Raw genomic sequence first — 71,441 nt, forward strand, 5'->3', positions numbered from 1 at the left:
GGGGTGGCTGGAGCAGGGCTGGTGACAACCACGCTGGGAGGGAAGCTTGGGGGCTCTGTGGCCCTGGGTAGGGAGGACTGCAGAGGGTGACAGTTCCCTGCCAGCTCCTACAGGAGAGTCTGGGATCAGACAGAGCCTTTGATCCCCAGGCTGTCTCTGTCTCCTCCAGGTGGGGGTTATGCAGACCTGACACCTTCAGGGAGGGTGTTATCCTGATGGGGTCACCCTGCTTTTTGGTATGGAAGTTAGAAATTATCCTCGTCTCTCTGGGCTCTGGGCAGAGTGCTTGTCTCTTCAGTAGGGAAGGGGTGATTCTCTCGGGGGAAGCGGGAAGTCGGGGAAGTCCTGACAATGTAACGATTTTGGTAAAGACTGAAAATCATTCCCATCCACATCATTTGGGCCTCAAGACGGCCTGCGTCATCAGTGCGGCTTTCCAACACTTTCATGCCCCATACATTTTCTTTCTTTTGGCGACTTGCAGATCCTTGTTAGACTAAAGTTATGGGGAAGGGCGTTCCTACTAAGGCACTCCGTATTTCTATTTTTTTTTCCTTTAATTTTTTATAGAGACAGGGGTCTCACTATGTTGGCCAGGCTGGTCTTGAACTCCTACCCTCATGTGATCTTCCCACCTCAGCCTCCCAAAGTGCTGGGATTACAGGCGTGAGCCACCACTCCAGCCAGCGCCTGTTTTTTTTTCCTTTAATTAGGCGGCATGTTAACCTTTAAGGATAATAGACCCGGGCCGCTGGCGGCGTGGTTTCAGGTAAGTCTCTGACCCTCTTTAGCCATCTCCTTCCCATCCCTGAAGAAGAGGCCTGAGTTGAAGAATCCGGGCCCCGCGTTCCTTCCACGCCCAGAGCCTTCCCTTTGATCCCGAGGGAGGCTCGCGCGCTGGTGGTGTCTACTGCCCTCTCGTGGTAGAGCGTTTTGTGTTCTACAGTTTAGTGCCTGACTTTCCTCCCTCTCTCTTTTTTTTTGAGACAGTCTCCCTCTCTCTGGCGCCCAGGCTGGAGTGCAATGGCGCGATATCAGCTCGCTGCAACCTCCGCTTCCCGGGTTCCAGCGATTTGCCTGCCCCAACCTCTGGAGAAGCTGGGATTACAGGTTCCCACTATCAACCCTGGCTAATTTTTGTGTTTTTGGTAGGAACGGGGTTTCGCCATGTTGGCCATGCTGGTTCCGAACTCCTGGACTCAAGCAGTCCTCCCACGTGGGCCTCCCAAAGTGCTGGGATTACACGCATGAGTCACCACGCCCGGCCTATTGTCTGATTTTTAAATTTCTAAGGAAATCCAAAAGATTGGGGGCTGCTGAAGTAAATGCTTGCACAGGAGTGTCACATAGCTCCATTTAAGTGACAGGCTTAGCAATAGCAAGAGAAGGGAGGGAGGAAATGAAAAGCCACAGTCCCTTTAGAATCTGAGAGGTTTCATCTTTCCCATGAAAATAAACGGATACTTCGTTTTTACTTGACCTAGACCCCAAATGTGGATTTCATGTGTTTTAATACCTATCTCATGTACCTTTCACACAAGGCTTAGGTGGAAGAAGTTTGTTGTCCACAATTGCTAAAGTTAGAATTTTAGGGTTTTGTGATTTTAGAAATTTAGATCTGAGGGCAGGAGTTCGAGACCAGCCTGGCCAACATGGTGAAACACTGACTCTACTAAAAATACAAAAGTTAGCCCAGCGTGGTGGCAGGCGCCTGTAGTCCCAGGTACTTGGGAGGCTGAGGCAGGGGAATCGCTTGAACCCAAGAGGTAGAGGTTGCAGTGAGCCGACACTCAGTCTCAAAAGAAAAAAAAAGATGGTGGCCGCAATCCAACCTCAAACTGACTGAGTCCAAAGCCCGTGAAGTTAACCCTGATGCTGTATGGCCTCAAAATTGTTTAATTAAGTATTATCAGATGGAGGAGTTTTCTGTGGATTCTGGCTTGTTATATACCTTAAATAAATGACAGTAGTGTAAAGAAATCTTTAAAAACTATCATCCAGAGATTTCTTTGGGATGCCAGCATGTGCGGGTCATCTTATCTCACCTATATGGGTTTGACAGGCTGTCATCTATTTCTCACTGTGGCCAAACTGTTTTATTTCAGTGACGAAATGTGAACCTGCAAGAGGCAATTCTTCAAGATCGATCCCTAGTGGCTAACTGGGCCTAAATTTAAAATAGAGCCAAGTGGACATTTGCTAACTAGAGTCACACAGGTACTCTGAGATTCCCCAAAACCAGCACCTTTTTAACGAGACTTCTGGAGCTCACCTGCCTCCACAAACCAGGGCTCAGCTGTATCAACCAATGAGGACTCAGTTGCATAAACCAATCAAAACTAAGCAAGTTTCAGTCCTTCATTTGCATAAACAGACCTGATTGGGAACCCGGGCAGGAACTTTACAACACCCCAGTCCCCTTTCTTTGCTGTTTTTTTTTGAGACGAAATCTCTGTTGCCTAGGCTGGAGTGCAGCGTCATGATTTCGGCTCACTGTATCCTCCACCTCCTGGATTTGCAAATCTCACTGGAGTAAAGTCTCTTTCCTCCAAACTTATCTTCAGAAAACTTCTCTTCACATTCTATGAGACAGCAGAGACAGAAATTCCATCCCAGTCTCTGAGGTTCTAAACAGAAGCTGGGTAGAGACACAAAAGTAATAATGTGCTTCCCAAATGGAAGATAAAAATCTTGGCCAGGCGCAGTGGTTCACACCTCTAATCCCAGCACTTTGGGAGGCCGAGGCGGATGCATCACCTGAGGTTGGCAGTTCAAGACCAGCCTGGGCAACATAGCAAGACCCCATCTCTACTAAAAATACACACACACACACAAATAGCTAGGTGTGGTGGCACAAGCTTGTAACCCCTGCTACTTCAGAGGAGAGAAAATCACTTGAACCTGGGAGGTGGAAGCTGCAGTGAGCTGAGATTCTGCCACTGCACTCCAGCCTGGGTAATAGAGAGACTCTGTCTCTAAAAAAAAAAAAGTATAAATGGTTGATCTTATAAACTAGTAGATCACAAAAATGAAAGAGTGTGAATGGAAGCAGAGCTCTGACTGTCTGTGGGTGTCAATAAATCAGGTTGTGCCACGTACAATGGCTCACACCTGCAATCCCAGTGCTTTGGGAGGCTGAGGCAAGAGGATATCCAAAGACAAGGAGTTTGAGACAAGCCTGGGCATCATAGCAAGACCTTGTCTTTACAAAATTTTTTTTTTAATTTGAGGGGCATGATAGTCCATGCCTGTAGTCCTAACTACTCAGGAGGCTGAAGTAAGAGCCCAGGAGTTCAAGGCTGCAGTGAGCGATGGTCACACCACTGCACTCCAGCCTGAGCAACAGAGCCAGACCATGTCTCAAAAAAAAAAAGCAACCACAACAAAATGTAAAAAACTAACAGACAACGAATTCCTGAGCATGACGTCAGGGATTTTTTATTTTTTAGACTCCCTTAGGCCCCTACTTCAACAACTCTAAACTCAGAGTAGGGGGAAAAGAAATACATGATTATTATTCCTTCCAGAATACTTATTTTTGAAGCCTCAACTTCACAGGTAGTTGTTTACTTTTTAAGATTGTTGCTAGCAGGCCAGGCACGGTGGCTTGCACCCGTAATCCCAGCATTTTGGGAGGCTGAGGCGGGCAAACAGATCACCTGAGGTCAGGAGTTCAAGCCAGCCTGACCAACATGGTGAAACCCGATCTCTACTAAAAATGCAAAAATTAGCCGAGTGTGGTAATGCACACCTGTAATCGCAGCTACTTGGGAGGCTGAGGCAGGAGAATTGCCTAAATCTGGGAGATAAAGGTTGCAGGGAGCCGAGATCACACCATTGCACTCCAGCCTGGGCAACAAGAGCAAAACTCTGTCTCAAACAAAGAAACAAACAAACAAACATAAATTAGCCGTTAGCCGGGCATGGTGGAAGGCGCCTGTAGTCCCAGCTACTTGGGAGGCTGAGGCAGGAGACTCACTGGAACCTGGAAGGCGGAGGTTGCAGTGAGCTAAGATCCCACCACTGCACTCCAACCTGGGCACAGAGACTCCATCTCAAAAAAAAAAAAAAAAAATTAACTTCCTCCCCAAAAAATAACCCCAAAGTGAAAAATAATACTTAGTGTGAAGCAGCTACATTGTCTGGGGTAGATACCCAAGGTTTGTCATCTCATGCCAAGAAAATTTAGGACATGGACACACACGTGTTTAGGAACGGAGGCTTAATAGGCAAAAGAAAGAGAAAGGAAAACAGCTCTCTCTAGTGAGAGAGACAGGACTTCAAAAGAAAAAGGCTGGAGGGCAGCAGAGAGCGCTGGATTTGTAGACGGGCTTGAGAAGGCAGTCTCTGATTTACATAGGGCTCACAGATTGGTTCCAGCAGGTATGAAGTTTACATACTGCGTGGGGAAGGCTGGCTGCCCCACCCTAATCTTATTATGAAAATGAACTTCTCCTTGGCCAACGCCAAGTACCGTCTGCTCGGCCCTGGCCAGTACCGTCCGCTGGGCCCTGCACAGTACTGTCTGCTGAGTCCTGCACAGTACCGTCTGCTGAGTCCTGCACAGTACCGTCGGCTGGGCCCTGCACAGTACCGTCCGCTGGGCCCTGCACAGTACCGTCCGCTCGGCCCTGCACAGTACCGTCTACTCAGCACTGTACAGTACCGTCAGCTGGGCCCTGCGCAGTACCGTCTCCTCGGCCCTGTGCAGTACCGTCCGCTCGGCCCTGCACAGTACCGTCAGCTGGGCCCTGCGCAGTACCGTCTCCTCGGCCCTGTGCAGTACCGTCTGCTCAGTACTGTACATGTGGCTGGCAGAAAAGGGAAGATGGACCCCCCATTCTGAACATGTCTAGTCCCGGCTAGTTCCTTCCTTCCGGCATTCACCTGTGCAAGCTCCCAGCTGGCTTGTCTATGTCTGCAGCTTGACTTCACAGGCTGCTCTTTGTTAGAAAATGATTTGGGCTGCTTTTCATTAAAAAGGAAAACTTTACCAGGGACTTCCGTACCCTCACTATCTGCCTAAATAATTTCTTCTTAACTCCTGTAATCAATAGGATGCCCAGTCCGCTTACAGTCCCTATCCCTGGTGTGACCAGCAGTCTGTTACCAAAGCTGGAAGAAAATAAGCCACTATCCATCTTAAAGCTCTGAGTGATGGACTGAAAGCTCACCCAACCTTTGTCTTCCTTCACTGGGTAGTAGCAGAAGAGCACTTGGTGAACTCTTATTAAAGTAAGTGAAAATAGTTCATGTTGCAGAAATATTTTCTTGCACATAGACCGTAAGTGGATGGCTACCAGTGTGCCTTCTTGGTCCCGTTTGTCCATTCACTCAACCCATAGTTACTGGCACTTCACATGGATTGGGAATGCAGACAAAACTCATGCTTTGAAGCTGACATTCTAATCTGGGAGGCAGACGGTAAACAGGTAAATAAATATACAATGTCATTCAGGTGGTGATGAGGGGGTCTGATCACAGTGAATTCTCTCCAGGATATAACGTACACAACAGTCTATATAACCTGGTCATTGCCAGGGTCAAAGCTCTGTCTGTAGCTCTTGCTCTACAGAGATGGGGGCAGGGGTGGGAGGTGGGCATCGAGGGAGGAGAGAGGAGCAAGGGAAGAAGGAAGCACCTTTCAGCTGAAACCTTCTACTCCCTGATGCCTGCAGCAGAGGCTGTTAAGTTTTTGTTTCCTCCCGGAACACTCATCGCTAAAGGCAGCTGTTTGTAGTGTGTTTCTACTGGTGGCCGTGTTTCTGTGAACCTATCAGCCTTGTTGTGAGCCTTGGCTTCAGAAAGATTGAATTGTGTGTTAGAACAGCCTTTATAATAAGTACCTAATTAATGTACAACAATCTGTGTTTGAGGCCAGGTGCGGTGACTCACGCCTGTAATCCCAGCACTTTGGGAGGCTGAGGTGGACAGATCATTTGAGGTCAGGAGTTTGAGACCAGCCTGGCCAACATGGTGAAAGCCCATCTCTACTAAAAATACAAAAATTAGCCAGGTGTGGTGGCGCATGCCTGTAGTCCCAGTTACTTGGGAGGCCGAGGCAGGAGAATCGCTTCAACCTGGGAGGCAGAGGTTGCAGTGAGCAGAGATCGTGCCACTGCACTCCAGCCAGGGTAACAGTGCAAGACTCTGTCTCAGAAAAAATTTTTAAAAACTGTACTCAGAATCCTTCTGACACTCTGTCACAAATATCCAACTTCCTCATCCCATGGACCTTCTGACCTTCTGTCACGCCCTTCTGGAAAGGCCCCTGCACCAGGGTCATCCTGCTCCACCTCTTATAGCCCTTCTGGGAACACAGCGTTCTGGATCTGAAGCCCTCACGTGGAATGAGGAAGCCTCTCCAAGCCTCCACTTGGCTGGTTCTTTATTCCCCCATCCTCCTGCCCCCTCAAGCCCCCAACACCAGCAGAGGGCCCCAGAGAACCTTCTGGCAGGCCCCCCAATCTCCACCACTCATCAAGCCCAGTAGCCTACCAGCATCTGCTCTCAGCTGGCCCCATCCTCCTACTAAACTGGAAACTGTGGTCCTGGCCCCTTCTCTGAGCTCTGACCTCTTCCTCTCTGCCTCACAGCTACCTTCATCCTGGACTCTCTCTCACATCTGCACTCAGCCTCGCTCGAGTTTCTCCTGTTAAAAGAGAGCCAAGACTCTCCTTAACTAGGTTTGTTAAATTTCACAAATAAAAATATAGGATACCAGTTAAATTTGAATTTCAGATAAACAACAGTTAGTTCTTAGTAACAACATGTCCCAAACACTGCATGGGGGATATTTATACTGAGAAAGCACTCCTTGTCTATCTGAAGTTCAAATTCAACTGAGCAACCTGTACTTGAGCTTATAACTCTACTCCAAGAACCCATGTTGCACTGCAATGTAGCGTTCTCTCACTGGGAGGTATCACCGGTACTTCTTTGTCTCTGCCTCCTGGGTTCAAGCAATTCTGCCTCAGCCTCATGAGTGGCTGGGACTACAGGCCACATCACCATGCCTGGCTATTTTTTTATTTTATTTTTAGTAGACACGGGGTTTTGCCGTGTTAGCCAGGATTGTCTCAATCTCCTGACCTCATGATCCACCCACCTCGGCCTCCCAGAGTGCCGGGATTACAGGCATGAGCCACCACGGCCAGCCAAATCCGAGTTTCTTGGTTTAACATATAAAATCTGGCTCTCTGGTCCCTGCTCACCCTGTGGCTTCCTTCCCCTCTCCTCAGTCTCAGCCCCAGCCCTCCCTCCCATGTGCCGGGGCCCATGGCTCTTTCTGAGAAACACACTGCCCGGACAGGCATCGCCTCCTCTGCATCCTGCCCTTATTCTCACCCCTTCCAGCGGAGCTCCCTGACACACAGCTGCCCCGTTCCCCCCGTGAGCTCCGGGAGGTCAGCTGCTCTCACTCCCCTTTTACAGTCCCATTCCAGGCACTTAGTAGGTGCTTGGTGGCGTTGTGTTGAATGAAGAGTCCTCTTAGAGAAGGCATCTTGTACCCCGATGTGGATCCTATCAGATTGGACATGTCATTCCCCTCGAATGAAAGTTCCCAGGTGGGAAGTGAGTGCTTACCCTTGTGCTTGTCCTGACATGGTTCCTGGTGCGGAGTGGACACCTGATGGCTGCTAGTTCCGTGAGGAGTCATTTGTATCCCATAGTCAGTGTCTTCAATGAATGTGCCAGAATCTGCCCCTTCAATGAATTTGGAAAAGACTTGGTGTTTGAAAGGCTTCAACGGTTCAGTGAATTTTAAATACAACTATCTAAATCAATATTGTAAAACAGGTTTTGGGTTTTTTTTTTTTTTTGAGACAAGGTCTCACATTTTCATTCATGGTTTACTGCAGCCTCAACCTCCTGGGATCAAGCGATCCTCCCACCTCAGCCCCCATCAAGTAGCTGGAACTACAGGCATAAGCCATCATGCTCAGCTAATTTTTTTTTTTTTTTCGTAGAGATGGGGTTTTACCATGTTGCCCAAGCTGGGAAAACAGCGTTCTTTGGTTTTTTCTTGAGACAGAGTCTCCCAGGCTGAAGTGCAGTAGTATGATCTCAGCTCACTGCCACTTCCACCTCCCAAGCTCAAGTGATTCTCGTGCCTTAGCCTCCTGAGTAGCTGGTATTACAGACGTGTGCCACCATGCCTGGCTAGTTTTTGTATTTTTAGTAGAGACGAGGTTTCACCATGTTGACGAGGCTGGTCTTGAACTCTTGGCCTCATGTGAACCACCAGCCTTGGCGTTCCAAAGTGCTGGGATTACAGGTGTGAACCACCGCGCCCGGCCAACAGCATTCATTTTTATGTGACTAATAAATCAATTGTTGGAAACAAAAGGAATCTCAAACTGGAAATCTTCAGCATCCTTGGGCTCTAACGTCTAAGATTCTGTCGTTTCCATTGTTTACAAAGAATGGCACTTTATTTCATGATCAGCCTTTATGATTTGATGTTGTAATAGTTATAAAAAGTTTTTTAAAATGAGGTCTTTTATTCTTATTGTTTTTTTTTTCTGTGAACATCATCTATTTGTGTTTGATTAGAGAGTCCTTTAAATAAAAACGTGGATAATGATCGCTCTCCGAGCCCTACCACACAGAGAGTACACGTAACCTGCCCTGGCTGTGGTGGGCACCTCTCACCCACAGATGGAAACATTTCTGCAGAGAAAGACGCCCACTTTTGTAGTCATCCGCCCTCACATCAAAAGTTTCCATCAGGGTGATATCTTCCACTAAAGAAAAAAATTCAAAACTTTCTCCTGAAAAAAACCTGAGCTTGTTTTTAGCATTTAGAAAATGATTTATAATTTGTATTTCCCTAAATAGGCTAATTTGTTTCTGTCATAGAAATTTACATCTGTTTCTATTAAACCTAAATATGGAACTTTCTAAATTAAACCCAGAAGGGGATCATTTTATTCAGTCTCCATGTTCCTTCCTTGTTAATTACCATTTAGGAGGAATGATGACTCACATGCCAAGTTCCTGTGTTTTTCATTTATAGCTTTGCACGTTATACCAAAATAGGCTATGATAAAAATATCACTGTCTGTATCATAAACACAGCCTCCTTTATCCACAGAATAAACTCTGGATTTTCGGTTTGTAATCGAAGACACGTGAGAGGCTCGCTCGGTTATCTTGGACGCCCTAACCCTGGGGGCATGACCAGTCCCTTTCTGTTTGTAGATAGTGAACAGGAGGTAATTAAACACCATGTGTCCAAAGCCAAGAGGAGAAATCACTTTAGAACTTACAGCATCATGATTTGGAAAGACAAAAAAATTCACACCTAGTTTGTTCCTGAAATGGCACCAGTAAACTTCCTAAGCTTTGCTTTGCCTACTATTGGAAAAGAATTGTACAGACAGTGATTGTTTTTATTCTCACCAGAACACCATATGAATGACTCAATTGGTAAAATTGTCAACGCTCCCTAAATTGACCTGTAGATTTGATGAAATTCCAATCAAAATCGTTTCAAATTCAACTTCTAAAACCTAGATTGAAGAATAAAGAACTAAGAATAACCAAGACATTTCTTTTTCTTTCTTTCTTTTTTTTTTTGAGACAGAGTCTTGCCCTGTCGCCCAGGCTGGAGTGCAATGGCACAATCTCCACTCACTATAACCTCCACCTCCCGGGTTCAAGCGATTCTCCTGCCTCAGCCTCCCAAATAGCTGGGATTACAAGCATATGCCATCATGCCCGTCTAATTTTTGTCTTTATTTAGTAAGGACGGGGTTTCACCATGTTGGCCAGGCTGGTCTCGAACTCCTGACCTCAGATGATGCACCTACCTTGGCCTCCCAAAGTGCTAGGATTACAGGTGTGAGCCACTGTGCCCTGCCACAAAGGAGATATTTTTTTAACTAACAAAAGATTATTATCTAGTATACATAAAGACCTTTTAGGAATCAGGACAAAGAAACACATTTGGTTTTTTGTTTTGTTTTGCTTTGTCTTTGTTTATGTGTTTGTTTTTTGAGACAAGGTCTTACTCTGTTGCCCAGGCTGAAGTGCAGTGACGCGGTCTCGGCTCACTGTAACCTCTGCCTCCTGGGCTCAAGCGAGCCTCCTGAGTAGCTGGGATTACAGGTGCACACCACCACACCCAGCTAATTTTTGTATTTTTGGTAAAGACAGGGTTTCACCATGTTGCCAAGGCTCAAGTGATCCGCCTGCCTCGGCCTCTCAAAGTGCTGGGACCATAGGCGTGAGCCATCACACCCAGCCCCAAGTTTTTTTTCAAATGGGCGAAAAAGCATGAGCAAGCATTTTATTTAAAAAAATGAACACAGATGGTATATAAACATGTGATAAGCTACTCATCAGTAACCAAGCAAATGCAAAATAAGACCACAGTGAGATCTCATTTTATACCCACTGGATTGGCAAAATTAAGGGCATCTGATAATACTAGGGGTTAGCAAGGAGATGGATTAGTGGGTTACTCACATGACACTCAGGACACTTATGTGACTGACAGGGGTGCATGAGGACAGGCACTTTGAAGAACAGCTTGGCGCTGCAGTAGACTATTGTTCAGAAATGTTTTCTCCTCATCCCTATTTAAAGATTATGCTTTTCTAGCCGGGTGTGGTGGCACATGCCTGTAAGCTACTCAGGAGGCTGAGGCAGGAGACTCGCTTGAACCCTGGAGGTGGAGGTTGCAGTGAGCCGAGATCGCACCATTGCACTCCAGCCTGGGCAACAATAGCGAAACTCCGTCATAAGAAATAAATAAATAAATAAAAATAAATAAATAAAGATTATACTTTTCTGCCCTACTGATGCCTGGCTTGACTGCGTGATTTGCTCTAAAGGTTACAGTAGAAAGAACTAAATAGGAGCAGAAGTGACAGATATCCATTTGCCATGCGATGCCCAGTGTTCCAAAGAGTAGCTTCTCCCTCCCCTTAAACCCCGGAGTAAAATAACATGGGACAGAGGCACCACAAGCTTGTGATAGGCACGTCATACAAAAGTGTAAGAAATGACAGCGTGTGGTGGCTCACTCCTGTAATCCCAGCACTTTGGAAGGCCAAAGTGGGCAGATCACCTGAGGTCAGGAGTTCAAGACCAGCCTGTCTAACACGGTGAAACCCCATCTCTACTAAAAGTACAAAAATTAGCCAGGCATGTTGGCACATGCCTGTGGTCTCAGCTACTCCGGCGGCTGAGACAGGAGGATCACTTAAACTCAGGAGGCTGAAGTTGCAGTGAGCCAAGATTGCACCACTGCATTCCAGCCTGGGAGACAGAGCGAGACTCTATCTCAAAAAAAAAAAAAAGGAAATACACCTTTGTTGTTTTGTTGTAATCCATTAAGAGTTGGGGAATTATTTGTTATTTGTGCATAACTCAGCATGTCCTAACTGATATAGGCACCAGCTCATAAAGTTGAGCATCACATGTCCTAAGACCCAGCAATTCCACTTTCAGAAACTTTCCCTGGAGACGCTTCTGCACAGGAGATTCAAAAAATAGCATCCATGACAACGTTGCCCATGATTGCAAAACACCTTTAAATAACCCAAATGTCTCTTGGTAGAGAATGGATCTATATTTCATGACATATCTGCAGCAGTCAAGATGAATGCACTGAAGCTACACACAATAACGCAATGAGTCTTTTTTTTTCTTTTGAGACAGAGTTTCGCTCTGTTGCCCAGGCTGGAGTGCAGTGGAACAATCTCGGCTCACTGCAACCTTTGCCTCCCTGGTTCAAGCAATTCTCCTGCCTCAGCCTCCTAAGTAGATTACAGGCACCTACCACCATGCCTAGCTAATTTTTGTAATTTTTGTAGAGACGGGGTTTCACCATGTTGGCCAGTCTGGTCTCGAACTCCTGACCTCAGGTGATCCACCTGGCTCAGCCTCTCAAAGTGCTGGAATTACAGGTGTGAGCCACCGCGCCTGGCCGCAGTGAGTCCTATAAATATAATTTTGAGTGATTCAGGCAAGTCACAGAAGTCTCCATATAGCCCAATACAATTTTCATAAAGCTCAAAAACAAGCAAAATGAAATAACATAGTTTTAGGATACATAATTTATATGATAAATGATTTTTTTAGGCAAGGGAAAGATAGACTCAAAATTCCTAAGAGAGGTTGCCTGGGGATGGGCAGAAGGTGAGCAGGGAAAGCAACATATGGATGGTGGCTCTGACCTTTACTTTCACCCTGTAAGAATTCAGATACTAAGTATTCATGGTCTGTGGCGTCTGTGACACCTACTCAACACTGCTTTTGTAGTGCAAAGCCAGTCTTAGTACATAAATAAATGCATGTGGCTGTGTTCCAGTAGGACTTTACCTATTGACTCTGAAATTTCTGTTTTACATAATTTTATGTGCTATAAGCTATTATTCTTCTTTTGATTACTTTTAAACCACTTACAAATGTAAAAGCTGGCCGGGCCCAGTGGCTCATCCCTATAAGCCCAGCATGGTGGGAGGCTGAGTTGGGGGAATCACTTGAGGCCAGGAGTTTGAGACCAGTCTGGCCAACATGGCAAAGCCCCATCTCTACTAAAAACATAAAAATTAGTCAGGTGCAGTGGTATACACCTGTAATTCCAGCTAGTCTGGAAGCTGAGGCACGAGAATTGCTTGAATCAGGAGGCGGAGGTTGCAGTGAGCCAAGATCGCACCACTGTACTCCAGCCTGGGTGACAGAGCGAGACCCTGTCTCAAAAAAAAGCTATCCTTAGTTCATAAGCCAAACAATGGCAGCCATGCCAGGTGGTTCGCACCTGTAATCCCAGCTACTTGGGAGGCTGAGGCAGATGGATCACTTGAGCCCAGGAGTTTAAGGCTAAAGTGTGCTATGATCATGCCTGTGAATAGCCACTGCATTCCAGCCTGGGCAACATAGCAAGACTCTGTCTCAAGCAAACAAACAAACAAAGGCAAATAGTGCACCAGGTTTGGCCATGAGAGTTCGGCGGCCCTGCTCTAGTGCTGCGGTAGGGCTATGAGCTCACAGGTGTTCACTTTTTCACTGTACTTCATACCTGTCATATGTGGTTCATTTATTGGCTTCTGTATCAACTATTACGTTAAAAGTTAAGAACGTTTAGAAAGTAACCTGGCTTAAAAGGGAGCAGGACAAAGGCAGAAGGTGTGAGGATGGAGGGAACCACAGGATACGCAGACACTTGAACTCTTTCCAAACCTTCCTCAAGGCCTGAGGTTTTCTTGCCCTTGACCCCAACCGCAGGCACTCTGCTCATACTTCCCCTGACAGTGGAGCATGTCATGTTAAATGACAGAACCAATGGGAATTTTAGTTGGGGTGCTTACTGCACCTTGTGGCTTATTGTCATATGTCATATTAGCACCAAAAAACAAGCCTGCATTGATTTTGATTGTAATTGTAGTTGGACCACTGGCCTACATAATTGAATTTAAACTATCATTTTCTTTGGATTTTGAAAAAACTAGCTCAAGCCTGTTAAGTGGTATCTAGAAAATGCTTTTTTTTTTTAACCACGAGCTCTGTCCCCTCCTGTCTGTTCTGTTAAAAGTGGTACATTTTTTTGGCCAGGCATAGCAACTCATGTCCATAATCCCAGCACTTTGAGAGGCCAAAGTGAGCCCAGGAGTTTGAGACCAGCCTGGACAACAATGCCATCTCTACCAATAAAAACACAAAAAACGAAAAAATTAGTCAGATGTGGTGGCTCTTGCTTATAGTTCCAGCTACTCAGGAGACTGAGGCGGGAGGATCACTTGAGCTCCTGGAGGTCAAGGCCGCAGGGAGCCATGATGGTGCCACTGCACTCCAGCCTGGGTGACGGAGTGAGAAAGACTCTGTCAAAAAAAAAAAAAAAAAAAATGGTACATTTTTAAAGGCCAACTCATTAGCACTTAGAAAAAAACGTGTGTTGGGGGGTAATCCTGGGTATTATCTAGGATGGTCTTCTTCATTTTAGAAAGATGTGATAGTGGGATGACTTGTATTTCCTTGCTTCTTTTCGAGAAAGTTCCAATAGCCCTATTGATTTCCATTTCACAGTTCACGTCCTCCTTCTTCTTCTTCTGGAAATCGGCAGCTACAGGCATCTTCCTCTTGAGTAGTTTGTACTGGTCTCATAAATGCTAAAAAAGAAAATTTAAGATATATATATTTTATTATTTATTTGAATCATTTAACACTTATTTTCCATAAATTACATCTACAGAACATCTCTAAGCAGCAAACATTCTCTCCTTTAATTTTAACAAACTCAGCCAGGCACGGTGGTTCATGCCCGTAATCCCAGCACTTTGGAAGGCTGAGGTGGGCAGATCACCTGAGGTCAGGAGTTTGAGATCAGCCTGGCCAACATGGCAAAACCCATCTCTACTAAAAATACAAAAATTAGCTGGGTGTGGTGACGGGCACCTGTAATCCCAGCTACTTGGGAGGCTGAGGCAAGAGAATCACTTGAACCCAGGAGGCAGAGTTTGCAGTGAGTCAAGATTGTGCCATTGCAGTTCAGCCTGGGTGACAAGAGCGAAACTCTGTCTCAAAAAAATCATCATCAACATAATTTTAACAAACTCATCCACAAGAGAGGTAACAGCAAGGATGAACTTCCTCTAGAGATTATTTGAAATTTGTTTCCTTTTACCAAATATTTTTATTGGTCTGTAAGAACTATTTCTTTTATTTTCTACATTAGCTAAAAAAAAAAAAGTCTTAAGCATGAATCATGAAAGCATAAAATATTAGCCATATCCCAATCATCGCTCCAGTTTCAATTCAGCAGCACACATTTTCATCTTGAGGGTTACTTAGATTCGAGTTCCTGTGGCTTCTTCGGAACGCAATGCTATGGCTCCACAAGTGCAAAGGTATTCCCACTACTTCCATCCGTTAGGAACCAAGAACTGATTTGTGCCTGAGTGGCCAGGTTTTTGTTTACGTTTTAGGGTGAAGTATTTGTGTTACTCCTCAGCAATTTTCAATCCTAAGCAGTTATTAATTTACAGACTGGCAAGGCAAAAAGTCCTACCCCAATTTCATATGCTTGTCGCTATAAAAAATAATCCAACCCAGATAACCACACCATCTCCTAGAACTTATAAAAAACTGGCAAGATGTTCAAAAATTACTAATGGGATGCTTTTTGAAATTGTTCCAAAGATGAATTTCAGAACGGAGATCTCTTCTGGAAAGATTGAGATGTCATGCTTTCCATATTTGTCCTGCTGAGTACAGCTGATAACCTGGATGCTGAAGACTCCGAAAGGCAGAGAGGAAGGCCAATTGGCTCAGGATCTCAGGACCCAAGGAACAACATGGCAATAGGTTTCCTGGGTTTTCTTTCTGCCTCATTATCCCCCAGAGTAGGAAGCTAGAGAAGCCGGCAACCTAAAAACGCCAGTGGTCTAGACAAAACAAAAACCAAAAAGAGGCCGGGCGCGGTGGTTCACGCCTGTAATCCCAGCACTTGGGAAGCCAAGGTGGGCAGATCGTCTGAGGTGAGGAGTTCAAGACCAGCTTGGTCAACGTGGTAAAACCCTGTCTCTACTAAAAGCACAAAAATTAGCTGGACATGGTGGCACACACCTGTAATCCTAGCTAACTCAGGCGGCTGAGGCAGGAGACTTGCTTGAACCTGGGAGGAGGAGGTTGCAGTGAGCCAAGATTGCACCACTGCACTCCAGCCTGGGCAACAGAGCAAGACTCTGTCTCAAAAAATACACACACAAAAAAACTAAGAAGAGCTTGTACTCACTCTCTAGTTATGAGACTAGGAAAGGGGCAGTATAGCAAGACTAAAAACTTCTAGGCAATAACCACTTAATCCCAACAAAACATGACACAAAACACAGTGGCCCCACCTGCAAGTCCACCAGGAAAGACTCAGTAGAGAGCCTGGACTTCCTCCCTCATTGTGGATTAAGGCTCATCTCCCCCTTCTTCCTGGGGTAGTGTCAGAGGAGGCCTAGTGGGAGCCAGAACTCACACATGTCTAGCAATAACAAGGAGACCCTCACTCTCCAGGAGGTGTAGCACAGAACCCAAGCATCCTCCACCCCTGCCTAGCCGTAAAAAGCTACCATCCTCCCTCCTTCCTTAGAGTGATGAAAGAAGAACCCTGAGAAAATACAAGATCTAAACTGGATCCAGAAATTGGGTGTGGGGGCTCACACCTATAATCCCAGTACTATGGGGGCCAAGGCAGGAGGATCACTTGAGTCCAGGAATTCTAGACCAGTCTGGGTAACACAGCAAGATGCTGTCTCTACAAAAAATTTTAAAATTAGCCAGGGGTGGTGGCACATGCCTATGGTCTCAGATACTCTGGAGGCTGAAGTGGGAGGATAGCTTGAGCCCAGGAGGCTGAGGTTGCAGTGAACCATGATCATGCCACTGCACTCCAGCCTGGGTAATACATCAAGAAAGACCTTGTCTTCAAAAAAAAAGTTTTTTTACTTAGGCCTAAATCTAACAAAACATATACAGAAGTTGCAAAGTGAAAACTACAAAATGTTGGTGAAAGAAATTTTAAAATATATAAATAAATGGAGAGACATACCATGTTCATGGATTGGAATACAATCATACAGCATATAATGATGTTTTAATCAAAAACAGACTGCATATATGATCATAGTCCCATAAGATTATAGTGGAGCTGAAAAGTTGCTATTGCCAAGTGATGTCCAAACATCATAACATTGCAGCACAACTCATTGCTCACGTTTGTGGTGATCCTGATGTAAAAACCTGCTAAGCTTCCAGTTGTACATATGCAATTATGTACAGCACATAATACTTGACAATGACAATAAATGACTATGTTAGTAGTTTATGGATTTACTCTACTATACTTTTTATAGTTATTTTAGAGTATATTCCTTCTACACACACACATATGTATATGTATACATGTCTGTGTGTGTGTGTGTGTATATGTATGTGTGTGTGTATATATATATATATGTAAAACCAGTTAAGGCCGGGAATGATGGCTCACGCCTATAATCACTGCACTTTGGAAAGCCAAGGCGGGTGGATTGCCAGAGCTCAGGAGTTTGAGGCTAGCCTGGGCAACATGGTGAAACCCCATCTCTACTAAAGTACCAAAAATTAGCTAGGTGTGGCGGCGTGCACCTGTAATCCTAGCTACTCGGGAGGCTGAGACAGGAGAATCACTTGAATCCAGGAGGCAGAGGTGGCAGTGAGCCGAGATCGTGCCATTGCACTCCAGCCTGGGGGACAGAGCAAGACTCCATCTCAAAAAAAAACAAAAAACAGTTAATTGTAAAACAACTTCAGGCAGGTCCTCTGGGAGGTATTCTAGAAGATGTTGTTCTCATAGGAGATGACCGTCACTTGCATGTTTTTGCCCTGAAGACCTTCCAATGGGACAAGACATGGAGGTGGCAGACACCGACTCTGTGTAGGTCTAGGCTAATATGTGTGTTTCACAAAAAAAGTTTAAAAAGTAAAAAACAATTTAAAAATTTTTAAATAGATAAAAGCTTACAGAATAAGGAAATAAAGAGAAAATATTTTTGTACAGATGTACAATGTGCTTATGTCTTAAGCTAAGAGTTATTACAAAACAGTCAAAAAGTTACAAGAAATTTTTTAAGTTGATAGGCCGGGTGCAGTGGCTCACACCTGTAATCCCAGCACTTTGGGAGGCTGTGGTGGGCAGATTACCAGAGCTCAGGAGTTTGAGACCAGCCTGGCCAACATGGTGAATTAGTGATGAACCCCCATCACTAATACAAAAATTAGCCGGGTGTGGTGGCAGCTGCCTGTAGTCCCAGCTACTTGGGGTGCTGAGGCAGGAGAATCACTTGAACCTGGGAGGTGGAGGCTGCAGTGAGCCAAGATTTTGCCACTGCATTTCAGCCTGAGCAACAGACACTACTTCAGAAAAAATAAAGTTTATGAATTAAAACATTACATGCAGTAAGCTGAAGAAAGAAAACATTTTAAATAAATTTAATTTACTTAAGTGCACAGTGTTTGTAGACTACAGTGGTATATGGCAGAGGTCCTCCATCTTTTTGACACCAGGGGCCAGTTTTGTGGAAGACAGTTTTTCCATGGACTGGGGAAAAGGATGGTTTCATGATGATTCAAGTGCCTTGTATTCATTGTGCACTTTATTTCTATCATTATAATATTGTAATATGTAATGAAATAATTATACGACTCCCCACAATGTTGAATCAGAGAGAGCCCTGAGCTTGTTTACCTGCAACTAGACAATCCCATTGGGGGTGATGGGAGACAGCGACAGATCATCAGGCGTTAGATTCTCATAAGGAGCGTGCAACCCAGATCCCTCACATGCGCAGTTCACATTAGGGTTTGTGCTCCTACGAGAATCTAATGCCGCTGCTGATCTTTCAGGAGGTGGAGATCAGGCAGTAATGCAAGTGATGGGGAGCAGCTGAAAATACAGAGTTCATGTTTGTGAGTGTTGTCAGAATCAAAATGGAGTAACTTGTGTCAAAACCCTGACAAATGGGCCAGGTGTGGTGGCTCATGCCTATAATACCAGCACTTTGGGAGGCCGAGGTGGGCAGGTCACATAAGGCCAGGAGTTCAAGACCAGCCTGGCCAACATGGCAAAACCCTGTCTGTACTATAGTGAGGCATGGTGGCAGGCTCCTGTAATCCCAGCTACTCAGGAGGCTGAGGCACAAGAATCGCTTGAACCCTGGAAGCAGAGGTTGCAGCAAGAGAAACCACAACCTTGTATAAAGGCTACTGTACCTTACACACAAAAAAATACTTCTGAGGTTTTAGCTAAGGATAATTGTTTCAAAAAAACTTACGTAACCCTCCTCGGCTTTTCTTTTAGGAGACGGAGTCTCGCGCTGCCACCCAGCATGGAGTGCAGTGGCGCGATCTCAGCTCACTGCAACCTCTGCCTCCCAGGTTCAAGTGATTCTCCTGCCTCAGCCTCCTGAGTAGCTGGGATTGCAGGCACGCGCCATCAGGCAGGGCTAATTTTTTGTATTTTTGGTAGAGATGGGGTTTCACCATGTTGGCCAGACTGGTCTTGAACTCCTGAGTTCAGGTGATTTGCCCACCTCAGCCTCTCAAAGTGCTGGGATTACAGGCATGAGTCACTGACCCCAGCCCCTCATTTTTTCTTTTAAAAATTCTTGTCACTTTTACCTCCCTGAATACACCTACTGTATTCCCATTGCAATGCTACTCCTGAAAAAATTATTCTTTCAGAGAGCCTCTCTCTCTCTCTGTGATTTACCTTAACACATACCATGTGATTCTATTTATACAACATTCCTTTTTTTTTTTTAGATACAGAGTCTTGCTCTGTCACCAGGCTGGAGTGGAGTGGCACAATCTCAGCACACTGCAACCTCAAGTGATTCTCCCACCTCAGCCTCCCTAGTAACTGGGACTATAGGTGCACGTCACCATCCCTAGCTAATTTTTGTATTTTTAGTAGAGATGGGTTTTCACCATGTTGGTCTCAAACTCCTGACCTCGTGATCCGCCCACTTTGGCCTCCCAAAGTGCTAGGATTACAGGCGTAAGCCACTGCGCCGGCTGTTTAGACAACATTCCTAAAATAACAAAAGTGTAGAGATGGAAGACAGATAAGTGGTTGCCAGGGGAAGGCAGGGAGGGGGAGTGGACCGGACTAGAAAGGCGTAGAGGGAGGAACCCTCTCCAGTGATGGACAGTTCTGATTTTATTGTGCTGGTTTGTACAGCTCCACATGTGTCATAAAAGGACACGCAGCTACATACGCACACTGTGCCAATGTCAGTTTCCTGCTTTGCCATCGTACTGGAGGATGGAACCCATAAATGGCATGAGAGATGTTCCTGTCTTGGCAAATTCCTGTGAATCTATAATTACGTCAAAATTAAAAGTTCTTTTGAATGACCTAAAACTTTTTTCTAAAATGGATTACAGTTCCATTGAAACTCATTAGTTACTCATAAATACTTTTGAAAAGCATTTTATACAGAACTTTGTTGCAGAAGTAGTCCTTTAAATCAGGATGAAGTCCAGCACTTTGGGAAGCCAAGGCGGAAGAACCGCTTGAGCCCAGCAGTTTAAGACTGGCCTGGACAACATAGTGAGACCTAGTCTTTACCAAAAAATTAAAAATCAATTAAAAATTAGCTGATGAGTGTGATGGTAGGCACCTGTAGTCCCAGCTACTCAGTAGGCTGAGGCAGGAGGATTGCTTGAGCTCTGGAGTTTGAGGCTGCAGTGAGCCGTGATCGCACCATTGCACGTCAGCCTGAGTGACAGTGAGACCCTGTCTCAAAAAACCAAAAGACAAAACTGAAATCAGGCTTAAGTGAGAGCTTAGAGGTTTAAATTGGAAGTGTAGACCTCAAAAAGAGAATGAAAGAGCAAACCACAGGCCGGGCACAGTGGCTCACACCTGTAATCCCAGCACTATGGGAGGCCAAGGCGGGCGGATCACAAGGTCAGGAGATCAAGACCGTCCTGGCTAACCTGGTGAAACCCTGTCTCTACTAAAAAATACAAAAAAAAAAAAAAAAAAAAAATTAGCCGGGAGTGGTGGCAAGTGCCTATAGTCCTAGCTACTTGGGAGGCTGAGGCAGGAAAATTGCTTGAACCTGGGAGGCGGAGGTTGTGGTGAGCTGAGATCATATCACTGCTCTCCAGCCTGGTGACAGAGCAAGACTCCATTTCAAAAAAAAAATAATAAAAGAGCAAACCACAAAATAGGAAAAGATATTTGCAGCTCATGAACAACAGACTAAAAATTTCCTATACATTAGTAAGAAAAGGACAGAAAACCCTATAAGAAAATATTCAAAAGACTCGATCAGGCAAATCACTAAAGAGGAAATCCAAATAAGCATAATAACATGAAAAGGCATCTAACCTCACTCGCAATCAGTAAATGCAAGTTAAAACCACAATGAGATCACTATCTACACACCGTATGGACAAAAATAGTCTGATGACACCAAGAGTTATCAGGGGATATGGAGTAAAAGGAACCGCATTCCTGCCAGGGGAGTGTAAATGGGCTCCAGTCACTTTGGAAAACAGTTGGGCATATTCAAGACCAAGACACATGTTCCTTGTATCTCAGCAATGTTATTCCTAGGTTAAAAAACAAAACAAAACAAAACCAGAAACACGTGTTTACATGTGCTGAGATCCATAGACAAAAATATTCAAATGTCATTGCATGTAATAACCCCAAGCTGGAAATGATCCCAGTATCCATCAATATTAGAATAGGTAAATAATGATGTCATCATTCAATAAAAGAGTGTATAGAAGTCAGGCGTGGTGGCTTACACCTGCAATCCCAGAACTTCGGGAGGCCAAGTCGGGCAGATCACCTGAGGTCGGGAGTTCGAGACCAGCCTGACCAACATGGAAAAACGCTGTCTCTACTAAAAATACAAAATTAGCCAGGCATGGTGGTGCATACCTGTAATCCCAGCTACTCAGGAGTCTGAGGCAGGAGAATCGCTTGAACCCGGGAAGTGGAGGTTGTGGTGAGCTGACATCGCACCACTGCACTCCAGCCCTGGGCAAGAAAAGCGAAACTCCATCTCAAAACAAAACAAAACAAAACTTTACTAATGATTTTTCTGCATATATCTTTTAACAACCTCCAAATAGACACATTCTGATCTTATATGTTGTTTTGGTTTTGCTCTCAAAAAGCTCCTTTTATTAAATGTCTCGTATTGAGTCTTATTAAGCCTGTTATGTCTCGTTCTATCATCCATAAAGACAAAAAACAGATTGTCCTCCTTCTATATACTTTTTCAAATAATTATCAATGGCTTTTGTCTAGTGGGTGCTGACTGTGCCAGGCACTTTCTGAGTGCCTTATAGAAATAATATCTTGTTGAACAAATGAATGAATGAAATTCATTATTGAAATTTTTCATGTAATCCATATTGATGCTGTAATAGTCCTTTTAATGGGTGGGTAGGGGAGACGGAGTCTCACTCTGTCACCCAGGCTGGAGTGCAGTGGCACCATCTCGGCTCACTGCAACCTCCACTTCCCAGGTTCAAGTGATTCTCCTGCCTCAGCCTCCCGAGTAGCTGGGACTACAGGTGCCCACCATGCCTAGCTAATTTTTTGGTATTTTAGTAGAGACGGGTTTCACCATGTTGCCCAGGCTTGTCTCGAACTCCTGAGCTCAGGCAATCTGTCTGCCTCAGCCTCCCAAAGTGCTGGAATTACAGGCGTGAACCATAGCGCCTGGCCAGTCCATTTTGTTAAACCCCTTCAAACTCCCTCTTTGTTCTCTCTGCCTTCCTCAAATATGGGTCTAAACTCAATTTAAGCCCATTTATCAACCAGAGGGACATGGGGGGAACATGGTTTTCTGATTCTTCTTTGCCAGTATCCTCTACACGCACGTACACACAGAATAATCCAAGGCTGCAGCGTATTTAAATCTGTCATTTTTCTAGAACTGGGGTGTTCTCTACTATACCCAAGCTTTCTCCATTCAGCACTATTGACATTTGAGGCAGCACCATTCTTTGCTGGGAGGCTGCCCTGTGCATTGTGGGAGTTTAGCAGCATCACTGGCCTCTACTTACTAGGTGCCAATAGCCCCCAACTACCACCGCCACCAAGTAGTGACCATCACAACTGTCTCCAGACACTGCAAATATTGCCAGAGACAAAACTGCCCCTGCTCGATAACCACTGGGCTATATGAACCTCATTTCTATAAATTTTTTAAAAATCATCTTTTCCTTTCTACTATAAAAAGCCTTGCCTTGTTAGAGCCCTAATATGATTATGTTACTCACGTTGTTTGAATATATACAGGAGTTTCCTTCTGCCCTGTTTAACAACAGAGAAACGGAGCACGAGGAAGAACAGCAGGAACAGCACCGCAGCCGACGTCAACGCAAGAAAGAAGGAGACGATCTGCGGACTGCGTCCTGCAAAACAGAGCCAAGGGAGAAATGAATGCAGAAATGTACTGACGCTCATACACTCATGTGTATATTTACATTGGTAAACTCCTAAGCATGAGAAGATTCAGAGCTTTAGACAGCTCCAAACTGCTAATGTAGTAAACTTAGAAAACTTTTTAAAAGGCTGGGCATGGTGGTTCACACCTGTAATCCCAACACTTTGGGAGGCCAAGGAGGGTGGATCACTTAGGGTCAGGAGTTCAAGACCAACCTGGCCAACATAGTGAAACCCATCTCTACTGAAAATACAAACATTAGCTGGGCATGGTGGTGGGTGCCTGTAATCCCAGCTACTCAGGAGGATAAGGCAGGAGAATCGCTTGAAACGCAGGAGGTGGAGGGTGAAGTGAGCCGAGATTGTGTCACTGCACTCCAGCCTGGGGGACAAAGAGAGACTCCATCTCAAAAAATAAAAATAAAAAAGAAAGAAAGAAAGAAACTTAATGGCTGGGTGCAGTGGCTCACGCCTGTAATCCCAGCACTTTGGGAGGCTGAGGTGGGCAGATCACCTGAGGTCAGGAGTTCGAAACCAGCCTGGTCAATATGGCGAAACACCGTCTCTACTAAAAATACAAAAATTAGCTGGGCGTGGTGATGGGCAACTGTAATCCCAGCTACTCAGGAGGCTGAGTCAGGAGAATCGCTTGAACCTGGGAGGCAGAGGTTGCAGTGAGCCAAGATCACGTCACTGCACTCCAGCCTGGGCGACAAAGCTCGCTCTCTCTCAAAAAAAAAAAAAAAAGTATATATATGTATATGGGGCCCTAAAATCCCCTTTCCTTGGCATTGATAAAAGTATAGATTCTGTTTGGATGAAGTGTCCTCTGGCACTGCTTACAAATGTGTATCTCAGACTGAATAACAAATGCCTGGGAGAAAACTGCTGGGTCCCTGAGGGCAGGATACAGGAACAAATGCACCTGGGAGGTGCCTGTTGTAGGTGGAGACGTGAGACATCACGATATTGGGGCGATTTAGATACAATCTCGAATCACCATAAGATACTCCCTTTGAGGCTGGCCGCAGTGGCTCATGTGTGTAATCCCAGCACTTTGGGAGGCTGAGGCAGGTGGATCACTTGAGGTCAGGAGTTCAAGAGCAGTCTGGTCAACATGGTGAAACCCCATCTCCACCAAAAACACAAAAATTAGCTGGACATGGTGGCATGTGCCTGTAATCCCAGCTACTCTGGAGGCTGAGGCAGGAGAATTGTTTGAACCCAGGAGACGGAGGTTGCAGTGAGCCAAGATCATAACACTGCACTCCATCCTGGGTGACAGAGCAAGACTCCATCTCAAAAAAAACAAAAACAAAAAAAAAGATATTCATTTTGATTTAATGGCATAGCCCAGATACCTGGCTCTCTTGCAGGGGCAGGCGGGGTCACAGAGGATGCTCCTGGAGAGAGGTCGGCTGAAGACTGTCCACAGACCACGTCCCTTGCCTTCGTCCCATGTACAAGCACAGACTTGCCATCCAAAGAGCAGCTTTGACAGTTCAATGAAAAAGGTTTAAATAATTAACTTAGGTCCAGAGGATTCCGATTTAAAACTTTTTCATTTTTCACCCAATGAAGTAGCCTAGTGAAAAAGATACGTGGGTCTGGGTTTGCAGGCAATTCAAAGATGTTTTGAAAAACTTCCACTTGACCATCTGGCTCCCTGCAGCTTTCCGTGGCTTCCTTCTATTCGGTGACAGCTCAGTTCAGGCTGTTTTGCCTGGTTAGTCTCTCACCCCCAACTTCTTAATTGGACTTGACCATCTCCAGCACAGATAAAGGACAGCATAGGGTTAGAGGGTCCATCACCAGCATCAGACAAACCAGGGTTTGAGCCCTCGGTCTCTTGCTTTACAAAATGACTTTGGGCAAGTTAAGAAATCTCTCTAACCCAGGCATGGTGGCTCACACCTTAATCTCAGAACTTTGGGAGGCCAAGGTGGGTAAATCACCTTAGGTCAGGAGTTTGAGACCAACCTGGCCAACATGGTGAAACTGTCTCTATTAAAAAATACAAAAAAAAAAATAGCCAGGCCTGATGGCGGATGCCTGTAATCCCAGCTACGGGGGAGGCTGAGGTGGGAGAATCACTTGCACCCCGGAGGCAGAGGTCGCAATGAGGTGAGATTGTGCCACTGCACGCCAATCTGGGCAACAGAGGGAAACTGCACCTCAGAAAAAAAAAAAGCCAGTTGCGGTGGCTCACGCCTGTAATCCCAGCATTTTGGGAGGCTGAGATGGGCAGATCACAAGGTCAGGAGATCGAGACCATCCTGGCTAACAGAGTGAAACCCTGTCTCTACTAAAAATAGGAAAAATTAGTCGGGCATGGTGGCACACTCCTGCAGTCCCAGCTACTCAGGAGGCTGAGGCAGGAGAATTGCTTGAACCCAGGAGGCGGAGGTTACAGTTAGCCAGGATCACACCACTGCACTCCAGCCTGGGCAACACAGCAAGACTCTTTCTCAAACCAAAAAAAAGAAAGAAAAAAAGAAAAAGAAATCTTCCTAAGCCTCAGTTTTCTCATCTGCAAAATTAGGGTTGTACGTGCTGCCAGAACTATTTCAAGGAACAAATGAGTGAGAGAGTCAGTGACACCCTCTTGCACGTCTGACACACGGAGTAAAGGGTAGCTGTCATCATCGTCATCACCACCATCATCGCCATCATTGTTGCTGTTGCTGCTACACCTTCCCCTCGGTCCTTTACCTACCCCAAATCCACCCATCCTCCAGAGCCCAGTTCAAACCCACTTTCCACACAGACTCACTTAACAACTCTGAACAATTTGTACTGAAAGACCTTTTTCAAAAAGCCACTTTCCAGCTGGGTGCAGTGGCTCAGGCCTATAATCCCAGCACTGGATCACTTGAGGTCAGGAGTTCAAGACCAGCCTAGCCAATGCGGTGAATCCCCATCTCTACTACACATACAAAAAATTTAGCCAGCGTGGTGATGCACACCTGTAATCCCAGCTACTCGGGAGGCCAAGGCAGGAGAATGGCTTGAACCCAGGAGGTGGAGGTTACAGTGAGCCGAGTACGTACCATTGCACTCCAGCCTGGACAAGAGGAGTGAAACTCCGTCTCAAAAACAAAACAATAAAAAAACAGATCTTTTTAAAAAAGCTACTTTCCAAAGAGAGAATTCAGCTAAGTCTGAGAAAATGGTCAATACTTTTCTTGTGTATCATGAATCCATTTGTCAGCCACTCCAATGCTGATAAATTATAAATGACAAAAGCAGATGGATACCATGATTCCTGTTTTAAAACACTTTATTTTCTCTCCAAAAAAGTCACTTTCCCATCTGTTACAAACCAATACACTTTTAAAATACAATAAAAATGAAAATGTAAAATAACAAAAATGATTTCCTAGTAAGAAAAAGCAAACAGAAAAAGAGCAGAGACATAAAAATACAATGCCCAAAGTTTTATTCTTAGTCAACAGACACATTACTCCGCCAATTTGCCTTAAAAGTTTCTAAACGCTTATTCTCTAACCCTACACCACTGTTGACAGGGGCACAAGACAAGCCATTTGTGGACCAGCACCTATCCACAGACCACAGTGTGAGTTCTGGTCCCACAAATCAATGGTCACTTTCTCTCGTATACCATTGGCTTTTTACCACCTGTGATGGCCTTGTGTGCCCAAGTGTGTGCCACATTTTGGAGGGTAATGAGCAATTGTTACTTTCTTCTGTGTCATTCTAGGGGCTGGCATTGAACAACATGGAGGTGGGCTGATCACTCAGAGAAGGTAAGAGGCAGCAAAGAAATGAGAAGGAAACAGAGAAGAGGCCGACAGTTTCAAAGTTCCACGGGCAACTCTTTTCCTTTTTCTTGAGACAGGGTCTCTGCTCTGGAGGGCAATGGTGCGATCATAGCTCATTGCAGCCCCAACCTCTGGGACTCAGGTGATCCTCCTGCCTCATCAGCCTTCCATACAGCTGGGACAACAGGCGTGTGCCATTACACCTGGCTAATTTTTTGATTTTTTGTAGAGACAGAGTCTCACTTTGTTGCTGAGGCTGGTTTCCAACTTCTGGGTTCAAGCAGTCCTCCTGCCTCAGCCTCCCAAGTAGCTGGGATTATAGATATGCACCACCACTCTGGCCAATTTTTCTATTTTTAATAGAGATGGGGTTCCACCATGTTGGTCAGGCTGGTCTCGAACTCCTGACTCGTGATCCACCCTCCTCGGCCTCCCAAAGTGCTGGGATTACAGGAGTGAGCCACCACACCTGGCCTAACCAAGATTCTTTATTCAATAAACTAAAGGAAATTATACATACTTTGTCCAGGGTCGACAGACGCCACGTTTCTGATCATTAAATGTCCCAAAGCCACAGTCTTTACAACCTTGCATTAAAAATGAAAGCAACGATAAAAAGGAAGCATTTTCATCATTTTATAACTTTTCCTGTGATGAATGTAATCAAGTCATTATCATAATGCAATCTACACAAATTGTTCAATAATTCTTGAAACAACACCCTAAGATGGCTAGTTTCTATTCTAACGGTTCTTAGAGTATTGCTTGTGTCTGATGCGTGCGAAGATGAATGGTTCTGGCAATTGACGAATGCTCTGATTTCAAATTATTTCCATTTATGACAAAATAACCGAAATATTTCATTAATTAAAAGAGGATATTAATATCATATACTCATCACTTGTTAGTTTAAGTTTCTATAGATCTGTTTGTTTATATTCAAAGGATCAAGGCCTAAGCTAAGTTTGCCTACATCACAAAACTGCACTGGATCAAAGAAGTGTAAACCTACCTTCTTTTGTCGATTCTTGACCTTGTTTACAATCTGGTTCACACATTCGGCATCCGGCCCCCAGGCAGCGAAACCCTGAAATGCAGTCACACTCTGCGTTGCTGGTGGAGGAACACACCTTCCTGGTCCTGAAAACACCTGTGAAGTCCCCACAGCCCCCAACGTTTTATTGCACTTGACCTCCAAATCCAGGAATCAAATTTATGTTGTGCAGTCACAATCACTCTCATTCTACTTATAACGTTCCCAATGATGTTAAAGTTTACTTTTAAATCTCTATAAAGACATTTTTACATTTTGGAAAGTCAAAACTTCTCTCTCAGCAAATGAATGTTCCCTCTAATATTTAGAAAGCTCAGTCCACAAATAATTGCTATCAACATAAATTATTTTACTGGACCTACTGGTTGACAGAAGAATCAGAGTCTTTGACACTTGAGATTTTCAATAGAGAGCAGTTAGTGAATAGGAAAGAAAAGCTTATCCTCCCGACTATCTTCTAGAAGAAGAAACATCTTTGAACTCGTACCTTTACACGGCCTGCATAGGACACAGACCCTTTGTCCACCTACACTGGAGAAACTATTTGGAGGACAGGGAATGCAAGTCTGATTCTTGTTATTCCCACAGAATGTACCTGAAAAAGGCAGACAATAGCAGCACACGTTTGACAATGGGCAATCGTCACCCAAGGCATTCTGAAGTTTATAAGAAAATAAGTTTAGAAAAGAATGATTAGTTTTCTAGATGCCACAGTGATAGACATTAGTTTGATTGACTTCCTAAAATGATACATTTGCAAGATTGTTCTTTGTGTAATCACAGAATTAGAAATAACAAAATTCAGGCCAGACACGGTGGCTCACACCTGTAATCCCAGGACTTTGGAGGCCGAGTCGGGTGGATCACCTGAGGTCAGGAATTCAAGACCAGGCTGGCCAACATGGTGAAACCCCACTCTACAAAAATTAGCCAGGTATGGTGGCACATGCCTATAATCCCAGCTACTCAGGAGGCTGAGGCGGAAGAATCTCTTGAACCTGGGAGGCGGAGGTTGCAGTGAGCCAAAATTGCACCATTGCACTCCAACCTGCATGACAGAGCGAGACTCTGTCTCAAAAGAAAAAAAAAGAGGCCAGGCACGGTGGCTCATGCCTGTAATCCCAGCACTTTGAGAGGCTGAGGCAGGCAGATCACCTGAGGTCAGGAGTTCAAGACCAGCCTGCCAACATAGTGAAACCCCATCTCTACTAAAAATATAAAAATTAGCCAGGTGCAGTGGTGTGCGCCTGTAGTCCCAGCTACTTGGGAGGCTGAGGCAGGAGAATTGCTTGAACCTGGGAGGCTAAGGTTGCAGTGAGCTGAGATCATGCCACTACACTCCAGCCTGAGTGACAGGGTGAGACACTGTCTCAAAAAAAGAAAACAAATAATAAAATACAGATATTGTAAGAAATAAATCAGCAGAAATAAAATACTTTATCTATTGAATAAAACAACATGATTATCTTGATTGATCTAGAAGACCAACATGACGATCCAGAGGGACATCAATGTCCTACACTAAAATTTAAATGCACCTGACATTCCCAGGTTTATGCAGGTGATAAGCCCTGTGCCACCTGCATACTCGGTGCTATGCCCCCAGTCTGAGCACAAAGCCCTACACACAAAACTAACATGTATTGAAGTCTTGCCGTGTGCCAGGCACTGTTCTAAGCCTTTCAGTGGATCCTCCCAGCCATCCCATAAAACAGGTTCTCTTATTATCCTCAGACGAGAAAGTCAAGGCACAAGAGGTTGAATGACTTGGCTGTGTTCACACAGCCTGGTGGTAGCATCCGATAAATATGTGTAAATGAATGGACTTTTCATTTTCATTTCCTTAAAACGGAGCTCATTAGCCGTGACTACTAGCCTAACTGGACCGTGCTTCCAACAGAACAGATCAAAGGCACCTGATAACTGGGCACTCACCAGCTGGGCAGTTACTACACAGATCCTGCAACGATCTTGTCCTCTCAAAGTTCAGGACCAGCAGCAGAGTGGCCACTATGTTGTAACAGCTGTTGCCCATGATGAAATCCGGCACAGGTATGATACAAGCAAAGTCTATCCCAAGAGAATTTTAATCAAATTAACTGGTCTCGCAAATGTCACTCTGCAAAAGTAAACATTTCCAAGGAAAGGTGGTTTCTCCTTTCAAAAGTACCTATATTGCAATCATTACCTATACAATTCTACGAGAGGATAACTCAGGCTTTTTCAGGAACAATCAATGATGCAAGACTATGGAAAAGTAGTAAATTCATAGAAAATACTGCGACAAGGACGCGTGACTAAGCACACGGCTTTGTGCAGGTCTGCCGATGTCTGAGGGTGCATTTTCCATCATGTTCTGCTAAAATGCGGAAATAACAATAGCCAGAACTTTTGGGGACTTTCACAGGCACTGCGAAGTACCATCCAGCTCTCAATAATGTCAATTACTTGCTGCCCCTGAAATAAACTCCTTACAAAGAGAATCTGTCAGGGGCATCAGACGATTCGGTTAAGAAGAAGCTATCCCATAGCACAGTATGGTGACTATAGTTAACAATAATTTACTGCATATTTCAAAGTAGCTAGAAGATTTAAAATATTCCCAACACAAAGAAATGATACATTTTTGAGTTGATGGGTATTTTAACCACTGTGATTTGATCATTACACATTCTAGGCATGTATCAAAATACCATGTGTGCCCCATAAATACATTTATGTAAAATCATTATGTATCCACAAAAATAACAAATTAAAAAGTAGGTTATTTATGAAAGAGAGAGAGAGAAAAAAAGAAGCTATCCCACAGTCACTCTTCCCCCTTGAGCTGAACACCTAAACACGTGGAAAGTCCTCCCTGTTCAACACACTAACACGTTTTCTCAAACAGAGCCATGTCCTAGCCCGTTTTGAGATGTGAAGCTTGTATGGTAGCCAAACTGAGGAGTGAAAAAGTCTCTTCAGGCCAAGTTATTGATGTTTATTTAATGAACTATTGAAGAGATGTCATTCTAAATTAGAAGGAGAAAAAGTCTAGAAATGGGCAAAGGGAGCAAAGGTTCTATCCTCACCCCCTCTCAGTGCCCCAACTCGCTCCCCCAAATGAACAGACCTTGAGATCTCGGGGCTGCTGGCGAACTTTCCACTCCTTGGTCTTCAGGGTTCTGCAGCTCGGGAGGGCTTCAGGTCACACACAGGAGTACTGTGACTCAGCCGGGGGCGGGGTCTCGTGGGAAATTCCTGCCACAGCTGTGTGAAATCGTTCATTTCATATCTGCTGACCCCAAAATCCCCTAGAGTCCCTGTCCCTGCCTGATAATGGCACTTCCAATTACTTCTTGGAAGTAGCTCTCTACTGTCAGGATGTGTCTCAGATGACGTTGGGAAAAGGATTTTGTCCCTTAAGATAGCTCTCCAGGACAAAGCATTTAGCATGTCCTTAAAATACTGGATTTGAGACTAGAGGGATGAAACCAACTTCTCAACAGTGATCAGCATTTCACCATACACTGTCCCCTAACTCCATAGTCACTGTAATGCAAGAGTTGTCATTTCCTAAGCACAGCCGATGTGTCAGGCATCAGAGATCCATTGTGGCTAATACACACTATCCTCGAAAGAACCCTAGAACTTGGTATGACTGCTGTGGTTACTGGAAGGAGGAGAAGGGGGAGGAGGAGGAAGAGGAGGAGGAGGAGGATGCTCTAGGCTGTAGATAGAGGAGGAGGAGATGGAGGGGGAGGAGAAGGAGGAGAGGGAGGGGGAGGAGGGAGGAGGAGGAGGAGGAGGGGGAGGAGAGGAGGATGCTCTAGGCTGTAAATAAAGGAGAAGGAGGAGGGAGAGGAGGAGGAGGAGGAGGAGGAGGAGGGGGGAGGAGGAAGAAGGGGGGAGGAAGAGGAGGGGGGGAGGAAGAGGAGGAGAGGGAGGAGAGGAGGATGCTCTAGGCTGTAAATAAAGGAGAAGGAGGAGGGAGAGGAGGAGGAGGAGGAGGAGGAGGAGGGGGAGGAGGAGGAGGGGGGAGGAGGAGGAAGGAGGGGAGGAAGAGGAGGGGGGGAGGAAGAGGAGGAGAGGGAGGAGAGGAGGATGCTCTAGGCTGTAGATGAACCTGTCCGTCATTGAGCAGCTGGAGAACCTCAGGAAAACCAGAGGGAGTATTTAGTAGAGATGGGGTTTCGCCATGTTGATCCGGCTGGTCTAGAACTCCTGACCTCAGGTGAGTCACCTGCCTCAGCCTCCCATAGTGCTGGGAATACAGATGTGAGCCACTGCACCCAGTCAAAACTCACCATGTTGAAGCGTACAATTCAGTGGATTTTAGTACATTTACCACACTTGCAACCATGACCACTATCTAATTCCAGAACATTTTTCATCAGTCCAAAAAGAAGTCCCATGTCCATTGGTGGTATTTTCATTTTCCTTCCCTCAGCCCCTGGCACCCACTAATCTACTTTCTGTCCCTGTGAATTTGCCTATTCTGGACATTTCATAAAAACGGAATTATACAGCAGGGGGTCTTTTATGCCTGGCTTCTTTCAGTTAGCCTGAAGTTCGGGGCGAACGCACCCTGCAGGGTGTTCCGGTCTCCATTCCTTTCCACGGCTGAATTACACTCCACTGCGTAGACAGATCTCGTTTCCTTTCATCTGCTGACAGCCATCTGGGTTGTTTCTGCTTTGGGGCTACTATGAACTGTGCTGCTGTGAACCTTCCTGTGTAGGTTTTTGTGTAGACATAGGTTTTCAGTTCTCTTGGGTGTATACCTGGGAGTAGAATTGTCGCATCATATAGTAATTCTCTGTTTCACTTTTTGAGAAGTTGCCAGACTGTTCTCCACAGCAGCTGCACCATTTTATATTCCTACCATCACCAGTGAGGGTTTCCATGTCCCCTCATCCTTGCTAATACTTGTAATTTTTCCATTAAAGAACATTATAGCCATCCTCGTAGGTATAAAGTGGTAACTCTCTGTGGTTTTGATTTGCTATGCTTACCCAATTTTATCACACACACACACACACACACACATACACACACACACCATGAAACAGGAGAGGCAAAGAACAGCACAGTGGTTGAGCTCATTCTTTGCTCTCAGACTGAACTGGATCAAATCTAGGCTCTGCCATTTGTGGTGGTGTTGCCGGGTAGTGCCATGCAGTTCCAGGCTCTTGGCGTCCCGAACAAAGAATTGGATGTGACACACACAGAAGGCAAAGCAAAGCAGCAAATGTTTGTTAAGCATAGGAGGGGGATGGTGGCTCACACCTGTAATCCCAGCACTTTAGGAGGCCAAGGAAGGTGGATCACTTGAGGTCAGGAGTTCGAGACCAGCCTGGACAACATGGTGAAACCCCATCTCTACTGAAAATACAAAAATTCGCTGGGCGTGGTGGTGGGTGCCCGTAATCCCAGCTACTCTGGAGGCTGAGGCAGGAGAATCACTTGAACCTGGGAGGGGGAGGTTGCAGTCAATAGAGATGGCACTCCAGCCTGGGTGACAGAGCAAGACTCCATTTCAAAAAAGAAAAAGAAAAAAAAGAGTTGATTAAGCACAGCACCGCACTCTCGGAGAGGGAAGAGCCAGCTGGTCTCTTCGAGATGAGAGCAGCATTAGTTTGCTGTACTTTGGGTACTTTACAAGCTTTTTTTTCCTTCTCTTCCCAAGGTTGCCTAACCTCTAGCCAGTGTCTGCCTTTTTGTTTGTTTGCTGGTTTTTGAGACAGAGTTTCACTCTGTCACCAAGGCTGGAGTGCAGTGGCACGATCCCGGCTCACTGCAACTTCCCCCTCCCTGCCCAGGGTCTGCCTTTTAGACCGGTAGGTGTGTTGCTTATTTATTCTGATCCCGTGCACTTGTGCGTCATCTCCATCCCATAGTTTTAAGTACATGCATGATGTGAGTCCATATGCATGAGCCTGAATGAGCGGATCATCACACGGGGTCATGTTAAAGATACTTGTTCTCTCTAATGCGTGTGCCTAGCCCAGAAGAGCTGCTCCTTACTGATCTGGCCCAGATCCTGCTGGCCATGGAGTCTTTGCTCGCTTGGCTTCCTTTTGGTATTGGCTGTTTAGCTTCCTTCTCTTAGCTTGCTTCTTGCTCACCTGCCCTTTCACCTTACTTCTGCTCTCTGCTTTTACTTGTTCTGCCCTTTATCCAACTTCTTTTAAATTTTTAAATTTTTATTTTTAGTAGAGACGGGGTTTCACCATGTTAGGCAGGATGGTCTCTATCTCCTGACTTCGTGATCCGCCTGCCTCAGCCTCCCAAAGTGCTGGGATTACAGGCGTAAGCCACTGTGCCCAGCCCTCCTTTATCCAACTTTTAATTCCCTTTGCTATTCTCCTGCCTCATTTTCCCCATTCTGCCTCAGTTGTGTAACCTTAAGCAAATTTCTTAACCTCCCTAACTCCGTTTTACTAAGCACATCTTAAAGGTACAGTAAGACCATACATCATCCTCATGAGTTAGGATTAAATGAGACAATGAGCATGCAAAGTAGTTCAATGCTTGCCACACAGTTCTCCAGAAAGCGGGAATTACTATGATCAGACTCGCTGGTTTGAACTGTTCCTTCCCTACCTTCCACACTGATCATCAGAAGAGTGACCACAGGGCAAGTCATGACAGAAAAGGAGAAAAATGCACGAGCTGCCTAGAGAATGTGTTCCCAAATACTGGCAGTCATCTGAGAGTCATCTCACCTGTGACATCTGTGGGACCCCTCCTCGCCCCACTTTGGAAGAAACTGGCTGAATGTGAGAGTGTCACACCATAAAAATCAGACTGCTGATCCCCTCCCAACACTTTGAAAGTCACCATCTAACCAAGTAACCTCCTCATTTACTTGTGTTACTCTGTTTAACATTGCAGTGTGACATTTAACTGGACCATCTTTTCATTTAACTGAATGCTACTCACTCATCTACATTTTGGACATTCTGTAGGCAGAGACATTACTTCCTCTGAAAGTGACATATTTATTTTCCCACCACAGTAATGAGCTCACTGTCTCAGGTTTTTATGTCAGTAACATAAAAGTCTTTATTGAGCTAAAAGAGTCTCAACATTAGTTTTGCCTACCCACAGTTAAACAAAATCAGCCACTTCAGAATTATGCTACTGAAGGCCATACTCAACTTTATTCAGGCGTTTAAAAAATTCACGGCCAGACACAGTGGCTCACACCTGTAATCTCAGCATTTTGGGAGGCTGAGGCAGGAGGATCGCTTGAGCTCAAGAGTTCAAGACCAGCCTGGGAAAGATGGCCAGACCCTATCTCTACAAAAAGTTAAAAAATTAGCTGGGTGTGGTGGCACCCGCCCATGGTTCCAACTACTTGGGGGCTGGGATGGGAGGACTGCTTGAGCCTGGGAGGTCAAGGCTGCAGGCAGCCATGTTTGCACCCATTGCACTTCAGCCTGGGCAACAAAACTAGACTGTATCAAAAAAAAAAAAAAAAGAATTCATGTTACTGCATGCATTTTTGTGTGATAAAATCATCATAGTAAGCTAAGACAAATTATATAGTTAATCAGATATACATACTAACTAAGCTAGCCAAAGGTGTAATATTCTTTTGGTATGATTTTCATTTGCTTTAAAATATGTATCATATTGCTTTATCCACTGTAGCCCTGTAATCTTTCAAATGCAACAAAAAGTTTATCTATTCCATAAATCCTTCCCAAACTAAATCAGAGATGACCCCAACAAAGCATGAACACTTTAGCAGTATTAATAATATCTGTTTCATCACATTCTAAGCATCTCATTCTAAACCAAGAAATAGATTTTGTTTCATTTTGATTGATTATAGGTCTAATCTTGAATATCTCAGGCAGCTAAATACTTTGAAGCTAAATAGCATGAAGGCCCAAGAACTCTAAACAAGATAAAGAAGACATTTAGAAAGAGAAAGCCCTCAAAATAAGCTTCCTATAAAATATTTTTCTGTCCTTCCAGGGCGCATCTTAGAGGCAATCTCATCTGTGGGATAGTCACTATTTACACTTGTTACAGTCCCAAAAGATGTATTCCTTCAAGATTCAGTGTCGCCACCCCTACCCCAAATACCCAAACTCGTAGTCACTATTAGGCATACACGGTGCTTGTGATGCCAGTGGAGTTCTGAGGCCTGGGAAGGAGTAAATTGTTTTTATACTTGAATGAGCAGGAAATCGAAGAGGAAGAAGGCAGAGTAAGGAGAAGTACGTACGTATCGTAAGGAGAGGCGGATGTCAGCAGTCGACTTCGCTCGCCTTTCCTTCTTGTTCTGCCCTTTCTCCAGGTGGTACCCACTCATATGCTAAGGCTCAGCAATATTTGTCTCCAACTTCAGACCACCCCCAACACTGTGCAGTCCCCAGGACAAGAATACAAACGGAGGCCTGCTTACCATGTGTCCAAGTATTTAGAAATTACTCATCAATCTAAATACACTGTTAAATATGTTCTGTCCAGAGCAGGGACACAAACACACACACACAACGAACACACAGGTGTGTCTGACTGGGTGTCTGGCGTGTGGTGCTGGCACAGGGACGCGTAACTCGGCTCCATCTGCTCTGTGGACTCACACTGACAAGCACAGGTGAAAACTCCCCCACATTCCTGGATCCCTGTCCTTGAAACTGTGAGGGTGTCTCCATGCTGTGAGGGTTGTGGGCTGTGCTGCTGCCTCCAGGGAGGGCAGGAAGGGTGTAAGTCATAGGGGTACCAGGCAGACAAAAGGCAAGTGGGTTTGTCAAATCTGTCTCAGATACCAAGGGTGTAACGGATTCTTTTTGTTGTTGTTGTTATGGAGTCTCGCTCTGTCACCCAGGCTGGAGAGCAGTGATGCAGTCTCAGCTCACCGCAACCTCCGCCTCCTGGGTTTAAGCAATTCTCCTGCCTCAGTCTCCCGAGTAGCTGGGACTACAGGTGCCCGCCACCTTGCCTGGCTAATTTTTTGTATTTTTAGTAGACACGGGGTTTCACAGTGTTAGCCAGGAGGGTCTCGATCTCCTGACATCATGAGCCACCCGCCTTGGCCTCCTAATGTGCTAGAATTACAGGCATGAGCCACCGCTCCCGGCCAAAACATTCTTGTATAATCTACTATTTAGATGCAAAAATATCACAGACAGTGGTATTTCCCAGCAGTCCCAAGGATCCCCTTTTTTTTGTTTTTTTGAGAAAGGGTCTCACTCTGTCACCCAGCCTGCAGTGCAGTGGGGCAATCTTGACTCACTGCAGCCTCCGCCTCCCGGGTTCAAGGGATTCTTCTGCCTCAAACTCCCAAGTAGCTGGGACTATAGGTGCATACCACCTTGCCCAGCTAATTTTTGTATTTTGTTGTGGAAGGGGGTTTTTCATGTTGTTCAGGCTGGTTATCCACTTGTTTGATCCTATTAATGGTCCACTTGGCAGTTTTGGAAGTTCTTGTACATTAGCATGGAATTCATAGCAGTTATGCACAAAGTCTGAGGATTCCTTTGTAATATTAAACTATTCATATTATTCTTGACTATGCACATATGTAAAATGTAGAATAAGAACTGCAGTATTAATTATTTACTAGAATCTCCTAGGACTGAGCCAAACGACAATTTCAATTTTCATAAAAATATTTAAAACAATTTAATTAAATTTCAAAAGATTAAAAATCTCAGATCTTTAATAAAAATAAGTTTTAAATACTTGATATTTATCCGTTATAATTTGTTTTTTAATTCTAATAATTCTGAAACTTTAATAATGAAAAAACAAACATGAAAAATTTAGGGCCAGTCGTGGTGACTCATGCCTGTAATCCCAGCACTTTGGGAGGCCGAGGCGGGTGGATCACGAGGTGAAGAGATCAAGACCATCCTGGTCAACAAGGTGAAACCCCGTCTCTACTAAAAATACAAAAATTAGCTGGGCATGGTGGCGCGTGCCTGTAATCCCAGCTACTCAGGAGGCTGAGGCAGAAGAATTGCTTGAACCCAGGAGGCGGAGGTTGCGGTGAGCCGAGATCGGGCCATTGCACTCCAGCCTGAGTAACAAGAGTGAAACTCCATCTCAAAAAATAAATAAATAAATAAATAAATAAATAAATAAATTTTACATACTCTAATTCACATTTTACATTAAATACACACAAATGCTGTATGTATTGAGTATAACTGCTGTATATGTTGAGTATAATTATATTTTATTTTTTAATCCTTTAAGTCATTACTGTCCAAATACAAATCATGTGAAATTATCTATTGCAACAAATGAAAGCAAGAAAAATAAATTTGATGGGCAAAAATACAATAATTTATAAACTGTGTGTGTCGTTTTTTTTTTTTTTTTGCGATGGAATCTTGCTCTGTCACCCAGGTTGGAGTGCGGTGGTGTGATCTCGGCTCACTGCAATCTCTGCCTCCCAGGTTCAAGTGATTCTCCCCACTCAGCTGGACTACAGGCGCACGCCCCCGCACCCGGCTAATTTTTGTATTTTTAGTAGAGACGGGGTTTCACCATGCTGGCCAGGCTGGTCTCAAACTCCTGACTTCAGGTGATCTGCCTGATTCAGCCTCCCAAAGTGCTGGGATTACAGGAGTAAGCCACCATGCCTGGTCCTGTATGCCTGTATTTACCACTCATTTAAACATTTTCAGGTCATCAGAGAACATCTACACGTCTATAATATTAATTAAACTCAGTCATCTTTGCCAACTTTGTCGCATAAAAATAATTTGTTATTTAGTTACTTTGAAGACTTCTCTGTGAAGTAGAATATTCTCCTTGTGCTTGATTTGCCACAATTAAATATTCAGACATGGTGTGGGGCTCATTTCTACACCTGCTCCAGGCCCAAAAGTGTCAGAGACAGTGCTGAGAGACACACAGTTGGTAGTCAATAACCTTTATCAAAGCAACAAATAATAAATGAATGCATGAATTTGTTAACTCCAGTCCTGCGGTCTGCCTGTCTCTCGTGACCTGACATTTTATTTTCACTCTCTCCCTGGGGAAATCCTTCTGGCACGTAGACCCCAATCTGAGCTGTTGTTTTCCTTTCTCAGGTCTCACATAAAATGCTTTTCTGATCATGGCTACTAACACTGGCCGAGGGATAACTATGTGCAACACTGTTTTATGTGTTTACATAAGTTCCCACAATTATACCTTACGACAGCCTTTGTCCTTATGTTACAGGTTAGTAAACAAGGGCACAGAGAAGTCAGGTAGCTTGCCCGGTGTCACCTTGCCGGTAAGGAGCTGAGAAAGGGTTAGAAACTTGGCTGTCTGGCTCCAGAGACCGTGCTCTTACCAAACACTCTTAACCTGCCTGTGCCCAGGGCCCTTTTCGCCTGTGGGCCCTATGCTTGTGGAGCCCTCTCAGGATAGGGTTCATGATTCATAAAATATAATACAAAGGATTACAAAGGAAACCAACTGAATTGAAATGTACCTGCTGAAATATTTTTAAAGCCAATTTGTGGTCAGGCATGGTGGCTCATGCCTGTAATTCCAGCACTTTGGGAGGCCGAGGCAGGTGGATCACAAGGTCAGGAGTTCAAGACCAGCCTGGCCAAGATGGTGAAACACCATGTCTACTAAAAACAAAAAAAAAAATTAGCTGGGTGTGATGGCGGGGGCCTGTAATCCCAGCTACTAGGGAGGCTGAGATGGAGAATTGCTTGAACCCAGGAAGTGGAGGTTGCAGTGAGCCGAGATCATGCCACTGCACTCCAGTCTGGGAGACAGAGTGAGACTCCATCTTAAAAAAAAAAAAAGCAAATTTATGATGTACTAATATATGGACTTATCATATATCTGTCATAATTACAAATTAATCATGATTCTAAATGGTATTTTGGGATATCTGCAAGAACTATAATATGATATGAAGACAACATCTAAGTTCACAGACTCCACGATTTTTGTCTGTGCACCCCTGTTTATCTCTGGACCACAGGGTCACAACCCCCGTATGAAGTCTCTTCACCATCGCTCATGCACTTCAACAGTCTCAGCTCTGGGAACTTGCTCTTACTCCAAGAGCCAGCTTCACTTTGATTATTTCTTTAGATGCTGTCACATATCTTAAGGCAAAAACTCTGTCATTTCTGTCCCTCACCATCCTCATCAAGATGGCACATGTGTATGGTGTATCACTTTCTGTGGTCCATTCCTCTGGGCCCTTCATCACTGAATTTAAACAGATTGTGATTGCCAATAGATACATGTTTTCTAATACTTAATAATAGCTAATACTTATGGGTGGCTTCCTGCATTGCAGGTTATGCTAAACACTTTAAATGTTTTATTAGGCCTGAGAAGACAGATTTTGTTTCCTTCCAAAGAGGCTAAATAAAATACTTAAAGTGTTTAGCATAGGCCGGGCATGGTGGCTCAGGCCTGTAATCCCAGCACTTTAGGAGGCCAAGGTGAGCAGATCACCTGAGGTCAAGAGTTTGAGACCAGCCTGGCCAACATGGTGAAATCCCATCTCTACTAAAAATACAAAAATTAGCTTGGCATGGTGGTGTGCGCCTGTAGTCCCAGCTACTCAGGAGGCTGAGGCAGAAGAATCACTTGAACCCAGGAAGTGGAGGGTACAGTGAGCTGAAATCACACCACTGCACTCCAGCCTGGGCAACAGACACACACACACACGTGTTGAGCATAACATCTGCAACGCAGGAACTCAGTGAGGTAAGAATTACTGTTACTATTCTAATGTGAAGAAACAGAAGCTAAGGGAGTTGAATTACTGAGACAAGGATTAAGGGCAGCATTTGAGGGTTTACTCCAGGCCACTGTTCTAGCTTTAACTATATTAATTCATTTAATCCTCATGGTAACACTGTGAGGTACACAGGTTCTGTGATCCCCCTCCCCCGTTTTATAGATGGGGAACCTGAGGCATGAGGGCTAACTCATTTGTTCAAGATCACTTAGCTAGCATGGGACACAGCTGGGCTTAACTCCAGACAGGCTGGACTCAGAGAGCGAGAACACGCGCTCCCACCACACCATGCTGCCACATTTAAGGAATGGAGACGCCAGGGGTGGAACCGACATTGTCTCATTCCAAAGCTACCTTAACATCTGACCAAGAGGTATGACTAACACAGGCGCTAACTGTAATGGTGCATTCCTATGAATCAATAAGAAGATGTGTTGACTCAGCAACCAAGGGTGAGACTCAATCCACTGGTTTCAGAGCTGAGTTAGAAACTACATTAGAGCTCATCTGCATGAATGACTATCACGAAAATGATCAATTTAAACTTTGAGAAATGTGATGAACAGCAGAACCGATAGCCTCACAGTAGTCACTTTTTGGAGGAAGTTAGATTAGCTTAAAATAAGAAAGAGCACGTACGTCATGAAAAGCCATTAAGTAAACAGTGCTCTGTATTTTAAAATTCAGATGGAGAGAGATAGTTGCCACACGTCATTAAGGGGAAAACTATTCTTTGTGCTGCAAGTGACAACTGTGATCAAAGCAGTATCACCCCAAAAGGCAACATTATCCTGAAGTAACATGACTTGGTACTGAAGGCCAGTTTCTGGCTGTGGGGTACTAGCTCCCAGTCCCTACCATTCACCTTACCCCTTGGGAAGTAAAGTACTATTAAAATTCAGGAATACACAAATTCATCTCAAATACTATCAATTAACATTCAGTAGTTCTTATTCAACAAATAAAAAGCCAGGCAACACCAGGAGGCAGATTTTGTCCCTTCTGAACTTTTTAATGGTGACCAGCATTATCTACCAAATAATTCCACTCCTAAGTCGTTCTTGACAAAATCCGTCTCCTCTTCTTCCGGGTTTCCACTATAATGGAAGATTGTTGCATAAACCATTGGTTTTCATGAGACTTTTTTCTCCAGTTAAGTATCACCACACTAAAGTTCCACTGTACCTGGGTGTAAGCTGTAAATACTACATATATATGCCTACAGAGCCTGTTGCACTCAACCTCAAGCAATTTCCAAGTTTCATTATTATAATCATTGAATCACTGTCCCTTATCAATTAATTTAATTCAGTAAGCATTTATCGAATGTGTAATGCAAATTTGCATATTTTCTACCTTTCTAACCCGTTTACTTCTACTTTGTATCCTACCACTCCCCTCTAGTTTGACTTTCCTTTTTTTAAAAAACAATTTGTAATTTTTATTTATTTTTGAGATGAAGTCTTGCTCAGTCTTCCAGGCTGGAGTGCAGTGGCACCATCTCGGCTCACTACAACCTCCACTTCCCAAGTTCAAGAGATTCTCCCACCTCAGCCTCCTGAGTAGCTGGAATTACAGACACCTGCCATGACACCCAGCTAATTTTTATATTTTTAGTAGAGATGGGATTTTGCCATATTGGCCAGGCTGGTCTTGAACTCCTGACGTCAGGTGATCCACCCACCTTGGCCTCCCAAAGTGCTGAGATTAAAGGCTTGAGCTACCTTGCCCAGCCACTCCCTCATCTTATTTGTGTTTTCTCCTCAGAAAAAGCATTCTTTGACCAGTGTCTAAACAAGTACTCCCCCTGCCAATATTCTCTATCTCTTCTCCCTCCTTTGTTTTCCTTCATAGTATATACCACCACTTAGCACGCATATTTATTTGTGCTTTTGTTTACTGTCTGTCTTTCCCCATGGAACATAAGCTCCATGAGAGGGGACACTGTTCACTGCTGCATCCTCTGGCACCCAGAGTACTCCTGAGAGCACATGACAAGCACTCCATAAATACTTCTGCAATTAGTTTTACTGTCTTGTGAGGCATATACAGATAAGGTGCCATCCCAACAGTTTTCCCAGCCTTAAATGGAAGGAAGAAGTTACACAAATAACTAAGATAAAAGAGCACACAGCCCTACAGATTCTATAATAGGAGGGCAAAGTGCTGTGGTAATGGAGAAAGTTTCCTGGAGGGACTGGCACTGTAACTGGGTTTTGCAGGATGGGTAATCCATTGAAAGGCTAATATAGGCCAGGTGTGGTGGCTCACGCCTGTAATCTCAGCACTTTGGGAGGCCGAGGGTGGATCATGCCCTGTGATCACAGGAGTTCAAGACCAGCCTGGCCAAGATGGCAAAACCCCGTCTCTACTAAAAATACAAAAATTAACCAAGTGTGGTGGCAGGCAACTGTAATCCCAGCTATTGGGGAGGCTGAGGCAGAGAATCTGCTTGAACCCAGTAGGTGGAGTTTGCAGTGAGCCGAGATCACACCACTGCACTCCAGCCTGGGCAACAGAGCAAGACTCCATCTGAAAAAAGAAAAAAAAAGCCTGATATAGAAGTAGAGGTATTCCCGGCAAAAGGAAATGCTTTTATGCCAAAGCACGAAGGAAGTAAGGTTCCAGAAAGTTCCCAGAACAGTAACTGAGTGAGGGAGCAGAAGACATACAAATGTGGAAGATAAGGAAGAAGGGATCTGTTGAAGCACATTGTGGCAGGATTCAAACTTTGAATCTCCTACCTAGGAGTCACAGGCAAATTCAGATTCACAGAACTACAGACATACGAACGGTCACCAGAATATAGTTCTCATCCGGAGCGTAGCCACTGCTCTAACAACCTCCAGAGTAGGTAGGCCTCAAGATAAGGAAGGGATCTCCAGGATACAGTAAAGGATAGGGGGCAGGGAGTCGGCCAGGAAAGTTTTGCTAGATTCAAGGGTCTACTGCTGGGTGGATATGGATTTTGCCTTGCCAATTGAGAGAAATACTGGCGTAACTCCTGATCACTGTATGTTTCCAAAGCATTGGAATTTGAAAGCGTTATGGAAACAATTACAGAATTACAACAGGAAATATTAAGGGACTCAACATTTCAACTCCTCTGAGCTTGGTGTTTTATGCAAGATCTCACTATGTCCTCACTAACCTCTGGGCAGGCATTGCTATTCACATTTTGCAAGTAAGTTATCTTAAAGGCTTTTTGATAACCCGTAGCTGAAACCCTAAGTAATGGAATCTTACTCTTATTTCAAGAAATAAGATGATGGCTGGGGCGGTGGCTCATGCCTGTGATCCCAAAACTTTGGGAGGCCAAGGCGGGAGGATCACTTGAGCCCAGGAGTTCGATATCAGCCTCGGCAACATAGCATGACCCCGTCTCTACTTCTGAGAAAGAAAAGAAAAGAAATAAGATGTCATGGAAGGCATGACAATAAGTGTTTTCCATAAACAACCCAAGAGAAACAAACAGAAACAGAAAACCCTGTGCAAGCCACAGACTTGCTTCCACGTTGGGCTTTGAAGATTTTCCAATGAGCCACCAACGAGGGGGTTAAAACATCAGAGACTGCATCCAATTCCTCAGGACACCAAGGGTCCCGGGATGGGAACAGCCAAGCCTGTGGGCTGCGGTCACCAGGACGAACATGGGCGCAGCAGGTGCCAAGGGCTCGACCTCCCGCCTCGCATTCCGCAGGCCGCACCCACCCCTCGGAAGTCGGCGAGGTGGCTGCGGCACAGCGACTCCAGGGCGCAGAGACCCACAAGCGACGCTCTGAAGGAAGTGACCTTTCGGGGCTGCTTCTCTCAGGCCTCGCCAGCAGCACCCGGCGCATTTGCGTCTGCTCTGGCCCCGGCAAGCTCCGACGCAACCGTGCGAGTCGCTGGGAACACGCGACCGTCCCGCCCCCTGCTACCTGGCTCAGCCAATCCTGGGTGCCACGTGCTGCGGCCGCCGGAAGTGGACCTACGTCATGCGGGTTGGCTGCCCAGTTTCCGGCGCGCGCCGTGGGAGTTGTGTCTGCTGGCCCACGCTGGGGGGCTTTTCACACTGGTGGGCGCAGAGGCGATGCCGTTCACGGGGCCCCTCACAGACGTCGGCGTCAGAATTTCCCCCCTTGCGCCAGTGCCGCCTCAAATGTCAGGGCTCGCCTACGCTTCTCCGGTCTTGCCGACCTAACCTTTCGGGGGCTCCAGAGGGGAAATTCGCCGTTTCTGCAGGACCTCTCTAGAGCGTGCCTGAACCTGGCCTTTATGGGATGTTGAACAACTACGTTTATTCAGTGCCCCAGAGGCCTTCCTTATGCCCAATAACTACAGTTTAAATTCCTCCTCTAACTCATTTTGTAGTTGTCTGGTGAGATGAATTTGACGTGAGAAATAAGATTAAAATAGGAATAAGAAATTGGTTGAAATCACATTGTAAACTGTAGAGTTCTGCACATGTAAAATATTAATTTATAGCAATAAAGAAGGCTGTCAAATAACAGGGTGAAAGCAAGATGACATCTGGTTAGCACCTGCTGTGTGCCTGGGGATTCAGTGACAGCCAAGACAGGAAGGTTCTCCCAGCATTCTCAGGACTCTGGGAAGACACAATAACTAACTAAACAAAAGGCGAAATGCTAGAATGATGCACTCTCCTGAGATGAAATATAGGGAATGATTTATTTTAGAGTGTTTACTTAAGATGAGATATCAAATGGAAGAGTGATCCATGGAAAAACAATAACTTGCCTTTTTTTTTTTTTTTTTTTTTTTTTTTTTTTTTTTTTTTTTGCCAAGATCAGGTTAATTCTGAGGGGAGTTGTGTTTCTGGAATGATGACTAGTCATAGCTACTTGGGAGGCTGAGGCAGGAGGATCCCTTAAGCCCAGGAGGTGGAGACCAACCTGGGCAACATAGCCAGGCCCCGTCTCTAAAAAAGAAATAAAACTGGTAGTTTCTTCATTGGTACCTCCCGCAATGCATAGAGTTGGCAAATGCTGAGTTAAAGAGGTAGTGGGTAGGACGGGGTGGTTCTGCCTGGAAATTGGAGACTGAACTGGGAAGTGTCTTCGTTGTCAGTACTACAGCAATATTTTTGGTAAATGGTTTTAATTTCTTGGTTTTGTCCTATAAATGTGTTCTGAGAAATATGCATGAACTATAGAGTGTCTTGAGTGTAACTGACTTTTAATACTGACAGTATATGGTGGGTAGAGTGTGAAATTTAGCATCAGAATATCTGAATTTGACCAAGACTGCAGGACCTTGTACAGTCATTTCACCGTTCTGGACCTCAGTCTTCACATTCGTGGAAGAAAAATGGTAACACCTGCCAGGAAGTCAATATATAAGGTCTAAAGCTGATAAATAAGAAAATATTAACATACTATTTTAAAATACTGAGATAACTACCAGAAGAATTAAAGACTTGAAAATATTTGCTTCTGGGGAGCAGGGCTAAGGGGAAGGACTGAGTCAGAGGGCTGCCGCTGCATGGGTGAACTACTGCTCTGTAGGAAAACCTGGCTGCTACAGTCCCCCATCGGGTTGTAGTGACTCTGCTTCAGGTTGTTAGTTGTGCAGGCTGGCTGGGGTCGCTCTGTTCCACATGTTCATTCTGAAACCCAGGTTGAGGGAACAGCAGTAAGTTGCCTGAGGAAAGCTCTTCCTACTGCAATTCAGCAGCAGAAGAGCACAACCTAATCATCAGGTCAGACTTTTCAAGGCTTTGTTCAGGTGTCTGTTAACATTCCATGGACCAAAACAAGGCCAAACCCAAAATTGAGAGACAGGAAGTAGACACCACCCATAAAGGTAGAAGGGTAGTGACTATTTCTGAAAACTAATCCAATCTGCACAAGTAATACTTGTTTGTTTTTTTGAGACAGAATCTTGCTCTGTCTCCCAGGCTGATGTGCAATCGTGCAATCTCGGCTTACTGCAACCTCCACCTTCCTGGTTCAAGCGATTCTCCTGCCTCAGCCTCCTGAATAGCTGGGATTACAGGCGCCTGCCACTGCACACAGCTAATTTTTGTATTTTTTAGTAGAGACAGGGTTTCGCCATGTTGGCTAGGCTGGTCTCAAACTCCTGACCTCAGGTGATCCACCTGCCTCAGCCTCCCAACATGCTGGGATTACAGGTGTGTCAGATGCCCGGCCAATACTTGACTTTTAAAAAACTGTGCAGTGTATTCACTTAGTAAGAAATAATGCTGACTCTGGTCCATTTCAGATCTTGATGGTGATGCTCATGTCTCAGGATCGTTAACTCTAGTTCATTCTCTCTTGCTCTCACTGCTGAAACATCTGTCATTTTTACGCTGTTGTGACTGTCTCATGCTGCAGCAGACCAGAAGCAGGAGCACTGTTGACTCCTTTTAGGAGTTTACCATTGGTGACCAGGCATAGTGGCTCACACCTGTATTCCCAGCACTTTGGGAGGCCAAGGCTGATGGATCACTTGAGGTCAGGAGTTTGAGACCAGCCTGGCCAAGATGGTGAAACCCTGTCTCTAATAAAAATGCAAAAAATGTAGCTGGATGTGGTGTCATATGCCTGTAATCCCAGCTACTCAGGAGGCTGAGGCAGGAGAATCACTAGAACCCTGGAGGTAGAGGTTGCAGTGAGCCAAGATCATGCCACCACACTCTAGCCTGGGCAACAGAGTGAGACTCTGTCTAAAAAAAAAAAAAGAGTTTGCAATCGGGACTGGATCCAAACAGCCTGTGTTCTTTTGGTTTTCCTTCCCTCCTTGGTTCTAGAAGCAAACATCTGACCACATGCCTCTCCTCTCTTTGTCATTCCTGTTTTCCACATTCCTTCCTTTGAAAATAGCCAAAAGTGAAGTCATTCCAGAACTCGTGAAAGTTTCTTCTTAAATGTCCTATGATTAAACACATTTCAAACTTTTGCACAAATTCAGTGTTCATGAATGACTCTATTCACAATTTTTTTTTTGAGACACAGTCTCTGTCGAGCAGGCTGGAGTGCAGTGGCATAAGATCACGACTCACTGCAGTCTTGACCTCCTGGGCTCAAGTAGTTACCCCACCTCAGCCTCCCAAGTAGCTGGGACCACAGGTGTCTAATTTTTTTAATTTTTTGTAGAGACAGCGTCTTGCCATGTTGCCCAGGCTAGTCCCGAACTCCTTGGCTCAAGCAGTCCTCCCACCCTGGCCTCCCAGAGTGTTGGCATGAGCCACCTCACTCAGCTCCAATTTTTAAAATTAAATAAAATAAAAAACACACTTACCACCATTGTAAGAATCATATGAAGTATACCAAAGTGCTTTGTAAACTAACAAAAAATTTATTTCTTGAAAATAAATGTGGCAAGGCCTTGTGGCTCACGCTTGTAATACGAGCACTTTGGGAGGCCAAGGTGGGCAGATCACTTGAAATCAGGAGTTCAAGACCAGCCTGGCCAACATGGTGAAATCCCATCTCTAATAAAAATACAAAAATTACTTGGGCGGTGGCACCTACCTGTAATCCCAGCTACTTGGGAGGCTGAGGCATGAGAATCTCTTGAACCTGGGAGATGGAGGTTGCAGTGAGCTGAGATTGCACCACTGCACTTCAGCCTTGGTGACAGAGCGAGACTCTGTCTCAACAACAACAACAAAGAAGAAGAAAGAAGAAGAAAGAAGAAGCTGGGAGCTGTGGCTCATGCCTGTAATCCTAGCACTCTGGGAGGCTGAGGTGGGTGGATTACCTGAGGTCAGGAGTTCAAGACCAGCCTGGCCAACATGAAGAAACCCCATTTTTATTTAAAAAAAAAATTATTTTAAAGTATAAATTAATTTTTTTAATTAAAGAAAGAAGAAGAAAAACATGATTTTAATATCTAAATATCTAAATAGGAACCTTAAAAACACTGATGTATTTAGGCTGGGTGCTGTGGCTCACACCTGTAATCCCAGCACTGTGGGAGGCTGAGGTGGGCAGATCATTTGAGGTCAGGAGTTTGAGACCAGCCTGGCCAACATAGTGAAACCCCATCTTGACTAAAAATACAAAAATTAGCTGAGCGTGGTGGTGCATGCCTGTAATCCCAGCTATTCGGGAGGTTGAGGCACGAAAGTCCCTTGAACCTGGGAGCTGGAGGTTACAGTGAGCCAAGATTGCACCACTGCACTCCAGCCTGGGTGACAAAGTGAAACTCTGTCTCAAAACAACAACAAGAAGAAAAACACTGATGTATTTAAAATACTGTTTGATCTCATATTATTGGTGATAATGTTAAGGGGTTCCACTTGTATGGAATTGCTTAAATGTATTTCTCACTTCTGGGAATTTACCCTCCAATTAGACTTGCACAAGTAGGACCTATGTGTAAGGTTATTCAATTCAATTGTTTACACTATACAACTAGATATAACTTGTGGTATCAATGGGGCACCAGCAAATAAACTATAGAACATGCCCACGATGGCATGCTATCCGAAAATAACCTGAAACATAAATAAAATGAAGTTCTTTTTGCTATGGAGAGATCTCCCAAGATACTCACGTAAGTGTGTGTGTGAGTGATTGGGTGAGGAAAATGCAGAAATATATACATACACATATACATATATATACATATATACGTGCTGATTATATACATATATAAAATGTAGATTCTATACAGTGTGTATATATATATATTTCTGAATTTCCCCCACTCAGTCACTGATACACACACAAGTGAATATCTTGAAAGATCTTTCCATAGCAAAAAGAACTTTATTTCTCAGATTATTTTGTTATTTATTATATATCTATGATCTACATTTTTACAGGAGAAAGGGAAAATGACTATATGTAATAGCATATATTTCTATGCTTGTGCTTGCATAAAGAAATACTGGAAGAATGCATAAGAAGCTGGTAACGTGAGGCAGCGGCCATGGAACTGGATAGGTATAGGCATATGTGTGTTCAATGTGATCCTTATCATCTTGATTTTTGAAAAATCAAGTATCAGTATTCAAAAACTGTTTTAAAAATAAAATTTGAAGCAGGGCATGGTGACTCATGCCTGTAATCTCAGCACTTTGGGAAGCTGAGGCAGGCAGATCACTTGAGGCCAGGAGTTTGAGACCAGCCTGGCCAATGTGATGAAACCCTGTCTCTACTAAAAATACAAAAATTACCTGGGGGGGGCGGGTGGTGCACCCCTGCAGTCCTAGCTACTTAGGAGGCTGAGGCACAAGAATCACTTGAAGCTGGGAGGCAGAGGTTGCAGTGAGCTGAGATCACACCACTGCACTCCAGCCTGGGCAACAGAGGGACACCGTCTCAAAAAATATATACTAGTAAAAATAAATAAAATAAAATCTGAGGGAAAAGACAGCATCTTCAATAAATGGTACTGGAAAAACTGGAAAACCATAAGCAGAAGAATGAAATTAGACCCCTATCTCTCACCACATACAAAAATCAAATCCACATGGATCAAAGACTTAAATCTAAGACCTGAAACTATGAAACTGCTAGAAGAGGCCAGGTGTGGAGGCTCACACCTGTAATCCCAGCACTTTGGGAGGCAGAGGCAGGCAGATCACCTGAGGCCAGGAGCTCAGGACCAGCCTGGCCAACACAGTGAAACCCCGTCTCTACAAAAATACAAAAATTACCTATGTTATAATCCTGCACAAGCTGCACATGTACCCCAGAACTTAAAGTATAATATAATTTTTAAAAATACGAAAATTAGCTGGGCATGATGGCGGGTGCTTATAATCCCATCTACTCGGGAGAACTGCTTGAACCTGGGAGGTGGAGGTTGCAATAAGCTGAGATGGCACCATTGCACTCCAGCTCTGGGCAACAGAGTGAGACTCCATCTCAAAATAAATAAATAAACAAACTACTAGAAGAAAACACTGGGGGGCCAGGCATGGTGGTTCATGCCTGTAAGCCTAGCACTTTGGGAGGCCAAGGCGGGTGGATCACCTGAGGTCAGGAGTTCAAGACCAGCCTAGCCAATATGGTGAATCCCTGTCTCTACTAAAGTACAACAATTAGCCAGGCATGATGGTGGGTGCCTGTAACCCCAGCTACTTGGGTGGCTGAGACGGGAGAATCGCTTGAACCCAGGAGACAGTGGTTGCAGTGAGCCAAGATCACATCACTACACTCCAGCCTGGGCGGCTGAGTGTCACTCTGTCTCAAAAAAAAAAAGAAAGAAAGAAAAAGAAAAAAGAGAAAGAAAACACTGGGGAAACGTTCCAGGGTATTGATCTGGGCAAAGACCTCAAAGCACAGACAACAAAAGCAAAAACAGACAAATGGGATTACATCAAACTAAAAACTGTATGCACAGGAAAAAAAAACCAAAGCAGGGCCAGGTGCGGTGGCTCAGGCCTGTAATCCCGGCACTTTGGGAGGCTGAGGCGAGTGAATCATGAGGTCAGGAATTCAAGACAAGCCTGGCCAAGATGGTGAAACCCCATCTCTACTAAAAACACAGAATAGCCGGGCATGGTGGTGTGTGCCTGTAATCTCAGCTACTCAGGAGGCTGAGGCAGGGAATTGCTTGAAGCCAGGAGGCGGAGGTTGCAGTGAGCCGAGATTGTGTCACTGCATTCCAGCCTGGGTGACAGAGCGAGACTCTTGTCTCAAAAAAAAAAAAAAAAAAAAGAATGAAACAAGCAAAGAGACAACACACAGAATGGGAGAAAATTATTTGCAATTTATTCATTTGATGAGGGACTAATGACTGGAATTTATTAGGAACTCAATAGCAAGAAAACAATCCAATTTAAAAGTGGGCAAAAGAAGCCGGGTGCGGTGGCTCACGCCTGTAATCCCAGCACTTTGGAAGGCTGAGGTAGACGGATCAACTGAGGTCGGGAGTTCAAAACCAACCTGACAAACACGGTGAACCCCCCCATCTTTTTTTTTTTTTTTTTTTTGAGACGGAGTTTTGCTGTTGTTACCCAGGCTGGAGTGCAATGGTGTGATCTCGGCTCACTGCAACCTCCGCCTCCTGGGTTCAAGCAATTCTGCTGCCTCAGCCTCCCGAGTAGCTGGGGTTACAGGCACGCGCCACCATGCCCAGCTAATTTTTTAAATATTTTTAGTAGAGACGGGGTTTCACCTTGTTGACCAGGATGGTCTCGATCTCTTGACCTCGTGATCCACCTGCCTCGGCCTCCCAAAGTGCTGGGATTACAGGCGTGAGCCACCGCGCCCGGCCCTCACCCCCAATCTCTTAAAAAAAAAAAAGTGAGCAAAAGATCTGAATGGACATTTCTGAAAAGAAGAGATACAAATGGCCAAGAGATGTGAAAAGAGGCTCAATATCACGAATCAGAGAAATGCAAATAAAGACAGTAAGTTATCATCTCACCCCAGTTAAAATGCCTTTTATCGAAAAGGGAGTAACATGCTGACATTGACGTGGAGAAAGAAGGAACCTCATACATTGTTGGCAAGCATGTAAATGAGTGCAGCCACTATGGAAAACTGTATGGAATCCTCAAAAGATGAAAAACAGAACTACCATATGTTCCAGCACTCCCACTACTGGGTATATATCAAAAAGAAAGGAAGGGCTAGGAGCAATAGCTCATGCCTGTAATCCCAGCACTTTGGGAGGCCGAAGCAGGCAGATCCCTTGAGGTCAGGAGTTCAAGGCAGGCTGGCCAACACGGTAAAACCCTGTCTCTACTAAAAATACAAAAATTAGCCAGGTGTGGTGGCACACGCCTGTAGTCTCAGCTACTCGGGAGGCTGAGGCATGAGAATTGTTTGAACCCACAGGCGGAGGTTGCAGTGAGCCCTGATGGTGCCACTGCACTCTAGCCTGGGTGACAGAGCAAAATAGAGTCTATTAAAAAACAAAACAAAACAAACAAACAAAAACAGAATGGACATCAGTACATCAAAGAGATATCTGCACTCCCATGCTTATTGTAGCACTGTTCACAACAGCCAAAATACGGAATCAACCGAAGTGTTCATCAACGGATGAATGGATAAAGAAAATGTAAATGTACACAATGGATTACTATTCAGCCATAAAAAATAATAAAATCCTATTTGCAACAACATTGATGGAACTGGAGATCATTATGTTAAGTGAAACAAACCAGGCAAAGAAAGACAAGTATCGGCCAGGCTCGGTGGCTCACGCCTGTAATCCCAGCACTTTGGGAGGCCAAGGCTGGTGGATCACCTGAGGTCAGGAGTTCGAGACCAACCTGGCCATCATGGCGAAACCCCATCTCTACTAAAAATACAATAACTAACCAGGCGTACTAGCGCACGCCTGTAATCCCAGCTACTCGGGAGGCTAAGGAAGAATCTCTGGAACCCGGAGGTGGAGGTTGCAGTGAGCTAAGATCGCGCCACTGCACAAGGAAAAACGATGCTGAAAAAACAATGCTGAGGAAAAAAACACACACCCCTGAGACATCCGGGTGTGAATAAATGCGCAAGAGTCGCCCGAGATCGGGAGACCAGGCGTGGGGAAAGGCCCAGGGAGGCCTGGACAAGAGTCCTAACAGGCCAGGGGAGAAACGGGAAGGCCCTCCAGGAAAGAGGAACAACGCAGAGGGAATAGACGTAAATGGAGCGCGAACAAAGGAAGCTCTCTGCCAGCAACTTCTGTGCCTCGGCCGCTCCAGAGACCCGCTCCTCACCCGCGGTGGCCGCGGAGACTGTTAAGCACTGCGGACGCCGGGGCAGGCCAGACTGTGCCATTCGCGGAGGGTTCCATCCGGGTGCCAGCCGCCTCACTCAGGCCCGTTCATCTAGAAACGCCCCGGCGCCACCCCCGCCTCGGTCCGAAGTAGGCTCGGCCGGACGTGACGCAGCGTGACTCCAAGGCGCGCGAGTCTGCGCAATGCGCGGCTGAGGGAGGCCGGGCGGCGCGCGTGCGTGTTGGAGCGCATACACCTTCATCCCGGTGTAGGGTGAGTGGTACCCGACGGGCCGGGGCGCCGCGTCCGCAGGAAGAAGCGCGGGGTGTAGGTCAGGGCCAGCGGGGGCGCGGCGCGTGTGTGGGCCGTGGCGCTTGGCGGCGTAGGGGCGCTGGACGGTGTCCTGCTGGGTCAGCCCTGGCGCGGGGCCTGGGTCTGAGCCGCCCTCGCCTCCGGCCTCTCAGTCGGGTCCTGTCGCTAGCATTGGACTTGACTGACCGCCAGCGTGGTGCCTAACCTCTCGCCCGGCATGGAACTGGCTAACCCTGTTTGTTGAAACCGTTTTATGAAACTCGTTTTGTTTTGCGTGGACAGTAAATCTCTAGGTAACCTTAAATAGGCTAAAAAAAAAAAAAAAAATTGAGAACCTCGTTGAGCTGCTGTCGTTTACAGTGAGAACTTTGTGCACGGAGAGGCAGAATGGAGTTGGGTTGACTTCAGTGACGGGGATTTCCATCTCTCTCAGTCATAAAAAAATGTATTCAGACATTTAACACCGTTGACCCCCACACACAATTTTTTAGTACAGTTGTTGGAACTAAGAAAACAAAAATCCCCTCCAAAAAATTACAGGTTAATTGCGAAAGGCCATATTTAAATTTTTGCCCATGAAATTCAGTTTAATCATTTCTCTGAACTGATATTTCAAAAAAGACTGTCTCCCCGCATTGTGTGAAATGAGAGACCCATGTACTTGTATTTTAGAAAAGCCCATTTGCAATATATTATTAAAGTTGGATTTAAGAGAACATGGTAGAAGAAAACTCTAAGCAATACTACACCTTGGAACACCCTCACTGTGTTTTCTTCTCAAAACGATTAAAGCTTCTATGCAAATCAATCTTAACCTAAACTGCTGCTTTTATATTCAGTTGTCTATCAGAACCATTTCCCTGGGAACTACTTAATTCTGCTTGAAAATGTTCCTAAACTTTAAATTTTGGGGTATTCCAGGGTTGCTGTGAAAGTTTTTTGAAACTTTTTTTTTTTTTAAGCCTTGAAAACATATAAAAATGGCTTCCAAAAGAGCTCTGGTCATCCTGGCTAAAGGAGCGGAGGAAATGGAGACCGTCATCCCTGTAGATGTCATGAGGCGAGCTGGGGTAAGTCCCACACCGATTTCTAGCCATCCCTGTTAAATATTTTTGGATTTTTAAATCATTTTGAATAAAATAATATTCAAAGTGCTTTGTGAAATATTTTAAATATACACACAATTTCAGAGATTACATAAGAATAAATACTTGTTGATCCACTGCCCACATTTAACACTTGTTAATGTCTTGCCGTATTTCCTTCAGACCCATTTGTTTTTTGTTTTGAGCTCGGTCGTCCAGGCTGGAGTGCAGTGGCATGATCTTGGCTCATTTCAGCCTCTGCCTCCTCGGCTCAAACCATCTTCCCACCTCAGCCTCCCAAGTAGCTGGGACTACAGGTGCATGCCACCACACGTGGCTGATACTTGTATGTTTTCTAGAGACAGGGTTTCACCATGTTGCTCAGGCTGCTCTCCAACTCCTGAGCTCAAGTTATCCACCTGTCTCAGGCCTCCCAAAGTGTTAGGACTACATACGTGAGCCAGCCCACTGTCCTCAGACCCGTTTCTTTCTTTTTTTTTTTTGAGATGGTGTCTCACTCTGTCGTCCAGGCTACAGCGCAGTGGCATGATCTCTACTCATTGCAACCTCTACCTCCCAGGTTCGAGAGATTCTCCTGCCTCTGCTACCCGAGTAGCTGAGATTACGGGTGTCCACCACAACGCCCAGCTAATTTTTGTATTTTTAGTACAGATGGGGTTTCACCATGTTGGCCAGGTTGGTCTCAAACGCCTGGCCTCAAGTGACCCACCCGCCTCAGCCTTTCACAGTGCTGGGATTACAGGTGTGAGCCACCATGCCCGGCCCCTCAGACTCATTTCTTAAAGAGCAGATGCTCCAAATAAATATATTTGAAGACTCCTTTGTAAATTTCTCCAATCCTATGCCCCTTCCTCCTCCCTTAAAGATAACCGTTATCCTCGCACTATTGTGTATCCATGCATGTCTTTAAGGTAGCAGTTGACTATGGTTCTCATTCTGAGTTTTTATATATTATCTCTCTATATCTAACAATAGTGAGCACTGAAGTAGAACTCACTCTGTGCCAGGCATCATTCTAAGTGCTTGTAAATCTTACAACAACCCTATGAGTTAGATATTGCCATCCTCATTTTATGATTGAAGAAACTGAGGCACAGAGATGCTAAAATACCCACGTCACATAGTAAGTAAAAAAGCCAGAACTCAGACCCAGGCAGTTTGGCCCCAGAGTCTGTTAACCCTATACTCCTCTGGTTCTCACAAATGAAGATGCATGTCAGTTCAGTTTATTCATTTAAAATTGCTGCTTGGTGTTGCACTCAATGCCACAATCTACCCGTTCCTCTAATTACAGCATTACAGTTCTGTAATAAGTGTTCTTGTGTAGGTTTCCTTGTGCAGATGTGTGGAAGTTTTTCCAGGTTATATATCTAAAAGTAGAATTACTAGGTCAAAGGACGGCCCCTAGGCAGCATGACTAGGTTTTGCCAAGTTGCTCTCCAGTGTCCCAGTTTGGAGTCCCACCAGCAGTGTAGGAAAATTCCCACTTTCCCAGTGCCGGCTCTTTAAAATTTTTTGAAAGATAAAGTAGTATTTCAATGTTTTGACTTGCATTTCTATCTTACAAAAATACCATGAGGTTTAAATGGCAACAGTAAACTTGCAAGATAAGTTATTAATAGGATAATCATATAACTGGTCACCCAAACCAGAACACTTGTGGGAGAAAGGGTGTTCCAGTCACCCAGGGTACAGGGCAGCAGCTATAAAGAGGGTCTATCCCAGGCAAACCAGGGCAGACCTAGTTATTAAATATATTTAGCCAACGTATTAGCTTAAATTTGGTATAGTTTTGGTGCAATATTTCCTGCCATGTTACTTTCAAATACAGGGCAGCTGTGTAAATGTTACTCTAGCCAGGTGTGATGGCTCATGTCTGTAATCCCAGCTACTTGGGAGGCTAAAGCAGGAGGATCATTTGAGCCCAGGAGCTGGAGGCTGCGGTGAGCTATGATTATGTCACTGCCCTCTAGCCCAGGTGACAGGGTGAGGCCCCATCTCTATTTTTTTTTTTTTTTTTAAGACAGTGTTACTCTTTATGTTTCAGTGTTCTTAAATATCATGATAATATATTTCTCGTAGATAAAGGTCACCGTTGCAGGTCTGACTGGAAAAGACCCAGTACAGTGTAGCCGTGATGTCATGATTTGTCCTGATGCCAGTCTTGAAGATGCAAAAAAAGAGGTTTGTAATCCATACATGGAATTATTCCTTCATATGACTTGTTTCTTGAAATGTTTTTTGACTGTATCTAAGACTATTGTTAGCACAGACTCATTTTAGAAAATTATTTTGCTTGAATGTCTGCCCCCAACAAATTAAGAGGGTGAGGACTTTGTTTTTCTATTCTGTATCCATAGAATGTGGCAATTGCTTGATACTGAATGTGCTAAGTGGGTGGCTGGGTGGATGTGTGGCCAGATGGGTGGGTTGATGCTTAGCTGGATGGCTGCATTGTCTTCCCATCAGTATTCTTCTGGCTTATACAGGCGTCCTTGCCTCCTATTGAACATTTTTACCTGATGTAAATCAACTGCCACATTTCCTGTTTGTTTGGGTTTTTTTTTTCTATTTCAGAGGCAGGGTCCTGCTCTGTCCCCTAGGCTGGGGTCCAGTGGTACAGTCACAGCTCACTGCAGCCTCAACCTCCCAGGTTCAGACAGTCCTCCCACCTCAATCCCCCAAGTAGGTGGGACTACGGGCATGTGCCATGCCTAGCCATTATTCTTTTTTCTGAGGCTATGCTTAGAGTTCTACTTTAGTTGTGTTCCTTTTTCAATATCTTTAGAATTATGGTTCTCACCTTTAAGGACGATGGACACTTTTGGAAGCTAGCATCCCTTTCCTCAAAACATGATCCCCAACAGGTGCTTTTGCACACTGTCGTGGGCTCAGGGTGACAGGAGTGTGGACTGTGTCCTCTGGGAGCAGAGTCATGGTGGGAAAGGAGGTAGAGTTGGCTCGCGAATGGCTGGTTGTGCACTGCTGAGGAACCTAGAGTGTGGTTCTGTGTGCTGAGCTGTCCTCAGATACATAGGAAAAAGTTAAATCCTTTCTAATAAGTTCAGATTTTTCATTACTGGTTTGTAGAAAATCAGACTGTTGGTATTTATATATAATTTGTTGAAATAAATTAAAAATGACAAGCAGGCTGGCTGCAGTGGCTTACCCTTGTATTCCCAGCACTTTGGGAGGCTGAGGCGGGCAGATGACCTGAGGTCAGGAGTTCGACAGCAGCCTGACCAACATGTAGAAACCCTGTCTCTACTAAAAATACAAAATTAGCCGGGCGTGGTGGTGGGTGCCTGTAATCCCAGCTACTTGGAAGGTTGAGGGAGGATAATCGCTTGAACCCAGGAGGCGGAGGTTGCGGTGAGCCGAGATCATGCCACTGCACAAGAGCGAAATTCCATCTCAAAAAAAAAAAGATGACAAGCAGAAGTAAATATTCCAGGCCAAGTGCAGTGGCTCACCTGTGATCCCAGCACTTTAGGAGGCCAAAGTGGGAGGATCACTTGGGGCCAGGAGTTTGAGACCAGCCTGGGCAACATTTTAAAAGCCAGGCATGGTGGTGCATGCCTGTAGTTCTAGCTACTCAAGAGACTGAGCCAAGAGGATCACTTGAGCCCAGACGACTGAGCGCAGGAATTTGAGACTGCAGTGAACTATTGCACTTCAGTGTGCCGTTGCACTTTAGCCTGGGTGACAGCAAGACCCTGTCTCAAAAATAATAATAATTTTTTTTCATCTCTGTTTGTTTTTGTCATGTGGTGTCTGGGTATTTTAAAACAGTGGTTACCTTTATTTTCAATCGATAGATAGTAAGTGTATATATTCATGGGATACATGATGTTTCCATACATATGTATAGTGATCAGATCAGAGTGACTAGCACATCCATCATCTCAAACATTTATCATTTCTTTGTGCTGGGAATGTTCAGTTTTCTTCTGCTACTTGAAACTATATATGATTGTTAACTATAGTCATCCTACAGGGGCATAGAACACCAAAACTTATTCCTCTTATCTAGCTATAATTTTGTATCTTTTAACAAATCTCTCCCTATCCCCACTTTCTTCTGTCCTCCCCAGCCTCTAATATCCTCTGTCCTACTTTTTACTTCTATGTGGTCAATTTTTTTTAACTTTCACATATGAGTGAGAACATGCAGTGTTTAATTTGCTCTTCCTGGCTTCTTTCACTTAATATAATGTCCTCTAGTTCCATTCTTATAGCCACAAATGACAAGATTTCTTTCCTTTTTATGGCTGAATAGTATTCCATTGTGTATAAATGCCACATTTTCTTTATGCATTCATCTGTTGTTGAGGCTTGGTTGATTTAATATCTTGGCTAGTGTGACTATTGCTGCAGTGAACAAGGGCGTGCCGGTGTCTCTTCAGTAGGCCGATCTCCTTTCCATTGGATACATGCTTGGTAGTGGGATTGCTGGACCATGTGGTAGTTCTATTTACTGTAGTTTTTTGAGGAAGTGGTTACCTTTTGCATGCTTTTATTTTTCAGTGCAGATTCTAAAAGGAGTCAAACAAATTCTATACTTTACACATTTTATTTTGAGTTTTGAGCTTTGCTTGGTTTTCCATCAACAGTAGGATGTTTATGGTCTTAAAAGTGATTCTGAGCCAGCCACAGTGGTTTACCCCTGAAATCCCAGCACTTTGGGAGGCTGAGGTGGTAGGATTACTTGAGCCCAGGAGTTTCAAGACTAGCCTGGCGACATAGCAAGACCCTGTCTCTACAAAAATAAAAAAAAATGAGCTGACTGTGGTGGTGCATGCCTGCAGCCCTAGCTACTGGGGAGGCAAAAGTAGGAGAGTTGAAGGCTGGAGTGAGCTGTATTGCACCACTGCACTCTAGCCTGGGTGACAGTGAGGCCCTGTCTCTAAAAAATTTTTAAAGTATAGGTTGCACTAAATACATAATACATTCTTATCTTGTAATTTGTTTAATGACTAGATTTTTTTAAACCTCTTTTTAACATCCTACTTTAAGAAGTATTGTTTTAACAATACTTTAGGATGTTAAAATTCCACCCTAAAGTACAATACAAAATTTCCATTTTCTAATTTCAGGAAGTTTTAAATTAATTAGATTTCTAGGAATTTTTTTGGGGGGGATACTAAAATTCTCCCCCATTACATTTTTTAAAGTTAAAATGTAACTTTTTAAGTAAAAGGCAGAAAAACAATTTTTTTAACTTCATAAAGTTAAAAAAATTGTTTTTCTGCCTTTTACTTAAAATTTGTTTTTCTATTAATTTTTATTTTTCTTTTTTAAGATAGAGTCTGGCTCTGTCACCCAGGCTAGAGTTCAGTGGCGCAGCCTCAGCTCACTGCAGCCTCCTTCTAGATTCAAGCGATTCTCCTGCCTCATCCCCCTCAAGTAGATGGGTCTAACAGGCATGCACCACCAGGTCCGGCTAATTTTTGTATTTTTAGTAGAGACAGGGTTTTGCCATGTTGGCCAGGCTGGTCTTGAACTCCTGAGCTCAGGTAATCTGCCCGCCTTGGCCTACCAAACTGCTGGGATTACAGACATGAGCCACCATGCCCAGCCTGTTTTTCTATTAATTTTTTAAAGTTGCTTCATTCTTGTTGAAGAATAATTCAAACAATATGGACATATACAAAGTTGAAATGTTAAGTGTCCTATTCTCATTCTCCCTCTGCCCCATCCCACACTACTCCCATTAGCAACTAGAGTATCTTCCTTTGTGACTACCTGTATACACAATATACGGGGTCGGGGTGCTTGTGATGATTATACACATACACGCATACATCTACACACAAACATATATCCCTGTCTTTTATAGGGGGGAGATTATACTACCCCTGCTACTCTGCAGCGTGGACATCCTTTAATGTCACTGTATAGAGGTTTGAAACAACATTCCATCATACGGATACACGTTAATTTATTTAACTGTTCCATTGGCAGATATTTAGGCTATCTCCTATATTTCCCACATTTTAAATAGGAAGGTATTATTGGACTGTCACTTTAATGCTCATTTGAAATGAAATATTTTCATTTTCTTTATGTTTTAAACTGTTACAGGGACCATATGATGTGGTGGTTCTACCAGGAGGTAATCTGGGTGCACAGAATTTATCTGAGGTAAAATTCTATTCAATTATAACTTAATAGCATCTGCTTATGTTCTGTTGATTTTGTTATTATTCAGATAATTCAGGGAGCAGTCTGTGAATAAAATAGAAACAACTAAAATTAACAAAATGGTGTTGTAGCATTAACTCAAAACTTTTTTTTTTTTTGAGACAGAGTCTTGCTCTGTCACCCATGCTGGAGTGTAGTGGCACAATCTCAGCTCACTGCAACCTCCGCCTCCTAAGTTCAAGCAGTTCTCCTGCCTCAGCCTTCACAGTAGCTGGGATTACAGGTGTGCACCACCACGCCCTACTAATTTTTGTATTTTTATTATAGGCAGGGTTTCACCATGTCGGCCAGGCTGGTCTTAACTCCTGACCTTGTGATCCACCTACCTCGGCCTCCCAAAGTGCTGGAATTATAGGTGTGAGCCACTGCACCCAGTCTCAAAAAAACATTCTTAATATTTTCTTTGGAGGTCAGGCGCAGTGGCTCATGGCTGTAAACCCAGTGCTTTTGGAGGCTGAGGCAGGAGGATTGCTTGAGGCCCAGAGTTTGAGACCAGCCTGAGTAACACATCGAGACCCCATCTCTCCAAAAAAAAATTTCTTTTAATTAGCTGGGCATGGTGGTGCACACCTGTAGTCCCAGGCACTCGGGAGGCTATGGTGGGAGGATGGCTTGAACCCAGAAGTTTGAGGCTGCAGTGAGCTGTGATTGCACCACTGCATTCTAGCCTGGGCAGCAGAGCAAGAACCTGTCTCATCCACAAAAAAAAAAAAAAAAAGTTGCCGTGGAAGTAAGCTGAATTGGTGGAACAGTTACGAACAGATTTCAGTGAATATAGTCCAAAGTAAGATTATTTTATTTTTTTCCACCAGCAAAAGAATGATCAGATTTTGTGTTTTGGGAAGGGCAAATTGTCTACTCTACTCAACAGTCTGAACTGGGGGAGGTTGTGGGGCTAGAGCTACCAGCAGGAATGACAAGTGCCATCAGCAGAGACTGCTGTTCCTCATTTTAAGTCATATGGGAGGAGTCAGAGGCCAGGGTGAGGGGCACACCAGCAGGCAGAGTTGGGGCTGCTAGAAGTGGGTTGAGTCAGATGCAAGAGATTGCTTCCTGCTAGAGTCTTTCTTTCTGCCATCTGAAAATACCCAAAACACCACATTCACTCTCTTCTATTTCTTTCTCCCTGGAGTACAGAATGGCAGGGGTCAAATTGCTTTTTTTTTCTGATCTTTAAATGTGGAGGAATGTGTTTCTCTTCGAAGAAATGCCTTGCTTAGGCTTAAGAATATAGACACACTTTGATTATCTTTATAACAGTGATTTAGAAATATTGTTGGAAAATAGGTCAGAGAGCTTGTGGTTTAATGTGATGTATTTTTGGTTTTCTTTTCACCAGTCTGCTGCTGTGAAGGAGATACTGAAGGAACAGGAAAACCGGAAGGGCCTGATAGCCGCCATCTGTGCAGGTGACGTGCAGGGGCAGTCTGTGTTGCAATATTGTTGGTGGGTGGGGTAGCCTTTCATTTGATGGTTTGACTCCAAATAGCTCTTCCTCTTCATAAAGCATGCGGGGCATCTGTGTTGGTGTATTTAGTTTGGGTGGCATCAAGTTGGTGTCATTTCAGAAATGAGAACAATTGTTCCGTTTTCTGCCTCTCCATGCCTTTGGTCTACATTCTCTGAAACTTAGTGTTTTCCGTGTTTGGTTGACCTCGGAGGAAAACAAGGCCCTCTGGAATTCAGTAAACAGCTTGTTACAGCAAATCTCTGTGCCAGAAAGTCTTTGTGCCAGCACATAGTCAGCAAGAATCCGTCAGACATCAACACAACAGCTCTGCCCTGTGCTTGCCCTGGAGATTCAGAAGCCCCACGGTACTTTCTGCTGGCTTCCTGGGAGCTTCTGATTCTCTCAGTATGTAGTAATATTGGGCACTGTATTATCTGCCACATAATTTAGAATAAGAACGTTTGGTGCTTCACAGATGTCCTCTCATCATTGTACCTCAGTAATATTTTATTTTCTCATAACCATTTTAAAATCCATTCTTGTTGCTTTCATATCAGATGATGTTCTCCCATCTTGATTTTTTCCCATGCTGTAATTTCTGCCAGCACCTTTCTTGTTGTAGATCTTCATTAAATATTTGTCAGAAGACTGAATGAATAAACAAATGAATGAAAGGATGGTTTGGTAAACATCAACATCAAAACATGTTGCTATTTTGTTCAATACAGTAGGCTTTTTAAGAGCAGTTACAGGCCAGAGGTCTCAGGGACTTGATACATTCGATCATTGGTTCTCAAAGTTCTTTTGGAGCGCTTGCAAGGTCAAAGTAGATACTACCGAGGGGCCAGGTGTGGTGGCTTATGCCTGTAATCCAAGCACTTTGGGAGGCCACGGCAGGAGGATCTCATGAAAGCCAGGAATTTGAGACCAGCCTTGGCAACATAGCCAGACCCCATCTCAACAAACAAAAAAAATTAGCCAAGTACAGTGCTGCGTGCCTGTAGTCCCAGCTACTCAGGAGGCTGAGGTGGGAGGATCACTTGAGGGCAGGATTTAGAGGCTTCAGTGAGCTATGATTACACTCCAGCCTGTGTAACAGAGTGAGACCATGTCTTTCAAACAAAGTGTTACTTGCCTTTTTCCTTCTCATTCTTTCAGGAGTGACATCAGAGTAGGATGCCATCATTTGAGCATCTATTCTCATGTTTTAAGTTTCCCAGTTTAGCTGGGTACCGTGGCTCACACCTGTAATCCCAGCACTTTGGGAGGCTGAAGCGGGCGGATCACGAGGTCAGGGGTTTGAGACCAGCCTGACCAAGATGATGAAACCCCGTCTCTACTTAAAAATACAAAAAATAGTTGGGCGTGGTGGCGTGCACCTAATAATCCCAGCTACTTGAGAGGCTGAGGCAGGAGAATTGCTTGAACCCGGGAGGTGGAGGTTGCGGTGAGCCGAGATTGTGCCATTGCACTCCAGCCTGGGTGACAGAGTGAGACTCCATCTCAAAAAAAAAAAAAAATTCCCAGTTTTATTGGGTTGGTGCAAAAGTAATTGCGGTTTTTGCCATAAAAATAATTGGCTGGGCGTGGTGGCGCATGCCTGTAATCTCAGCACTTTGGGAAGCCGAAGTGGACGGATTATTTGAGGTTAAGAGTTTGAAACCAGCCTGGCCAACATGGTGAGACCCCGTCTCTACTAAAAATACAAAAGTTAAGGGCATGGTGGTGCACACCTGTAATCCCAGCTTCTCAGGGGGCTGAGGCAGGAGAATCTATTGAACCCGGGAGGCAGAGGTTGCAGTGAGCTGAGATGGCGTCACTGCCCTCCAGCCTGAGTGACAGAGCAAGACTGTCTCAAAAAAAAAAAAAAAAAAAAGTAACTTTTAATATGGCAGATGTTCATAGAGATAACCCACGTAAAAGCTAAAGGGATCCTAAGACCTAAATGTTTGAGAACTGTGGCATTAGAAGGTGGGAAGGACCACAGAGGTGACCACCCTGGCAGGTCTTGTACTTGGTCTTACAAGAGTCACCACTAGCCTTTTGACCTGCCCTGAGGCTCAGGAAATTATCTCTGCGAAAGGGCACTGTAGTCCCTGCAGCCCAAGCAGCTGCACCCCTCTGGAGAGAAAGTCACAAATCCCTTGAGTTTGGTTTTCTTGGCCCTTCTGCTGTGAAGCAAGCCTCAGTCCTAGATGCTTTGACCAAAGGAAGAAAGTAAGAGTTTGGGCTGAATTTGTTTCCTTATGATTCTGCTGAAAGAAAAGACTACATGTCAGTTTGTTCTGTGCCATAAAAGTAGTGAGATGATCAGCTGCGGCTGGGCATGGTGGCTCACACCTGTAATCCCAGCACTTTGGGTGGCCGAGGTGGGAGGATCACCTGAGGTTGGGAGTTTGAGACCAGCCTGACCAACATGGTGAAACCACATCTCTACTAAAAATACAAAATTAGCCGGGCGTGGTGGCACATGCCTGTAATCCCAGCTACTCAGGAGGCTGAGGCAGGAGAATTGCCTGAACCCAGGAGGCGGAGGTTGCGGTGAGCTGAGATCGCGCCATTGCACTCCAGCCTGGGTAACGAGCGAAACTCCGTCTCAAAAAAAAAAAAAAAAAAAAAAATCAACCTAGTGTGTTGGTGCACACCTGTAGTCCCAGCTACTCAGGAGACAGGTTACAGTGAGCTGTGATGATCACACCACTGCATGTCAGCCCAAGTGACAGAGCAAGACTGTCTCTTAAAAAAAATTAAAAATAGAAAAATAACACTCTAGCACTGTGTTTATACTATTGGATATCCTGCACCACTGTTCTGGGCACTACACAAATATAGGAAAAAGTGTGATAATGAGCTGAGCTGGTTGGGATGAAGGTGATGGGAATGGAACAGAGGACTGATGGAAGAGATTTGGATCTTTTAAATTGACAAACGGAAAAATAAGATTATTCTTCTGAAGTGTTGAAGTTAGGAACTGGAAACGTTTTGAATGCAAAGAATATTATTAATCTAGCCCTTAATGTTGAGTGAATGAGGAAGGCAAGTTGGAAGGGAGTCTGTGTTGAGAAGAAAATTAACTGAGATTTACTTTGAGTTGGGGAGTGGAAGGAAGTGTGGAGTTGGAGGAGTGGACGGTTTTCAGCTGAGATGCCCAGGTCTACCAATAAGGTCTTGGCCACCTTGGAGGAGCTGGGGAGTTGGCAGAGGTGGTCATTTTGTAAGTCACCACAGGGTGGTGCTGTTGGCTGCAGAAGGGGATGTGGTCAGCTGCATCCTCCACTTCCACGGATCATAGAGCAGTGTTTTCATCCATCAAAATCCCAGGTCCTATGAGTGTGAAACGTCTCTTCTCTGATATTCCAAATAGAATTCTGAAGCCCCAGAAAGCAGGAATTATGAGCTTACCATGATGAGCAAGAAAGAAATCAGTAAACTCCTGCATTCAACTGTAATGTAAATTGTTGTAGCAGTGATTTTACCACCTCGAAGGGAGCAGCCTAAAAATTCTCACTCACCAGTCCTCACTGTACAATCATCTGTTAAAGTTTACGTTAAAATACAAGATGATGTAGGAATTTCTTCTTAAACTCTTACCAAATAAAAAAGGCAATTTATGAATTCATTCAGATAAAAACTGAGTGAAATTATTCAATTCTTACAGATTTTTAAAATTTGCTACTATACATAGCTGTCTTGTGTGCAGAAAGTAATGTGGAAAAGAAACATTTGAGGCTTTTGGTTTAAGAGCTAAAAATCAGGACTTGGTCTGAAACTGACACCTGATATTAGGCAGAAAGCTTATGTAACTAGGTAATATTTGTGTGATCTTCCTGTTTGTAACAGCTACGGTCTGAGTAGCCTGCAGGTATGTTATGTAACTCCTTCCTTGGAGTCTTGTTGAAAAACGAAAGGTCAGTAAGACCAAGACCGCTCAGGTTTGCTGACACCAAAAGTGTACAGACTGTGCCGTAGGATCTTAGCCGCCCACAGCACCCTGAGCGTTTCCAAGGGCAGGGTGCTGTTCTGAAACATATTCTTCTGGGTGTCATGTGAGGCCTTAGGAAGAATTTTAAATGTGTGGCTTAGACAAAAAGGCAGAATAAACACTTTGCAAAAAGCTTTAAGATGAAGTAACAACTAAAGGAATAAAATATCTTTGTTTTTAATCCTTATTTGAGGACCATTACATATGCAATATGCTGTGACTTTCCCTGAAGTTGGCCATTTTTTAGTGAATACATTTGAATAAAAATCTTCGGTTAGGGCCTGCCCATTTTGAAAGACTTCATTAACTGACACTTCCGTGTGGTTCTTTGCATAAGTAGCTTTCATAAAGTGATGCTAGTGCCTTTATAGCTCACACTTCAGGCACTTCACAGGGTATCGCCTTCAGAGGCAGTGTGCTTTCATTTTAATCCTGCCACCTGCTGTGTTTGGATGGATAGGTGGATGAATGAGTGCTAATTTCCCATTTTCAAGTAGAAAATAAAATTATAAAAGAGCAATAAAATCCAAAAACTCAGAGTACTACTTGACTTTAGCATGTAACTAAATCTTTCATTTTGCTGAGAGTGAGGTAAGAAGTTGAGCCTGCCCCTCAGTGATCTCCCCCTCCTTTGGATTGCTGGTATATTTGGTCCCTGTTCTGGCGGTGGGGGAGAGGAGAGAAATGAGCACATTTTGTTTATCTGTGTATGCTCTGCTGGTATCAAGGTAAATCTTCTTGAGTGGTTATTGAAGTATTTGGAGTTTCTGTGCTTTTGCCAGATGTGCTCAGCAGTTTGTTTTTTATAAACACACCTTATCTCTCATACTAAGAAGTGTTTCATTTCAGAATCACAGCTGGATGTTTGGTAAGAGCCTCTTGATTTTTAAGTCTACTTTGCTGTTGAGAAGGGGTCTGTGTTGCCCAGGCTGATCTTGAAGTCCTGGGCTCAAGCAGTTTTTCTTCCTCGGTCTCCCCAAGTGCTGGGATTACAGGCGTGAGCCACCATGCCAGGCACTGTTGCAATTTTTTAAGCATGAGGTTTTTCTATATCTGCACTTAGATCTTTTTATTTTTGTTTTTAGGTCCTACTGCTCTGTTGGCTCATGAAATAGGTTTTGGAAGTAAAGTTACAACACATCCGCTTGCTAAAGACAAAATGATGAATGGAGGTAAGTATATACTTGTATTTTTTTTTTTTTTGAGACATAGTCTCGCTCTGTTGCCCAGGCTGGAGTGCAGTGGCGTGATCTTAGCTCACTGCAACCTTCGCCTCCTGGGTTCAAGCAATTCTCCTGCCTCAGCCTCCTGAGTAGCTTGGATTACAGGTGCATGCCACCATGCTTAGCTAATTTTTGTATTTTTAATAGAGGTGTGGTTTCTCCCTGTTGGTCAGGCTGGTCTCAAACTCCCGACCTTGTGATCTGCCCGCCTTGGCCTCCCAAAGGGCTGGGATTACAGGCGTGAGCCACCGTGCCCAGCCTATATGCTTGTATTTTAATGTACAAAGAAAAAACCTGTCATTTAATGTTGTTTTTCAACTAGAATCTAATTCATAGAGATTCTCTGTGGGCCAAGGTGTGGTGGGAGATGCCACTCAACTGTGGGCTGGAGGGGCAGTGTTTGCCAGCCTCTGTGTGTACAATGGGCGGGGCGTGTGGCCAGCACCAATGGCCATTTAGATTCTGGATCATTGCAGGTGAAGATATTATTGAAATCAGGTTTAACTAGCATTTTGGTTAAATACTTAGCCAGCTGCCTGAGAGCGAACTTTCAATCTCCACAGCAGTTTCAGAGTATGCCCTTTGACCCCCAGTTCAAAGTCAAATGGACATTGCTCTGAGAACCAGTAGCAGGCATACTTCCTTGCTGGTGTGTTTCTTTTTAAATATCAGCTAGACATTTAGCTTTTACTAATTTATTTTTATAAAAGTAACTTCTGTTGATGATAAAAAATGCAAATATTAGAGAAGGGATGTGAAGTAAAAACAAATGTTTCTCCTTTGTCTTCCCACCCCTCTCTACTTCTCACAGGTAACTTCTGCTAAAAGTTTCTTGTAGACTGGGCACAGTGGTTACCACCTGTAATCCCAATACTTTGGGAGGCTGAGGCGGGTGGATGGTTTGAGCCCAGGAGTTTGAGACCAGTCTGGGCAACATGGTGAAACTCCATCTCTTCTAAAAATACAAAAACATTAGCCAGTTGTGATGAAGCACACTGGTAGTTGCGGCTGCTTGGGAGGCTGAGATACGATGGTCACTTAAGCCCGGGAGGTCAAAGTTGTGATGAGCTGTGATCTCGCCACTGCACTCTGGCCTGGGGGACAGAGCAAGACCCTATCTCAAAAAAAAAAAAGTTTTTTGTATAACTGTAGAATTTTATCTGCACATACTCATTATCCTTTTTAACTAAAATGAGATCTAAATGTATTGTTCTGCAGCTTGCATTTTAACTTAGTGTCATATCTTATGTTATCTTTTAACAGCACATGTAGATTTAGATTTGCTTCATCCTGTTAAGTGCAGCTGCTAGTCCAGGGTTGGAATGTGCCATGCTGTATGTAACCTTCTCCTGGGGGTGGGCACAGAGGTGGTTTTGCCCTTGTAAATCATGCCATAATGAACATCCTTGAATGCCATCGTGAGCCTAACCGAGCTCCCTTTTAAAAGTGATGCACTTTTCATTACCGAGAAGCAACTGGGTTGGGAGACCCCCACCCAGGCGGTGCTAAAGGTATTTGAGAGGCAGACACCCAGACAGCACAACAGAGTGGATCTGTCCTGGGGACCAACAGCCTGAGAGCCTGTGGGGCTGACGACTCTCCAGGCTGAAGGCCCTGAGCAGAGAGGTTCATCCACGCATTTATTTGCTCTTTGACAGATGATTCTTATTAATACACAGGTGTTCTATATATACACATAACTCAGGAATACCAGGTAGGCAGCTGTTACCCGCCTACCACTAATCACAAACCAAAAGTAACTTCCACAAGGGAGCCATGGGGGCAGGGTAAACTGAATGTTTCTCAGCAATTCATTATACTGCATGTTTTTTAATTACTAAACTTTGTCTTTTTAGAGCAGTTTTAGGTTCAGAGCGAAATTCCCATCTTCTTCACCCACTCCTCGCCCCCACCCTCGCCCCTGGCCATGCATAGCCTCCCCTACTGTCAGCACCCTGCACCAGAATCTGCACGGACACTGACACATCATCATCCAGAGGCCGCAGTTTACATCAGGGTTCTCTCTTGGTGTTGTACATTCTACATACACTTACATTTGATTGAGAGCAGTGTTTTTCTGAAAATCCATTGGTTGGTTTATTTATTTATTTATTTATTTATTTGAGACAGAGGCTCGCTCTGTCACCCAGGATGGAGAGCAGTGGTGTGATCTCAGTTCACTGTAACCTCCACCTCTTGGGATCAGGCAGTTCTCTCACCTCAGCCTCCCAGGTAGCTGGAAGAATGGGCAGGAGCCACCACACTTGACTAGTCTTTCAAATTTTTTGTAGAAACAGGGTTTAACTGTATTGCACAGGCTGGTCTTGAACTCCTGGCCTCAAGTGATCCTTCTGGCTTGGCCTCTCAAAATACTAGGATTACAGATGTGAGCCAGTGTGCCCCGCTCTTCGTTTTATTTTAGTTGCTTAGAAAGATACTATGTTTTCATTAAAACTATCTGCATGAGAATTGGTACTTTTTAACAAGGCTCTGGTTTCTGGGCATTTTAAATGTAGGAGTTTAAGCTGATAGAGGGATTTTAGAGAATTGGAAAGAAATGTAAAGAGCAGAACTGGGTTCCCTTTGTGATCCGTTCAGAGGGAAGACTCAGCAGAACAGGTTCCTGCATTACCTGAAGGTATGCCTATTGCATCTGTTTTCCTTTAGTGCCTCAAAAACATTGAGGTTAGTCAGGCATAGAAAAATATCAGATTGTTGATGCTCAAACACTCGGAGTTTACAAAAAGCACATTCCCCTATGTTATTTTGGTGGAGCCTCCTGGTCTCCAGTGCCTAACAAGGTGAGTGGTATCATTCTGGCTTCACAAACAAGGAGACTGCGGCCAGAGCCCAAGCCCAGCCCTCTGCCTTGCATCCAGTTTTGCCTTCCTGCCCCTCCCCTGCTCTGTGGTAGCTAAGCTCCCATCCACATTTAAGTTACTAGGCATTGGATTTAGTCAGTAACCCCTGTTGTAAGAAATGGATACTTGAAATGTCTACCCCTTCAGGACACTTTGAGAGGTAGAGCTGCAGTCGTCACTTGAGGGTCTGCTCTGGGTGAGGCCCTTTTCCTCATCGTGAACTTGAAAGATCAATATGACAGTTTCTCCTGAGATAAGCAATCCCATCTGAAGGGGATAGTCTTTTTTTTTTTTTTTTTTTGGTAGATTCAGGGTCTCCCTATGTTGCCCAGGCTGTACTTAAACTCCTGGGTTCACATGATCCTCCAAAATGCCTTGGTCTCCCAAAATGCTGGAATTACAGGTGTGTGCCACCAGCCCCAGCCCCCATAGTCTTTTAATTCCTCAGATTTTAAAATAAGTTGTAACTGTAGTGTCTGGTTTTCTTTCTCATTTGTCCACTGTTTTATGGCATCCGCATGCCTGGTCCCACACCTGAGCAGTGAAGAGCAAGGTCTCTGGAGCCTGGCATCATGGGGTGGCCCCCAGCTTCTCCACTCACGGTGGGAAGGTTCCTTAGTCTCTCTCGGCATGTTTCCTCATCCATTGCCTGAGGATAAACCTGCTTCAGGATTGTTGGTGAAAAGGCTGCCCCCACCCAGCCTCTGTAATGCCACTGCATACCACCACTGCTTAGTACTGTTTGCTGGGTTGGTGTCATTCTCATTTTACCAAAAAGTGAGGCTCAGAGAGGTCAGCCAGCCACTAAATGGCAGACCTGGGATTTGAAACCAGAGCTCTGCTCAGGGGTCGACTGACTGCTCCCCAAAGGCCAGGTGGTAAATACTGCAGGCTTTCCGGGACTTCAGCTCTCTGGCAGCTACTCAACTGTTGCAGCTCCACAATAGCTACAGACAGTACTAAACAGGCAGGGTGGCTTTGTGCCAGTGAAGCTGCATTTGCAAAACAGGCAGCATCCTGGCCTCGGCCCTCAGGCTTATAGTTGCTGAGCTGACCTGTGTTCCGTTGCCTTTTTTTTTTTTTTTTTTTTTGAGATGGAGTCTCGCTCTGTCGCCCAGGCCGGAGTGCAATGGCACGATCTCACTTCACTGCACCCTCTGCCTCCCAGATTCA

The 71,441-nt window shown here is 44.6% G+C and overlaps 2 protein-coding genes across 4 annotated transcripts in view; one reads left to right on the top strand and one right to left on the bottom strand.

The window, feature by feature from the left end:
- Positions 1–11,560: 11,560 nt before the first annotated feature.
- TNFRSF9 (TNF receptor superfamily member 9) lies at positions 11,561–44,034 on the bottom strand. Of its 2 annotated transcripts, none has more exons than XM_012473720.3 (9): positions 43,752–44,034; positions 30,906–31,042; positions 29,729–29,863; positions 28,281–28,388; positions 27,752–27,889; positions 27,260–27,326; positions 24,319–24,449; positions 22,792–22,926; positions 11,561–14,120 (listed from the first exon to the last, which is right to left on the bottom strand). In XM_012473720.3, the coding sequence occupies exons 3-9, from the start codon at positions 29,826–29,828 to the stop codon at positions 14,032–14,034; spliced, it is 768 nt and encodes a 255-aa protein (XP_012329143.2). In that variant the 5' UTR covers positions 29,829–29,863; positions 30,906–31,042; positions 43,752–44,034; the 3' UTR covers positions 11,561–14,031. The 2 variants fall into 2 exon arrangements, with proteins under 2 accessions (XP_012329143.2, XP_064219272.1); XM_064363202.1 differs by having other exon boundaries at positions 27,752–27,826; positions 29,729–29,912.
- A 9,287-nt stretch (positions 44,035–53,321) lies between these two features.
- Positions 53,322–71,441, top strand: part of PARK7 (Parkinsonism associated deglycase) — a 21,638-nt gene continuing 3,518 nt past the window's right edge. Inside the window, exons 1-6 of one of the 2 annotated variants that reach the window (XM_012473662.2) lie at positions 53,322–53,403; positions 54,405–54,512; positions 56,631–56,732; positions 60,633–60,692; positions 62,092–62,161; positions 67,270–67,356. In XM_012473662.2, the coding sequence (XP_012329085.1) occupies positions 54,423–54,512; positions 56,631–56,732; positions 60,633–60,692; positions 62,092–62,161; positions 67,270–67,356 (409 nt within the window). In that variant the 5' untranslated portion in view covers positions 53,322–53,403; positions 54,405–54,422. The remainder of the gene's footprint in view (positions 53,404–54,404; positions 54,513–56,630; positions 56,733–60,632; positions 60,693–62,091; positions 62,162–67,269; positions 67,357–71,441) is intronic. The other variant, XM_021669883.2, reaches the window with a different exon arrangement.

This window comes from Aotus nancymaae, unplaced genomic scaffold (assembly GCF_030222135.1).
Source record: "Aotus nancymaae isolate 86718 unplaced genomic scaffold, 86718_ANA_hifiasm-v0.15.2.pri h1tg000053l, whole genome shotgun sequence".
In the NCBI taxonomy this organism is placed as follows: Eukaryota; Metazoa; Chordata; class Mammalia; order Primates; family Aotidae; genus Aotus; species Aotus nancymaae.

Excerpts from the sequence above, each read along its gene's own strand:
- TNFRSF9 (XM_012473720.3), bottom strand. The coding sequence starts at position 29,828 with ATGGGCAACAGCTGTTACAACATAGTGGCCACTCTGCTGCTGGTCCTG. Across the intron at positions 27,890-28,280 it reads CCTATGCAGGCCGTGTAAAG|GTGTTTTCAGGACCAGGAAG; the intron begins GTACGAGTTCAA and ends GGGACTTCACAG. Across the intron at positions 27,327-27,751 it reads TCAAGAATCGACAAAAGAAG|GTTGTAAAGACTGTGGCTTT; the intron begins GTAGGTTTACAC and ends TTTTAATGCAAG.